The sequence below is a fragment of the Catharus ustulatus genome, chromosome 2, assembly GCF_009819885.2.
Source record: "Catharus ustulatus isolate bCatUst1 chromosome 2, bCatUst1.pri.v2, whole genome shotgun sequence".
In the NCBI taxonomy this organism is placed as follows: Eukaryota; Metazoa; Chordata; class Aves; order Passeriformes; family Turdidae; genus Catharus; species Catharus ustulatus.
Genome location: NC_046222.1, coordinates 15741994 through 15813408, shown reverse-complemented (window position 1 = coordinate 15813408; position 71415 = coordinate 15741994). Strand labels below are relative to the sequence as shown.

Genomic DNA, 71415 nt, shown 5'->3' with positions numbered 1-71415 from the left:
CACTCCAAGCAGGAAATCTAGACTATGGATCAGTGACTACCTTAATTTTTATTGACAAATCGTGATCTTTATTGGTGGAATTATGAGCTGGCTGGATCATACTGTCTTTGTGTAATGAGGCCAATATATTGCTACCAGCATGGGGTTTTGAATTTAATGTAACAAAGAACAAAGGTAGCTTTCTTTGTGCTCTCCCTCTTCCCCTCTTTTTTCTTCTTTTCTTTTTTCCTTCTCTTTTTTCCCCCCACTCTTGTTCTTTTTCCTTCCTTTCTTCCTTTTCTGTTTTGCTTTTTCCAAAACAGAGATGCAAATTTCCAGAACTCTCCTGCAGTGCTGGTGGTTGTGCTGGTGTGAAATGGGAAGGGTTTATTCCAGACCCCTGCAGGGCACTGGTTTGGTGGGACCACACTGTCCATCACCTTCAGAGGAAGGAGAGCCAGCTGAGTTAGACATCCACTCCCCTGGATGCTGGAGGAGGGTGAAGCAAATGGAACCTTTTGTGGGCAAGGTTTCCTGGTTAGGGTTGGGTGGGACGAGCCATCACCTGGAACACAGCAGCTTCCAGCCAAAATGCCAGTTCTGACCTCAGCTCCAGGGCTCCCAACTGCCCTCTGCAGCATCTTCTCTCCCTCCACTGACTATAGAAGTTCCAAACCGTCTGAGACAATTACTCTAAGTGCTTTAAATTATCTGGTGTGAATAACCACTGTTCCTTTATCTCCACCCAGGTTCTGTTGGAATCCAAACAGGAAAGTCAAAGAGAGGAATATGGATATGAGGTGAAATCACATGCTTTGGAAAAAATTATTTAGCAGTGATAAGCTCCAGCAAGATTTTTGTGTTTCACTTCCAAGAAGTTTAAAGCAAACAAACAAGCAAACAAATAAACAAACAAACACACCACTGCCCTTTTGGGGTTTTTTTAGGATTTTTTCAAGGTGGGAGTGATCACAATGGTATGTAAAGGATGAGAAGGATCAGGCCCATGGTGCTGCCAGAGGTGGTGGCACAGCCAGAGGAGCACATCTGGCTTCTCAGATCCTGGGATGGGTTGGCAACACGAGGAGCATGAGCCACACTTTGTAAACAGTGCAGTGTCACAGTGGTGTCAATAAACACTGAGTCCCATGATACCAGTTTTATAGTCTCTCTTGCTTTAATATTCCTTGCACTTAATCTTCAGTTTGCAATATTTATTTAATTCCTTCTTGTTAAGAACCCCAGAGGAAGGATAGGCAAGTCTAACCTCTCCTGGACTGCAGTTCTAAACTATTAATCTGTCATGTCAGCATACTTTATTAATACTGTTTTCCTGTGTACAGTTGGTGGAATACATCATAAGTCACTTACCATCTGCTGTGTAACTGTGTTGTAAAGTGTCTTTCTTCCACAGATTATTGCTTTGATAGATTAGAGTTTTGTGCAGTCATGATACCTCATCCCATCAATTTTAAGCTCTCAGGAGGATGTTCATGGCTGAATATCTGATCATTGCAAAAGTCTTTAACAGCCTCTCACTGTGTCCCTGCAGGCTGGGGAAGTGCTATTGTGCTTGCTTTGCAGATGAGAACACGTGTCCAGGTTTTGTGCTGCACTGCTCTGATGAAGTGTGCTTTCTCCTTCTCTCCCTCCCCTTCCATCCCAGGCAAAGGGGACAGATCAGCAGGTCTAGGAGGGAACATCCTTTTCTCCAGACTGAATTGGGGATGGATCTGGGATTGGATTCTTTCCTGGGAGTCCCTTGTAGCATCCTAGGCACTGAGCCATCTGTTGAGTTCTTTGGAGCCTGAGCATGTCCACACCATCAGCTTTTACACACAGAGCTGCAGGAGTGCCATGGGTGACCTACAGACCATCAAAGAGAGCAGCAGCACCCATGGAAGAAGAGCTCACTGCTGCTGTCAGAATCCAACTCATGCATATTTAGCTGTATTCAAACCTGTATTGTATAGACAATTATGTTGAGATTAAAAAAAAAAAAATCAGATACAGGGATGCACCACATCAGAAAAGGTTTATTTCCAGGCTAGAGAAGGTGGGCTGGACTGGAACTGTGCTTGCTCCATCCCACCATAACTGCAAGACTCCCTTTCATCAGGCCTTTTCTGCATTTCAGAGATGGGGAATCTGTGGGCAGCTCCCATTCTGCCTTCCCTGATGCAGTGTGTCCTCATGGCTGATATTTTTTCCCGCCAGTAAATCCTTGTCCATGAATCAGCTGTGCCTGTGCTGTGCTCAGGATCTACAGCATGAGTCCTCTGAGGGGCTGTCCTAGTTTGGAGGACAGGTGTCTGCTGAGAAAGGCAGGAGCTTCTCTTTGAAATGGAGAATGTAAACCCCCTCCCTCCAAATTATTATAATTTTGAAATCAAGGGGCTCTCAGGCAAAGATATGGGAATTAGGAATTACAATTCTTTTCTAGGGAAATTAAAATAGAAATACAGTACTACAAAGAAACAAACTCCGAACCCTGACAAAGTCAGAGTACAACCTGACACCATGTCAGGCAGGGTGTTGGTAGCAGTCCCATTAAATGGTGGCTGCATCCTCCTGCAGTGACAGATGTGATTCAGTTGGAGCAGTGCTCCTGTACAAGGTGCAATTTCCCTCTGGAGGTCCAGTGGTGATGTGGAGAAATCCGGTTTTCCTCTGGAGTCCAGTGGAGAAAGGGGCTCCCTTAGTGTCCCAAAACCTCTGTTTTTGTCTTGGTAAGAAATGTTGGGCTCTTCCCCCTGGCTGGAGCAACTTCCAATGGGATGCAGTAATTTTATCAGTCACACAGTGGGACTCAATGGGCTATTAGCAGAAAATGACTCGTGGAGGAAGGATGGGTTGTGAAAAGATAAAGAACAATGCCCTGCCTGGTTTCAATGGATGGCCCATTAGCAAAATATCTGCCATTGAGATAAGGATCACTGCCCCCACCCTCAACAGATGGTGATAGAACAGATACCTTTTATCACACTCTGTATTGTAACCCCAGACAGGGGCACCTGGGGAGGCTCCCTCTGGATAAAAGGAGGCTCCTGGGGGAACTCCTCAGTCTCTACAACTCCCTGATAGGAAGGTGGTGCCAGATGAGGACTCTGCTCCCAGGCAACAAGAAACAGAAAGGAAGAAAAGCCTCAAGTTGTGCCAGGGGAAATTCAAATTGGATAAGAAAGAAATTTCTTCCCCAAAAGGGCTCTGAAGCCCTGTCACAGGCTGCCCAGGGCAGTGGTAGAGTCCCCATCCCTGGAGGGATTTAAAAGCTGTGTTGGATTCAATGTTCCTAAAGCTCTTTTCCAGCCTAAATGACTCTATGATTCTACTGAGTTCTCACCTTAGTTTCCTGAGGACACCACTGAAAGGCTTTCTGAGCTGGGGCAACATATGAGCCACTGACTGGATGAGTTTGGCCCCAGGTTTTCCTGGTTGGTTTCTGGTGGGTTGCAGCTGCTGTCAGATCCAAAAAACCCCTGAACTTAAGTGGCCTTTCTGGGAAAACTCAGTCGCTCTGGATTGGGGCTTAGGACTGATCAGAGACCTGATTTGGTGAGGTGTAAAGCAAGGGGTTCAAGGTACTTTAAAGTGACAAATATCTGGTAAAACTTCATGAATGTGGGGTTTAAAATTAATATATGTATTAAATGCATTAAGAAATTCAGTGTGAAGTGGAACAGATGAAGCATGACATACCCACGAGGATGTGGAACAAAGATGTCAATCAAAGGAATAAGGGCTATCAGCCTGTAGCCCAAGAGAAGCTGAGGAGACCATGGCAGTTGGGATGTGGCATTGCCCAGAGGATTCCCCCTGCATTTTGGCTCCCAGATACCCCAGATACCCTCAAAGTGAGCCACCCCTTCTTGCTGCCCCTAAGGACTCACCCCCCATACCTTGGCATGCCCAACATCCAAATCTGTCATCTACCTGAGGGCAGTTCAGCATCCTCAGGGTTAAATCAGATTCAGTATCCAAGACCTGGCAGCTGAATTTTAGCCCAGCATGAGATTTTTATGATCAAATTATAGACCCAATGAAAAGAAAAGAAAAACCACAGCCCCCCACCCCCTTCCCCCCTCCCCAAAAATCCAGTCTGAGGTTTATAGCTCAGGTTTATATATGGAGCCTTGATTGGAGTAGCAGGAACAGCATCACTGTAACACAGTTGTGAACTGGTACTGTTCTGTGGGAAAAAGAGAAAAGAGGAGAAAGAAGAATAAAAGAGAAGAGAAGAGAAGAGAAGAGAAAAAAGAAAAGATAAAAGAAAAATGCACTTGCTATGCTCAAAAGGCCTGAGGAGGTGGGTTCCATGACTGGATAGGAAAAGGGCTCCTTGCCAAGATGAACTTTCAAAGATTAAATATCCACCCTGGTGCAAACTGCATCCACAGTGTCCCTGTAGGGAAGGTGAGATGCTGAACCAGCTCCTCTGCAGGCTCACCAAGACTCTTTGCACCCTGAGATGGGGAAAATTCAGCACATCCATTTCCAGGATGGACAGCTGTCTTTATGTGGAAAAACTCTATAATTATATAGAGCAAAGCAATGCTGGACTGCAATAATTTTTCATAATGTGGGTTTATTAAGGTGGAGGTGCAGCCTTTTCCAACATTAAGTAAGAAAAGAAGCAGTAAAGCTTCTGGATCTCAGCTTTGTTATTTTCTGTCTATAAAGAGAGGGAAAACGTTTTTGAGTTTCTTGCAAATCCCAGCTCCTGAACTGCCACTCTAGACCCTGGGTTTGCAATAAGTTAGGTCCATGGTCTCCAGGACCTCTTAAAAAGACAAAGCAGAAATTATGTTTGGCTCCAGCAGAAAGTGAGAGCTGAGAACGAGACAATAAAGCAAAAATGGTCACAGTTTATTGCCTTACTCACCCATGGTTTCTTTAGCATGGTATGACTTATGGAAGCTTTGATTTACACTGGTGCAAGTTTTATCTGCTGCTGTCTTGGCCAGTTCATTCTTAATCCTGAGACCTATGGGCCTCTGCTGACTCTCTTGGTTAAATAAATTCAGGGAAATATAAACATTAATGGAAGTCACCTAATTTATGGCTAGATTGGAGCATTGTCTCTTACACCATGGGTCCCATCCAAAGCCCATTAATCCAAAGCTTACTGACATCCCTGAATCAGGCCCTATCTTTGGGCTTTTCCTTCTCACTATGAAAGGAACAGTTAAAATTAATTTTAAATGAGATTTTATTATCCCTCAAAAGCCGTCCTGCACAAGACTTTCAACCCTTGTCACCTCTGGGGAGGCAGAGCAGTTGGGATGTTTTAGTGGCTGTTGTTTGAATGCTAAAGATATTCCTCCCACAGTGATGCCTCCCCCACTTTTCCTCTCCATGCCAGCCATCCCACCCTTTAAACATCTCCTCTTGAAGCATTTTGCAATGCATCACATGCCATTTATGGCCAAACACATTTTTGGCTCTTCTGTATGATACAGAACCTACTTCCAGCTCTTCAGGCACTTTCTCAGATTATTTCTTGCCAAAATTTTACTTTTTTGGCTGCGTTGGATAAAAAAAAAAAAAAAAAAAGCTTTCTGCTGCTTTTATTTCTATTATTTTTACTTTGTTAGTTATTGTTTATTCAGAGATGCTTTTAGCCACATATATCCCTGCCATCAGCAAAACTGCTGGCTTGCCATCTCAGTGTCTGCCTTGATGTGCTCTGATATGCTCCTTCCCTGGCTCACCTTCTCCAGTTTAAAAAACAAAGAACCGCCAAACCACCAAAACAAGCAAGAAAGTGAAACAACAACCAAAGAACATTGCAAACACTTTTTGTGCTGAAGGGAAAAAAGAGCAGAAGACAGAAGAACAGGGAAGGACAAAATGTTTAAAGAGTATAAAAATACAGGAGTAGTCCCACAGAGGATTAGGATGAGTCAGTAACTGGAGCCTTTAGGTTTTCACACGGAAATAGCAAGTTCAGGGTTGTTCTTGCAGCAGAAGTCTTGCTGTTATCACAGCTGTGGGAGGGATAAACAGAGTGAGAAGGAGAAGTAGCTCCTCAGTGAATATGAATTACTGTAGTTTATCAAGGCTGTGGCTTTTCACAACTGATCATGTCCTGTTGATATCAGTAGAACTTTCCCCCTGAGCCAGCCAGGGATCCAGAAGCTGAAGGACAAGAAGAAAGCTTTGGGTTAGATCTCTGCTCTGGAGGGGGGCAGGGAGTATATCCCAAAATGGTTACAGCCCAGAGCCCTCAGCCTGTGTGAATCCATCCTTTGGGATGACATCTAAACTTCCTGGGTTTATGGCAGGCTGTCCTTCCCAGCAGTGGCTGTTGAAGCACATTCACACCCCTGAGCTGTGGCTCTGTTGGATTAGGCAGATTGGAATAATTCACAGAGTCCTGATGCCTTTGTGCCCATGTTTAAATACCAGCAGGTCAAGGGAGCTGATTCTGCCCCTCTGCTTGGCTCTGGTGAGACCCCACCTGCAGAGCTGCTTCCAGATCTGGAGACCCCAACATCAGAAGGATGCAAAGCTTCTGGGGTGAGTTGAGAGGAGGCTGTAAAGATGCTCTGGGGACACCTCAATGTTGTCTTTTTGTACTTAAAGAGGGTTTATAAAAGATCTGAAGAGTGATTTTTAGCATGAGCAGATAGTGATAGGAAAAGGAAAAAAGAGGGTAGATTTAGATCAGATATTTTTGAGAAATTATTTACTCTGAGGTGGTATTCTGTTTGGTTGTATTATTTCCTATTGAATTTAGCATAACAACCTTCACTTCCAGGGAAACAGCATGTTAGACAGGTGGGGTGAATGTCCCCTGTAGGACTCATGTCCCAAGCCTCTGTGAGCTGATGGAGCAGCATTGTAACCCCAGCTAAGCCATGCCAGTGTGAGCACCCTCTGTCAGGCACATCCTCCAGAGACATCCAGACTTCTGCTTCACTCGGCTCACAGGGGCTGGTGAGGACAAGGAATGGACATGGGATCAGAAGAGACAATTCTGTGTGCTGTCTTCAGGGCTTTTCTGGCCACTCCACATTGCGGCTCAGCTCCCATGTCTACCAGCACTGGTGGCTGTGAGGATATGCCCAGGTAAGGTGGTTCAAACAAGACCCCATTTATTTCCCCCATATTTCACCTTACAGGATTTCCTGTACTCATGTTGGCCAGAACTTTGTGAACAAAGTGACACATGGCTTTCAAATACACCTTGTATTTGGCTGAGGAGAGAACCAGCTTTGTGAACATTTACCCCACAGAGTTCCTCACTTAAAATACCTTCATGAATATTTGTTCTGTAGACCCCATACAATTCAGTGGATAAGTGATATGTAGCAGCCTTTGTGATTCAAGAGTGATGATGCCAGGCAGCAAAAGGAACAAATGCCTGCCTAAGCTTTTGTACCAGCCTGTAATTAATCCTTGAAACAGCTCTGAAATAAAATTCAAGTAACTCAGTGCTGAGTCAGGCCATGAATCCATATTACAACCTTAAAAGTGCTATACTTTGCTCAGTACCTATTTCACAATGTTTTTATGATGAACACAGTGAAAGCAGATGAGGAACTTTGGGTATCCACAGTTGAGTCCCAGTGGGGAGAAAATGGCACCTGGAGTATTAGCAGGGACTAAAATGGACATGGGTACTTGAAAAGTAGACCCCACTTGAGCTGTACAGATTTGCTTCAAAATTTATGTTTCCAAGTCAGCAAAGGGTTGAGTGAGACAGATGTATGAATTGACTCCTGTGAAAAGCAAAGAAGATTTCAGGTAAAACCTTAAAAGTCTGGTGTTGTCCATGGTTTATGATTACATATCTCAGGGTACATTTGGGGAAAGTTTTCCTTGTCCAAATTGTTCCAGTTGGAGTTTCAAAGAATGGTACCTTCTTTGCTACCTTCTCTGCTACTCTTGCCAATTAGGGTCATAAGGTGATCATGCCATTAATCTCCCTGCTGTCCTGTTTCCATCAAAAAGCAGCTTTTCTCACAGCTGCAGACAAATCCTTGGCTGGGCTGGGACACTGAGGGTTGCTTTGAGATGCTCCCCCAGTCTGGGGGTCGTGCATTCTCTGCTCAAGACATGGGGTGACCCATGGCACATCTCAGTCTTGCTCTGCTTTATCTGATTTAAAAATGTGTCATAGGACCATAGAATGACAGAATCATTTGGGTTGGAAAAGATCTGTAAAATCATCATGTCCAATGGTTCTCCCAGCACTGTCAAGCTCACCACTAACCCATGTCCCCAAGTGTCACATCCACACATCTGTTAAATCCCTCCAGGGATGGGGACTCCACCAGGGCAGCCTGTGCAGGGGCTTGGTAACCATTTTGAGGAAGAAAATTTTCCTAATCCTCAATCTAAACTTTCTCTGGCACAACTTGAGGCCGTTTCCTCTTGTTCTATTGCTTGTTACCTGGGAGAAGAATGTCCTTTCAGTAGGGAGATTTGTGTCTGGATCTTTGGAAATGTTCTGCCCCTTTGGTGATGGATGGGTTCGCAGAAATGTCCAGCTTCCACTTAGGCTACAGAAATCTCATTTTTGAAGCACTGGAAGCATTGGAGTACCTGATACAGTAGCAGGGATGGCTGCCTTAAGCCCTGCAAAAAGCCCACCCTCTTTTTTGAAGTTCAGTCTTGCCTGAAAACCTCTCCAAAAGCCCTTTGGGTAACCTGGCCCCCATGCTGCCTTGCATGAGATCGTCCCAGGACCCACAACTCACAGCAAAATCTGGCACAGCTTTCTCCTGCTCCCTGCTTCAAATCACAGAGTCAGAATGAATGTTGGGATCAGAGACAAGAACAAAACTGGGCAGAAACAGGCACGTTTAACAAATATCTTGCTTATGATGAGGTGTTTGTACTCTCAGCCAGCAGCTGCAAAGCAGGGACCATAATGAAAGGCACCCCCTTGAACATTTTACATTGTTCCTCCTATTCTAAAAAGAACTATTTGGGCTTTTTATCCTTTCCAGTTGGTGTCATTCTCTCCACTCTCGCAAATCACTGCTATTAATTATGTACCCAGAGCTAAGCCCCCCTGCAAGGACTCCAGCAAAGGAGGGGTTACTGGACTTCTTCAGGGAAGGGAAAGCTCTCCTCCACCCTGAAGGGACCATTCAGCTTTGGAGAGAGGAGCTGACAGCTGGTTTTTGTTAGCCTTTTAAAAGCAGTGCTGGGGTAGGTGTGGGACCTTTGGTCTGGAAGAGAAGCCTTTCCTGGTCAGTCCCAGGGGTGGAAGGTCAGGCTTACATGGCCTCCAGCCAAGAAGCACAAAAATTGAGAAACTGCTGCAGTTTTTCTCTGGCAGGTGGTGGGAGCTGGGCTGGTGCAGTGGGACAAGAATTGGTCACTGCTGTGGGCACTCCTACAGCATAGGTGATGAGTGATGATATTAAAGACATGGAGAGGGAGACAAAACCCACTGAAATTTTGGGAAATGAATTGTGGCTACACCTTTACAGGCAGTAATTGGGATGCTACTGCATGAAAATGTCTGTTATTGAAGGGTTTGGGCACTGCAAAAATGGAGTTTTGCCTCCCTCTGACTGCAACATCTTGGGACAAAAACCTTTGTGCTATTTACCTTAGAGCTGCCAGGCGCTGCCGAGGCACAGCCAGAGCTGCACCCCCTCCACACACGATGAAGTGTGGCTGTGACAGATGCTCACACATCCCTCCTCTGCACCTGCAGGGACACTCCTTGGCATCTCATCCCTGCTGGGTCCCTGCCAAAGTGTATTTGCCTGGTTTCAGAGCAACCTCATGTAAAATAAAAAAAATCACACATCAGAAGCTATTGTTCTCTTCCCAGAGATGTGGCACTTCTCCCTGGATGCTGTACAGATTAGTCTTTGCCCCTTAGAAGTATCAATGAGGCAGTCCAAAGGGATGACTCTTCAGTTGTGTTCCCTAGTCTTGATGTAATTTGGAAGAACTTCACTTTCTGAATCCTTCCTTTTTCATATGTGCTCCTGCTCTTCAGCATTTTGTAAATTATTTTAGCATCAAACAGTCTTTGCTTGTTCTCGCTGTCAGAAAATAAAGTATGTGGGTGAATATTCAAAATTCATATGTTAATAATTTAGCTTACAGTAGTTTCACGAATACAAGCCGCACGGAGTATAAGCCGCACTTCCGGTGCCTCAACAATTTTGCTGTCTTTGTCAATAGATAAGCCGCACCCCGAATATTAGCCGCACTTTCGTTCGTCGCGAGAATCCGTGCGCAGCTTTCACAAATTGGCCAATTAGTAACAGGATCGCGGCATAGAGGGCTTTACTGGCTCGGGGCGGGGCCAGGAAGGCTCGGCCCGCTCATGGTTGCCGACGGGGCCGGTCGGGTGGTGCTGCAGCCGCCGCCGGGCTCACTGGCCCCCCTCTCCCGTCAGCACCGCCTCGCCGCTGCGTTTACGTACTCGCCCTGCCGGCGGGCCAGCCACTGCCGCCGCTGGCAGGCATGCCGGCCGCCTCGCCACTGCGCTGTTTATGTACTCGCCCTGCCGGCGGGCCAGCCACTGCCGCCGCCGCCGGGCTCGCTGGCCCCCCTCTCCCGTCAGCACCGCCCCGCTGCCGCGTTCCCTAGCCCTGCCCGCCGCCGCCCGGCTCGCCGGCCGTGCCGCGCCGCGTTCCCTAGCCCTGCCGGCGGGCTGCCGCCGCCGCCGCCCGGCTTGCCGGCCGCGCCGCGCTGCGTTCCCTAGCCCTGCCGGCGGGCTGCCGCCGCTGCCAGGCTCGCCGGCCGCCCCCTCCCGTCTGCACCGCTGCCGCGTTTCCTCGCCCTGGCCGGCACTGCAGGCCCCCGCACCGCCGGGCTCCCCCACGCTGCTGGCCCCGATTCTGCTGGGCTTCCCCCGCTGCCAGGCAGCCCCACCCGCCGGCCTTCCTGCTTCTGCCATGCTCCCCTGCACTGCTAGCCCCAGTTCTCCCAGGCTCCCCCGCCCTACTGACCCGGCTCTGCCGCCCCCCTGCTGGCCCAGGCTCTGCCGCCCGCCCCCCACACTGCTGGCCCCGCCTCTGCCAGGCTTTCCCACCTCTGCCGGGGCCGGCCGGGCTCCAGCTTGGCTTGGGGCTGCCGCGGGCTCTCACTTCCGTGTTGGCAGCTTTTAGAATTTTGTTAATGTATTAGCCGCCCCGGAATATTGGCCGCACTTCCGGGTTTCCACCAAAATTTTGGTCAAATTGGTGCGGCTTGTATTCGTGAAATTACTGTACTTTTAGTAGATGGCAGAGACTTTTAAAAAAATGCCCCTATCAGTGCTTGAAATTGAAACTTAGAAAAACAGTGAAAAACTTGTACCTGTTCAAACTAGTAAATAGGGTCAAGGGCACAAACCTGGTCACTGACCTGTAATGTATTATTATACACAATTTCTCACAAAAAACCCACTCACTAAACTCAATGCAGGGCTTGGGGATTTAAGAGAGATGTTTTCTGAAGTAGAATGTGGGTAATGGAGCTTAGTTTTCCATTCCAGTTGTGCTTTGGGACAGTAAATGGCCACTAGTCCAAAATTATTTATATTTGTAGCTGGAGCCTGTGCCTCAAGATGGCCAGAATACTTGTTTAAAATGTAGGAATGGCATCCTGTCACATACTCTGGCATCTTCCAGCCATTGGTCCCAGCTAAATAATTTTTAAAAAATTCATTGGGAGCGTTTATCCATGGCTCCTTTGGCTGCCACATGAAGAACACACACTAGTGCTGGTGAAATGCTACTCCAACCCCTTTGGGAGGATGATGGTTTTTGTAGCTCATCCATAGCACACAGCCTCTTGAAACTCGCTGATAAAACTGTAATACCACATCCCACAATACACATGATTGTACTCCATCATTAAATATTTGGAGAGTGCCATGACTTGGCACACTGCTGTAGGGATTCTTTAAACGAAGGAGCATCCAGCAGAGTTTACAGCTGGGTCCTGGATCTGCAGATGTGTCATGTCATCCTGAGTCATCCATGGAGGGTCTTCTGCTGTGGCAGGGATGGAAAAGAGAGAGTGAGGAGATGCTCAGATAAAACAAATGACAAATTGAATGCTTCTGAAGGGTGCATGGGTGGTCCCAGGGCGTTAGGAACAGAATGTGCCTTTTTGTGTCTGTGTGGTTGGTTGAAATCCAGTTGAGTTCAGCACCTGTGGGGTATCTGCTCTCAGTGGCAAAGTTATAGTTTATATAGCATGAGTCTGGGAAGGCTTGCAACAGATTTAGGACTTTTGCAAGGGATTACAGGACTCCTTGAGTGAGAATCACTCCTGCTGAGTTACATTTGAAGGCAGGGACAGGTGTAGCTGAAGTCTGGGTGCAGGGGGTCTCACCTGTGCTGTCCATGGTAGCTTTTCAGATGCCAGTCTTCTAAGGCTCAGGGGAGACCTTATCCCTCTCTACAGCTGCCTGAGAAGACACTGTGGGGAGGTGGGGGCAGTCTTTTCTCTGAGGTAACAAGCAGTAAGACCAGAAAAATAGAATCCAGTTTCATCATGGGAGGTTAAGGTTGGGTATTACAAGAAATCTCTTCTTCCCCCAGAGGGCTGTTTAGCCCTGGCTGCCCAAGGCAGTGCTGGAGTCCCGGTCCCTGGAGGGATTTAAAAGCTGTGTGGATGTGGCACTTGGGGACATGGGTTACTGGTGGCTTGACAGTGCTGGGGGAATGCCTGAAGTTGGTGATCTTGTAGGGCTTTTCCAACCTAAACAATTCTATGATGCTGTGTCTCAACTCTATAGACACTCTGTAAATCCTGCAAGGACTTGCTGGTAGATTTGGAGAGGTCTTGGAGGTTACCTGGTGCAACACATGACAATAAAGCCTTATTTTACAGTTCAGTTGTCTTTCTGACATGATAATGAATTTCTTACAGCACCCCAAACATATTTCTAAAGATTAGCAAGAAGATGATTTTCCGAACATTTAAGTCTAATAACTAGGTCAATTAGGAAATGCAATCCAGAAAATCTCATCCAGCTGCCTCCCCTTCCATGGATACAGCCACACTCTATGCAAAATCTTTCTTTACAGTCTGCATAGCCAAAGAGGGTTGTTTTCTCAACTTCCACTTGCTTCCCCAGGGCTTAAATGCCAATGGAAAGCCCCAGCTCTGGTTTAGTTAATTGTTACACTTGTGTAACCCATTCTGATTTAGGAAAATCACATGAAAAATGGTGAATCATTGTCTCCTGCTGTTGAAAATGGTAATAGCTTTGACCCATAGAAGCAGTAGAAAATGTAATGACTGCTAAACTTTTAGATGTAGGTTACTGGTTCAGCACCCAGGTCCTGTGAAATAAACCCTCATGTGTACAGCTTGGCAGCTTCCTACCTCCTGGGTGCCCCAAAAGCAACCATGCTTTGCCACCAGACCCTCACCTCAATGTGTGCATGAGGAGCAGGAGACAAAAAACTGCAACAATTCAACAATGAACTTCCCTGAGTCATCAAAGCACTTAGAACACAGCATGTCACATAAAGAGAATTTAAATACGTGCTGAAATATTTTGGCACATCAAGCGTTGGGACTTGACTGTGCACAAAAGTTTCTCAGATTAAAGGTTTGGAATGGTTTTAAACTTCCCAAGGCTCTTCCTGGATAACTCCCTGTATGCCTGTGGATAGTGCAGAGCATATTTATCCTTTATCCTTTATGCATGCATCCTTCTGGTTTCTCACTCTTTGTCTCACCTTTTCCCTTGTACCTCCTATGTCCTTCTGTCATGATGAGCACATGGACAAGCAGCTCCCCTGCACTGCAACGAGGAGATGCTTGTACTCCGGTGTCATTTTTATAATGATTCCTCTGACTGTCAGACATGGCACAGTGGTGGCTCTGGCAGTGCTGGACTCGAAGATCTTACAGGGATTTTCTAACCTTAATGATTCTGCGACTCTGAGCCTTAACAAACAGTTAACACTCAAGAAAACCCCACAGATTGGAACCATCTCCTTTCCATACTCCTCCTCACACCATCACCTCTCAGCACCAATATTAAGGCCATGAAGATCCTATGGTGGGACTCATCTAGCTGAGTTGTTTGCACAGTTCTGAGCACAACAGGTGCCTATTGCATAATCACGAGTATTACAACTGCCACAACTGACTGCTTCTACTCCAGTAACGACTGCATTTTCCCTACTGCCTTTTAAAGATTAAGATAATTTGGAAAAAGGCTATTTATACAGAAATCAGAGCATTTGCACAGCAAGTCAGACTGCAATAGATATACCAAGCAATTTCCCCATGTAAATAAGTGCTCCTTGGAGAACCCTGACAAAACCTCTTCCTCATAAGTACATATTTTTGGGGCTCAGTGGGATGGGAGAAGGGCCAGGGAAATGGAAGTTTGGAGCAGTTTGAGTACTTCTGGGCAACTGTCACACAAAGAAAAATGGACATACTGTGCAAAGCTACTGGCAAAACCTGGTCTTAAACAAATAATATAGTGGCTTTGGGAATTTGGGACTGTGTGTGCAGGGTTCTTTGCAGTTCACACAGGACCTTTTGTGACTCGTGTACATGAATGCAATCAGCACAGGGACACAGACTTAAAAAAATAATCCTATATAAATAACTGTCCTGAAAATAGACCATAAGGAAACTGTTCTGAGTCTCTTGATCTTTTCTTTCTTTCTTTTCACCTGAAACCCACAATTAAACCAAATTTTAAAAAAAAATTACACAAGTACTTATGCAACCAGCATCCATTATTTTCAGAGCCCATAACTGACAGATGTCTTAAATTCAGACTCATGAGGCCTTATGTTCAGAAGCCAGTTGTGCTTTTCTTTCTTACAGGGTTTTTACCTTGATCTTTTTTCTTCATTTTTTTCTATTCCTTTTATTTTCCTTATTTTTCTTTCTTTTTTTCTTTTTTTTTTTATTTGGATTTTTTGTTGTTTTCTTATTTTTTTTATTTTTCGGTTTCATTTTACCTTCTTTATTTTCTTTATCTTATTCCCCCTCATTCCTTTTCTTTTTTATTGTCCTGTTTTTATTTTTTCATTTTTGCTATTATTCCTTTTTACTTTCTCTTCTTCTTTCTTATTCCCCCTTTTCCCTTTTCTTTTTCTTTTTCCTATTTTCTTTCAATCTCTTCTCTTCTCTTCTCTTCCTCTCTTTTTATATTTTCCTCCCTCTTTCTCTTTCGCTACCAGGCAACCACCAAGCCTCCAACCCCAAACCCACCTGAAAGCACAAACCAAATATAGGATGGGGATGGGATGGGATGGGATGGGATGGGATGGGATGGGATGGGATGGGATGGGATGGGATGGGATGGGATGGGGATGGGGATGGGGATGGGGATGGGGATGGGGATGGGATGGGATGGGGATGGGGATGGGGATGGGGATGGGGATGGGATGGGGATGGGATGGAGATGCACGGAGCCCCGCGGAGCCCCGGGGCCATCCGCGGGGCGCGGAGCCTTTTGTTATGCTAATCCGAGCTGACATCACTCGGCATATCAAAGCCGAGGGGCCGCATATAAGGCGGCTCCGGGGGCCGGCCCGGCAGAGCGGCCCCGGTCCCCGCGCAGCCCGGCCCGGGCGGAGGTAAGCGGGGACCGCGGAGGGTGAGAGCCACGGCCGGGAGAGCTGGGAAGGGAACGGCGGCTCGGAGGAGCCCCTCGGAACGCAGAAGGTGCGGGGCTGCCCGGGAACAGGGTTTGCGAGGCGTGGAAAGAATGGCAAGGAGAGGGGATGCATCCCGGAGGATGCACGGGAGGAGGAAGGCACTGGGGGAGAGACGATCCTTAGGGACTGCGAAACAGAGCGAGAGATGCCAGGGAGAGAGCGGCTTGGAGACTGCGAGGGAGAGGGGAGACATGGAGCATTGCGAGGAAAAGGGAGATCCGGGAGGATGCAAGGGACAGGGAGAACCGAGGGAATGCAAGGGAGGCTTGGAGACTGCGAGGGAGAGGGGATACCCGGGGGAATGCGAGGAAGGAGGAGACTCGGAGGCTGAATTGAGAGAGCCGGCAAGGGGAAGTGTGAGCGCAGGAGAGACGGGAGGACCCAGGGGAGGGGGAGAAGGAGAAGGACCAGAGGGTGGAGAGCCCCGTGCCCGATGAGCTGCAGGGGCTGGAAGGGAGCCTGGAGAGCAATGTGCAGGGCAATGCAAGGAGCTGCAGAGGAGCGAGGAGTCCGGGAGGCTGCGGGGTAGTGGGGACACCCAGGGGCTGCGGGGCAGAAGGAAAATCCAGAAGGCAGCAAGGGAATGGTTGAGACCCGGCAGCTGGAATCAGCTCCACCACCCCCTATTCCTTCTCTCTGCTCCCACTCCTCCCTGCAGGTCACCTGGGGATGTGCTACCCCTAAACCTGGCTACTGTGCTCCTGCAGAGAGCTGCAGGCTGGCAGCAGTCAGGTGGATGTCTTTGTTCCCTGGATGGGAAAACTGGAAAAATATGAGCTGGATACTCTCAGGCTTATGAACAGTTAAAATTGCCTGTTCCCATGCCTGAGTCCAGAGTCTTGGAGGTGTCTGATGGAAGTGTTTTCTGTGTGCCAGAGTGGGGCTGGCTGCAAACAGCCTTGAGGTGAAGAGAAAAGAGACTCTGAGTTAAAAACAACTCCTGTTTTTAGGAGCCCACAGGCCACTTGCTGTTGGTTTGATCAGTGACCCAGAGCCACCAGAGCTGTAAACATCACATCTGCCCCGAAGTGTGTCCCTCCCACCCCCTTGCAAATTGCTCTTGCAAATGTAATCTGTGCTGGACTGTGTGGAAAAAGGCATTATTACCTCTCCAAGTGAAAGGGGTGCGATTGCATGCAAAGCTCACAGTTCTTCGGGTAATATGAGGGAATTAGATAATTTCTCTTCCTCTCCAGGGGTTGATAAAAACCCAAACGGTGGCTTTTTCAAGGCGGGGGGGAAGCAGAGAATGGTGTTAGCTGGTCAGGTTTAGTGAGAGCTTTTTAGACCATCTGAGACATTTTACACCCGATTCTTGCGTTGTCCAGCAGTTCACAGGAGTGAGATAAGGGGATCTGAAATATCTAAATAGACACTGAAAGGCATGGGCAGGATTAAGGGTTGAAGGTTTCCAGTGTGCTGGCAGAGCGGTGGGAAGAAAAGGGCTCCCAAAGATTAAAAGATAGAGAAATGCTCTGAAACAAGAAGCGTGTGTGCCTGGATGCTCGTGGGAGCACTGCCTTCAAGGGACGAATCAAACCCAAATCCAAGTGGGCATTAAAGAAAAACAATCCATGGCAATGAAATCCTGCCTCCCTTGTAGGCAGGCAGTTTTGTCTCGGACTTCAAGGGAGCCAGGAACTCGCCCCTAGAGGTTATTAAAATCCTTTGTAATAACAGCACTTCTCTAGTAACCCTTTACTCCAGGCACTGGGGTCGGGATAGCCAAAAAACAGCCTGAATAGAAAAATATGCTGCAGATGGCAGAGAAAACTCAGAAATATCCATTCCCCCAGCCCATTTGCTCCCCAAATAGGGATATTTAGGCAAAAAGCTGCAGCTGGGCAAATCCAGAGCTGGGGATAAGATAGGACACCCTTTTTCCAGGGTAAGAGGTTTCCCAAATGCTCTAGCCATTCCCAGTCCCTTCCCAAACCCCTTTGAGGGGGTGATGTGTGAAGATGCACAGTTACAGTCTGGGTATGCCAGTGTGCTCTGTGATGGGTTTTGAGACTCCAGAGAGGCAATGTGGTGGGCAGGTTTTTCTGTTTATTTTACTGTTGTCTTTCTCATGGGATGGGAAACCACTGCAAAGACCACAAAAAGCAGCCTGGAGCGGTGTCTGAAGTGAATAACTGAAGGGAAACCCATTTACTGCTATTAATACTGCTGCTAAAATAAGCAAGCCATGCCCTGGAGACAGAGAGGACCCCTCTAAGGATTTAAGTCCTGCACCTGGTTTGTTTATCTGTTTGGCCTGAAGAAGGAAAAAAGCAACAAAAAGAAAAGGGGTGTGGGGGTATCCTTGAGAGCTCTTTTTGTCTCCTCCAGACTGCTCCCTGGAGACAAAAATGGGATTTTATGTTTACAAAGCTAGCTCCAGGTGCCAAGGGCATGGAAGAAGTGAGAGGCAGAGTTAATGAGGTGAGAAGAAAAGCAAAAGGTAAAGAGCAAAACACATTTATTGTAACAGATCAGAGAGAAACATCTGCAGGGCAAGGGCACCTGCATTAAGTAGGGAAATGCAGTTTTTGTTATTTGTCTTCTCTGCAGAAAAAGAGAGAGGAAAAAGAAATCTGGAGAGAGGAAAGGGAGAGGTGAATAGCTGAAGATTTGGGCTAATCTAAAGATCTACCTTTTTTCTTCTTCTTCTTCCTGAGCAGTTGCACAAACTTTTTGGAGAGGGAAAGAAAAAAAAAATCCTACAAAAGTGAAGCAGCGAATGAAGTCTTGCCATATGCAGGGTTAAATGGAAACACACAATCAGACCATAACTCTGTGTAATTCAACCCATACGGTTTGTCTGTCTGTTGACTCGAAAGGTTGTATCAAGGCTTGGCAAGGGAGGGGACTGAGAAGGGATAATCCAAACCTTTTCATGATTCATAAACCACTCCTTTGCAATTTGGATAATAGATTTCTCTCTCGCAGCGACTCGCTGAACTTCAGAGTTAACTGCAGCTCGGGCTCTTTCTCTCTCTCCTTTCAGGTTCTTCATCTCCAAGAACGAGCAATACCCAAACTGAAGGAAAATACGTCGCACAAAATATTAAGAAAACTCCTTTTTTTTTTAAAAAAAAAATTCTTTGGAGAAGCTGATTTCCTCTGGCTAGCACGAGAAAGTGAAGAAAATGAAGCCAAGTCTGCGATTTTTCTTAGCTGGTTTTCTGTTGTTGATTCTGCAGACAGGGCTTTGCTATGGGATAAAATGGATGTAAGTACCTGGCTCTATCTCTGCATTTTTGATGTTTTTGTAGGAATTGCTGGTCTCTCACCTATTTGTACAACTGCTGCTTGAGGCATGCTGTAAAGCTGTTTAAAGAGCAGCAAGCACTGCAGTTCTCCAGGCATTGATTGATTTCAAGTGTGTGTACTAGGAGCTTGTGCTAACAATGTCTCCATCTTCTTTCTAAAATATGCATGATTTAGGCTCATTTGGGATTTTTTCTCCTCATTGATACCAAGGGAAAGGCACACACTTGAATGCTCACATGAGCCACTTCATGGAGTTTCTAGCATCAGCTCCTGCTTTGCTGGGAAACTCTCCCACCAGGACCACTGGTTGTGCCGGGCAGGAACTGAGAGCAGTAGGGATGGCAGCTGAGATAATGCTGCCCATCTCCAACCACAGGGGATGCTTGACAGATAACATGGGTTTTTCGTGGACCTTTTAACCTTTGGATTTTGTGAAGGGTGTTAAAAATGAGGAGGGGGGAGGAGGGTGAAGAAATAACAGGGACAGTCGTCCAGTCAGGATTGAGTTTCCTTGGGGGTGATGTCGCTGCAAAGTGAAAACATCACAATCTCATTTCTTTGCTCAAGCAAACAATCAGTTAGTTGCTTGCTGCAAAATAAACAAACAGGCCACTCCAACGCCAATCTGCTTTCATGCCCTTGACAAGTGATCTGTCTTTTCTACTTGGGTTTGGAGCTGGGCACAAAATAAATAAGGGAATATGGGTTTGCCTCAAACAAGCATCTTCAGTAGAAGAAAAGGCAGAATATGCCAGAAAGGCTCTGTAGTGCATTGAAGCTAGGATTTTTGGGTTAGGTGGTGAAACTTGGACAAGAGGTTGTTTTGTTGCTCCTTCTGCCGCAGACTTCATGCTATGTCTGATTCCCATTCTGCTGTTCCAGTCATTATCATTTGAAGCTCTACTCATGCCACCTTTTATAAAGGCTTAAATTTGGATACCTGCAGATTAAGGTATCCCCTTGGAGCCAGTGTTTTTACTCCCCATCATGCAGTGAGGGAAGAGAGGCTCTTCCAGATGGCAATTCATCTTCTCCAAACAGGGACATCCAACAGAACTGTGTAGCGATAGCCTCTGGCAATGCTGTGTACTGCAGGGAGCTGCTAGAGACCAAACATCTGCCTTTTATGTCCATAGAGAGAGCACAGTGAATCTCTCCATAGGGTGTTTAAATGCACATAGTCAGGTGGGAGGAATAGTCACCTACTTTAGGGTGTCTTTCAAGGTGGCATGCTTGCCTATGGCAGGAAGGTAGGAACTAAATGATTTTTAAAGTTCCTTCCAACCCAAACCATTCCATAATCTTTCCTTTGCTGTCTCCATACTCTAAGGACCATCCTGGAAGTAGAGGAGAGTAAGGATCTTGTTTGCTCTTCACTGCCTTGGCTTTATACCTTGCAGTAGTCAGCAGAGCTCAATTACATAACCCAGCTGGTTTTTCTGCCAGCTTCCTCCAGTGTTCAGGCTCAGCTCTGCTTATATCCAGCACCAGGAAAGGCAGGCATCTCTTTTCTACAGGGCATTTAGCAACATGTCCATGGGGCTCCTTTGCAAGGTTTATTTGCATGCAGCACAGAAATAAATCTGTTTTGTGGCACCCTGATTCAGCAGGGCTTTCACGTGTAGAACCATGACTGCCTGGAGGGACTTGCCCATGTGCTTGGCATTGGGGTCCCACTTAGGCAAGATGCTTAGTCATGAGTGAAGGGCTTGTGTTCCTCTGAAGGGCAGGGGTGAGATGAGCTCCAGAGGGAACCTGATAGAATGGTGACAAGCCATAGACATGAAAAAATGCTGGGAGGCAAGGCAAGGTCCCTAACAGCTTTGCTGTCAAAAGCCACTAAGTGGTTAAGCAGCAAGGGTTGCTTTCAGGGATGAGAGGGGGGAAAAGCAATTGGAGGTAGGACACCACAGTTGTTGCTCCTCTCCTTCCCAGCAGACTTATCCCCCCTATCAAAAAGTAAGTGGGAAAGATGAAAGCAGGAATCAAAGTGGTATTTGAAGCATGAATGGCATGCAGATGCTCCACCGAGGTCCCCTCACACCTGTTTAAAACCTGGCAGAGACCTGCACTCTGCAACTGGGATGCTGGCAGCTGGGATTTCACAAAATTATGTTCGTTTTTTCTTTAATTTGCTGTTTCTCTTCATTTCCCCACCCCTATTTTCCTGTGGAAGTACAGGCAAATTTTCCCCACTCCCCATCACTCTTTATCCTTGGGGTTCAGGGACCATCCTTAGAAATTGCATGGGTGAGTTCTTGACAAACAGAACTTACCAAATACTGAGTAATACCTCAGCTTATCCCAGTCCTGGACTGATATTCTGGGTGCCATACAATTGAAATCTGCTCCTTCCTTCTCTTGCTCATGAACAGAAAGTTGGGGAAAAGGAAGGAGGAAAGTGCTCTGTGGTGTTTTCAGCTGTGGGCTCTTCTCAGCGCTCTGCCCGCTGCAGCATTTTTGTAGGCATGGTGCCAGAGGCGAGCTTCAAAGAGGATTTGGGAGGGGAAGGGAGAGATAAGGAGGTGGGTTTCACCAGCCTGGAGATGAGGGAATGGCTGATATGAAAGGTGATAGGAAATTTAATTTTGATTCAGTGCTTGATGTAATTGCAGGGGGAGGGGAAGAAGAAAAACACAGTTTTCAGCCATTTAGGACTTATCAGTAACACAAATATGCCCTGAAAAAGCAGGGAGAAGGTAAAAAAAGGAATTATTTCTTTTATTTTACTTGACTTATTTTTACAAGTCCTGTGGCCCAGACCCCCATCTGTTGGAAGTTGGTGTTGGCCCCACCAAACATCCAGCATGGTGTGTGGACAGTCAGCATCTTGTACACATGCTCCTACTCTTGTATATGTTTCTCTTTCTGGAGAAATTTCATACCTTGTGCTCTTTCATCTGAGCTCCTACTCAGGTGTAAAGCCAGAGTATGGCTCCAGAATATGGTTCCAGATCTTCACTGGATCAGGATTGTTGAGGGGATGCAGCCTTCCTCACCAATGTGTATGAGACCCAGCATCTTGTTTTTGCAAACACTTTCCTATCCAAATGTGAGGAGGATACATCATTTTGTGGAGCTCAGTGTTGTTTTGTCACCGTGGCTGGGAAGGTGAGGCAGCCACTGGTTTCTATAAAACATGTCCTAGGGCCAATGCACCTAGCAATTCTATCACCTTCCCCATCTGCTTTTGCAATCCCTTTAGCTTTCCCAGGAGAGTTTGGGTTTGACCAAGCAGGTGCTGGAGTTCTGTTTGGATAGAACTGAAAAATAGATGAGCACTAGAGGGAGCTGCAGCCAGATGTGCATGGCCCAAAGCTCTGCAGATGTTGGGATGTCCAGGCACAGAGTATCTTCTGAGGCACTTCTGCCTCCACAGGGGTTGGCATCTCCTCTGTCCCTCTGTACTGAATGTCCCCTTCAATGTGGTTGGAAATAAGCCAAACACAGCAAGTTATCTGGGTTTGTGTTTTTTATGTTTATTTGGGTTTTTTTTTTGTTGTAGGTTTTTTTTTTTTGGTGTTTCGTGGGGATTTTTTGTTGTTGTTCTTTTGTTATTTTTGGGTTTTGTTTTCTGGGTTTTTTTTTTTGTTTGTTTGTTTTTGTTTTTTGGTGTTTTTTTTTTTTTTTTTGCAAAGCTTGCAGAATAGGCCCAGGACAGCAAGTGCTGGCATTAGGAATACCATCATTTTTTAGATGGAGCTTGGTCACTTTGGGTAGTCTCTGCCTGTCCCTATTGGGGTGACCCGTTCATGTCTCACGTGCTCTGGAGCAATCCCCAGCTGAGCCCCATTCCCAGCTACAGCTGAACAATTCCTATGGTTAAATTGCAGCCTTTCAGAAGCAAAAAGTAGCTTAACCACACCTTTTGGTGAACACAGGATGTCCCCCAGCCCACCAACCTTGAGCAGCCCTTCTGCAGCCAGCAAAAAGCAGGGGAGAAAATGGAAAGATTTTTGTGCCTCCTGGCAGCTCCTGCTTCTCTCCTGCAACCAGAGGGTGGGAGGGAGCTGGGACCTGGAGACAGGGCGCCTGTGAGGAGACTGTCTGCCTGGCAAGGGACTTAGATGAGCTGCTGTGAAAGAGCTGCAGGATGGGGATGGCAGGAGGGGAGCAGCTGGGCGTGAGGAAAGGGGGGTACCACGTCTTTGAAGTTTGCTCTTCGCTCCGTAGGCAGCTCAGGAAAAGTTGACAAAGCTCCATGGCCTTCCTCAGGGCTCACTGAGCCAACTCCCTGCTGGCATTGACTTCAGTCAAGCTTGGGCTTGAAGTCAACAGTCTTGTGCCCACTACTGCCAGCACTGAACTTGGCACCATATCTGAAAACAGCTCCTATTTTAAGCTCTTAGTTCAGAGTTGGTTTCCCCACACACACACTTCTCTCCCTCTCCCTCTTCTTTCTTTTTTATTTTTTTTAATCATATAAATCCTACTTCTCTGTTTGAAAAGCCCTTGCAGAACCAGGGGAAGCCTTTACCAGGGGATGTGGTGTCTTTTCCAGGACTTGTGGTCTCCAGACTGGAATTGATGCAGGGCAGGGTGGCAGGGGCATGGGCTGCCTCTGACTACCAGGAGCTTAGACAAGGTTATTGTAACACCCCTGCAAGCCTTTTCCAGATGAAAACCTGAGAAAATGAGGCTCCTGCAGATTAAAAGCCTTCAACGAGATCAAATACAAAAAGAACCCTCAATCTCTGCCTCTCTTTATTAACATTTACCACACACTTTGCTCTCCACATCCATGTAATTTTGTCCACGTCTTTTTGTGTCACCCACATCCCTGCAAGATTGAGGGGTTTAGGAATAGGCATTAAAAAGAATGCCTTTTCAGAAAGCCAAGCTGGTAATTTGAAGTTCACAGTTTCACCAGCAGTCCCTTTGTGAGAGTTTCTCAGATCACATCACCCAAGGGTGGTGGGGAGATGCCCCCAGAGAGAAGATTCTTCCACCCTTTGAGGGTGATTTAAAGGACACCAATGCTTTGCTGTTCAATTGAAGGAGTTTTTCTCCCTTTGGTTCGATCAGGAGCCATGTCCTGCTCACAGGGTACCTTGTAAACCAAATAATGTATGATTTTCATTGATGTCTGCTGGGATCTGAGGGTGCTTCTTCCTAACCTGCAGTTCCTATGAATAGTCCTCTCATGGGGCCCAGGCATGCAGGAATGGGCCCACATTTCTCAAAGGACCTAACATTGCACAGCATTCATGTTTTCAAATGAATTTAATAGCTGCCTGAGATAATTAAAAGAGCAAACGAATGTCATGATCCATCATGATGCATATTTACTCTGTAATTTTGTTCATGGTTTTCTGTCAGTGTCCAGAACTTCCACTGAATGACCTGCTGTGTTATATATAGATCAGGAGATGTTTGGTTTAGGCCCTGTTTATTTAAAGGGATGGATCAAATATGTATATTTTCAAAAACCCTGAAACAACCACCCCTTGGTTGCCTGGAGAATGAAGGATGGGGCAGGAGAATTAAGTGAGAAGAGCACAATGTTATCAGCAGGAAACAGTGAAAAACAGCATTTCCGGAGTGAAAGCAGATAAAATCCCTTTTTCAGATGAAGGGTCCCCTGATGCATCCCCTGATGTGCCAGAATTTTGGAAGCAGGGAGAGGGGTGGTGCATTTCCACAGGGAGGGTTTAGAGTGCCATGGAGTGGAGAAGATATTCCTAAATGTAGGACAGGGACTGGGCAAACCTAGGTTGTTTGATGCAATAGGCCTCTCACATTCCTGATCTGTGATTTATAAATGCACTTTTCAGTCTCAGCAAGTGTCTACAGTAAATGAGTTTTCCTTTCCATCTCCATTACCTTTCAATTTTTCCTCCCAACGCTTGGAGATGTTTCCAATTATAGGTTCTCATAAGCAAAGACATGAGTTCAAGCCTGGGAGATGCTCAGAAAATACCTTCCTGCATCTTGCAGTTTTATTCTTGGTAGGTTTCCTGGGAGGCTCATTCTATGAGAAACAGCCATTGCTGCCATTTACTGAGTTCTCACCAGCTGGGAGGTATTTTCCCTCTTCCATGAAGTAAATGCTTCTCTAATAAAACATTCTCATCGCATCACATCCCATTTTTTCACACTGAGGATGAGTTTCAGCCTGAATTCTGCTTCCATCCCTACCTCTAGATGGTTTATTTGTGCTGTCCATGACTTGTCTGTAATGGTGAGATAGAGGTACCTCAATGTAGCCTTCCAGGGCCTTCAAAGAGGCTGAAGACCTCTATAAAGGATCAGAAGATGTGGTGTAGGACCTAGGAGACCTATGCATCTTTCTGGAAGATGTCTGATTAGAAAACTGAGCTGCAACCTCATAGCACAGCCTCTCTCAGAGACTTGGAATGTTCCTGATTTGCCTGAAGCTCAGGCTGTGAAGTTCTCTCACTGCTCCTGCCACACCCTGCCTGCTTCCCATGCTGCTGGAACAGGCTGTGCTGGAGTATTTATCATTTATACTCAGTTACTGATGAGCTGCTTTGGCCTCTTGCCTGATCTGTGTTTCAGCTCATTCCTGGGAGTTGCTGATAGGCTTTCTGGGATAAGGTTTCACAGATTGCTGGTCAAGTGCTGGGGGCTGGACATACCTCATTCAGCTCTGTGCTTATGCCATTGAGATGTCTGTGTCCCTGCTCAGTGTCTGGGTTTCCTACAGAGAGCAGAAAATGATCACTTCTAAGTCATGATGGTGTCTCACTATAGGTCTCAAAAGCACCAAAGGCTAACTGCTTCCTAGATGTGGCTTTTTGCTTCCCATGAGCTAAAGAAGGATCCTGAAGGACTGCTGTGAGGTGACAGTCACAGTATTCAGAGCCTCACATCTCTACATTCAAGGACATGATCTCTCTGAGATACCTGAACACCCAGTGTATCACCAACAAGGTTTTTTCCCACCAGCTCAGGTTCACATCTAAGGCAGGATGAGTTGCTTTCTGGAGGGGCCCCTCTCCAAGCAGGGAGCATTGCATGAACACCAGTGTGTAGGGTCTGAGATGAACTGCAGGGCAGATTAAATCATAGAATCATTTAGGTTGGAAAAGACCTCTGTGATCATTGAGTCCAACCAATAACTTAGCACTGCCAAGTCCACCACTTTTTCCTTTCCCTTGAAATTCACTGGCAATGACTTCTGCTTGCAGTATGTTTAATGGACCCCTTAAATACGTGTATGAAGTATATATTTATATAGCTAGCAGAGTGGTGGTTTCCCTTCCAAGTTTGCCACTGATTATCTTGTGCCAGAAATGCCAAACTCCAGCCACCTGGGAATTTGTCAGTGCAGGCCTATTCATCCCCAGCAAGGATTTAATACCTCCAGTTTTGGTTAGGGCTCAATTTCAGCTCTGTTTCCATCTCATTTAACTTCTGAAGAACGTGGATGTTACAGTAATAAAGTGAAATGCACCCCAAAATATGTTTGTTAACAAGCCAAACTAACCAAGATGGCTTGGGATGAATCTGAAAGCCAACACATTTAACAAGGAGAGAAGGAAATACGTGTTAAAGTCATATTGCCAGGATCAGATGCCATCAGATTATTGATGCAGCCAGCTAGAAAGTTGTTTTATGGGAATGAATAGCTTTTATGACTCGCCTAAGAAAGCCATAAAGATACAAAGAGAGTTACACACCAGGCTTCTGCTGATCATTGTGGTGCTCAGGGAAGAAGAGTACAGCCCTGTAAAATGCATTGTCAGCATTTGTTCTTTTTTTAACCTGGAAAAGTTGGCATTTGGACAGCAGAAGAACCACCACTGTGGGATGTTGCTCTTTTCTGCCATGGTAACATATGTGCTGGTATTCATGGATCCCTCCTTGGATTTGACTGTGGTACTCTCTCTGCACATACTCCCACTGAGCTTTTGCACTATGGCTTTTGGAGACCATAGAAACAGACTTATCTCTGTGCAACAGTGATTGAATCAGTGGAGGCCCCTGGCATTAACTCTAAGTGAAAGCATATGTTTTGCAAATTTGGTGATTTCTCCCTAGGCCTCGCAGGGGATTTTCTCCATAATTAATTACATGACATTTAGCATAATCCTTTGAGAGTGTGAGAGACAGATGCTGAATGCAAAATACTGATAACACCAACGTTGCTTTCTTTCCCAAATGCCACAGTCTTGGAGGATCCAGATTTCTTTTATCATGGAACTGATGGGTCATTTTTCACTCTGTTGGGAGGTCTGTGCTCTTCATTCTCCAGCAAACAACCATCCCCAAAGGATTTACACATCCAGTTGAGTTGACATATGCCCCTGGAGCCTTGTGCAGACTCCCCTCAATAGTGGAGAGAATTGCACACTGCTAAAGGGTGTTTCTTCCCACCTCCCTTAAACAGCTACTTTATATGAGATAAATCACTCTTCATAGCTGCTCATCTTTCTCACCAGCTTTATCTAGGCACCTATTCACAGAAAGCTTTAATTAAGTCAGGTGAAAATAGGCAACTAGACTGTGCTCTAATGCTTTTTTGCATGTGCTTGTCTCCTCAGAGCTCTGTCCAAGACTCCTTTGGCTTTGGCCCTGAACCAAACCCAGCACTGCAAGCAGCTTGAAGGCCTGGTGGTTTCTCAGGTGCAGCTGTGCCGCAGCAACCTGGAGCTAATGCAGACCATTATCCAGGCAGCGAGGGAGGTGATAAAGACCTGCCGCAAAACCTTCTCAGACATGAGGTGGAACTGCTCCTCCATAGAGCTGGCTCCTAACTACCTGCTGGACTTAGAGAGAGGTAAACAGCACTGCTGGCTCAGCTGGGACTGGGGTCAGTAGTCAGCCTGTGTGTGTGTGTGTGCTGGAGATAGGAAGGGTCTTGCTCCTGGGAAGCCATGGAGGGACTGCAAAGCCTACTTGTCCTGTTCCCTGAGACCACATCCATCATTATGGTGCCATAATGGTGAATTATTCGTCATGCCCACAGGCTCTTGGGTCCAAGAACTGGTCTGCCACAACCCTTACAAAGCAGACCACCATTCTGGTCTGCTTGTCCCACTGGGAGTCATGGGATGAGCACAGGAGCAAAATGAGGTAGGAGAGTCTATGGAAGGGTTTAACCACAAGCTCCAAGAGCAAATCACACCACAGTGAACAAGATACCTAAATCCATTGAGTCCTTGCCCTGCTGGGATGTTGTCTGATGTTGAAGAGTTCACTTAGATGTGCTCTAAACTAGCACTGCCATGGGACATCTCAGCTGCAGTGAGTTGGTGTGTTGGCTGCTCTGTAGAACACAGACTGTGTGAGTCTCTTTTTGAGGAATGTTTATCTGGCCCAGGAGGCTGAGCTGCGGTTCTTGTCTCTTTCAGGCACAAGGGAGTCAGCATTTGTGTATGCCCTCTCTGCTGCTGCCATCAGCCACACCATTGCCAGAGCCTGCACCACCGGGGACCTCCCTGGCTGTTCCTGTGGTCCCATCCCAGGTGAGACACCTGGACCTGGGTATCGATGGGGAGGATGTGCAGACAACCTCAACTATGGTCTTATCATGGGGTCCAAATTTTCAGATGCTCCCATGAAGATGAAAAAATCAGGATCACAAGCCAATAAACTGATGCATCTGCACAACAGTGAAGTAGGGAGACAGGTAACAAATCCACAAGAGTTATTGTACTTGTACAATCATCTGTAGTGTTGGTCACTCGGTGAGGTTCAGTGTCTCCATCAGCCAGCAAAAGGAGCAAGTTTCTCCTGGATTGCTCTGAACTCCTTTGGCCTGCTGAAAATGGTGCCTGTAGAACTCACCCTGTGACTCAGGAGGTCCCAAATGCTGCTACCAGCCCTGTTTGACTGTGGGTGGGATGTCCATGGCCAACTGTTCACAGCCAGCGTTGGCTCTGGCGTGCCTGCCCCAGGAGGTGTGGTGGGGATGGGTCCCAGTGAGCTCTGCCAAGGGCATTGAGTGGGCAAAGTGCTGTGTAAATGTGGAGGATTATCATCTGCCAGATGCATCCAGCAGCAGTTGCCTCCAGCCATCCCTGCAGCCAGGAGGGAGGATTTTTTTCCTTTTTTAAACTGCTGTGCTAGTGATTGTTCTCATATCTGGCACAAGCTGCTTTTTACAGCTTGCATCCAGTGGAGGGATAATATTTACCATGTGCAGTGCCTGGTGTGCACTGATGTGCAAATCCCTCTAGCAGCCCTCCATGCAGCTGAAGAAATGCATGGGGGGGCTATAAAAGTGACCCCTGCATCCATCTCTGGGTCTCCAGTGGTTCCACAGACTGCTCCTACTGCACAGCTTGCTGCTTCCAGGACTGGCTGTGCAAACAAACTCAGAGCATGCTGAGCTCATTGGGAGCTTGCTGTGTAGCTACAGGCTGAGTCCACCTTTGCAGAGCACAACCATGCTGAACTTTCCCTCCCTGGCTCTTTTTTTCCCCCTACTATTCCCACACTATTCAGTTCGTTTGTGTGGGGTTTGGGTTTTGGTTTTTTTTAATCTTATTTTTGTAATGTCTTGAGTTTTTGTTTCAATTGCAAAGGGCAAATTTTTGTTTGGGGCATTGTGTTGCCATGGCTGGTGCATTCAGCCCTTCCTGGCAGCATCCTGCCACGTCCCACTGAAATGAGAACAGTGCAGAATCAAAGTAAAAGGCTATTTTGGCCCCATGACCAGCAGAAAGGCAGGGTGAGAGTGCACTGAATTCAACAAAGCCATGACATCTCTCTTACCAAAGCCCAAAGCTGCTGGGGGTTGAAATTGATGTTGATTATCTATTTATGGAATACTTTGATATTCATCTCCTTAGGAATTTGCAGGGCGGAAATACAGCCCAATATAGATATCTAATCAAAAGTCATAATACTCTTCTGTCTCCTGGCTGCAGAGGGGCCCTTGTGAAAGTAGTGCTGGGCTGACAGTGATCACCAAAGAGCTGTAGGATCTCATGCACTTGGCAAAGTAGCTACTCTAGGCTGCCTGTACAGAAATGAGAACAGCAGCACTTTTCTATAGCAGTTCTTGCTAAGGAAGTGCCTTCATTAGCAAGCTTGTGGGATGTTTGGTGGTAAGAAAAGAGCATTTCCTAACTCCTGCATTCCTTTTTGCAGGTCTTGAAAGCCTCTCTTGAAATGAAATGTAAGTGCCATGGAGTTTCTGGGTCATGCTCTATCAAGACCTGTTGGAAAGGCCTTCAAGAGCTGCGGGACATTGCATTGGACCTCAAAACCAAATATTTGTCTGCCACCAAGGTTGTCCACCGGCCCATGGGCACGCGCAAATACCTTGTGCCAAAGGATATTGATATCAGGCCAGTTAAAGAGACAGAGCTGATTTACCTGCAGAGCTCACCCGATTTCTGCATGAAGAATGAAAAAGTGGGGTCACATGGGACCCAGGACAGGTGAGGAATTCTGCAGTGGGTGCTCACTGAACTCTGATCCCAAAGAGGAAGGGCAAGAGGGGAACATGTATGAATAAGGGGCAGTCGAGGAGGTGACATTTACAGGCAGGTAAAGCACAACTCTAACATACAATATGGTTTACCACTGCCTAACCCTGTTAGTGATGGCTCTGGCCACGACAGGGCTTGCTGGCACATTTTCCATTGCACAATCAGGCACAAGACACATTTCAAAATTCCCTGGGCAGCTCACCTCCATGGGAATTTGTGAGGATCAAACAGCTGCTTTATGCTGTGTTGATTCTCAGCCATTTCTTGCAGTCACTGCTGATTAGAAGAGTTGTCACTAAGGCTCCCCTAAGTAGGCAAATGTTAACCCAGTTAGAACCAGCATTCCTAGATTGCCTCAAACCATCACCCCCCTGGCTAAACTGCAAAGATGATATTTAATTATTTTTCTTCTACTGCCTATTAGAGGTTCAGGTGTGTTTGTATTACTTATGACTTTGCAGAAGAATTTCTTTATTGCATTAATATTAGGGATTTAAGGTCATTCTGGTCAAGCCCAGCCCCCATTGGGCAGCATACTGTCCCTTTTCACAGGCAGCAGTCATGCCTTTCTCTTCCCACTGTCTGTTTAATTTCCTACAAGAGAAACTAATTCAACATTTCAACAATCCGAGCATCTCTAGGTGGGCAGACCCCTCTGATCTCTCTAGAGCTGACCCACCCACAGCCAAAAAAGTGTGTTTTCCCCAAATTTTCCTCATTTTTTTTAGGTGGATGCAATGGCTGGATTTCAACCTCTCTCTTCAGTTGCTATCTTGCTGGTTTACCTTCCTTTAGATAGTTCTCATAATTCTTCTTTGCTCTTTCTGTTATTTCATGGTGGAGGACCAGGCAATTGGCAAGGAGTATGTGCCTGGCCTTTTTAGGGATGCCCTCTTTTTAATGTAGTGGATGTAGTGGTATTTGGACCATTATGGTTCAATGGAGAGAAGATTTTGCTGAAGTGAAAGGATCCAAATGCAGACAAGATAAACAATAAATGCATGTGGGGATGTGGCAGCTGGGGACATGGGCTAGTGGTGGGCTCAGCAGTGCTGTGGGCTTGATGATTTTGGAGGGCTTCTGCAGCCTAAATGATTCTGTGATTCTGCAACAGCATTTAACTGCTGGAGCTGATCAGTGGATAAGACAGCTGAGCGAGGCAAGACTGTCTTTTTTGTCCCCTGATGTTTTATGACAGTTAATGTCCTGCATCCTCTGGCATCAATGATGCTCTACAGCAGCACTTATCTGACAGCTCTGTGGTGGGAACACCAGGCTGGCCTTTATCACCAGTTCAGGAGTGGAGCATTAATTACCAAGTGAATATGTGTATGAGTCACTGAGAATAGCAGGGAAAATCATGTACTGAAACTGGTGTCTGAAGGAAAATATTAGCTGAGTGGAAGTGAAGTTTTTGCGGATTTGCATGGATTTTGACATATTTGTGCTTTGAAAAAGACCTCTTTGTTGTGCCTTTCTGTTTTGCAAGGAAAAAGGTTGGTGAAGATTATTTGCAAATTAGTTTGATAGGAATTGCACCAAATGAACAGGTTGTGTCAAAACAAATTGGAATTCATTACAGATTTGCCAAGTAAAACATTTTCCATGAGCTGAAATCCTTTCAAGGGACAGGGAGGTGTGACTTCTTCATCTAATCTTATTTTACAGCAGATTTCAACTTTTTTATCCTGTCTAGGGATGAAAAATATGTCAAGGTCCTGAATGATCTCTTTTTTCCTTCTGAGGAAAGGAAAATGTGTATTGCAGGCGTCCGTTTATCTCGAGCTGGACGAGAGCCACGATTGTGAACCTGCCAGCCAAGGGTCCACAGGAAGTGAGATTGAGTGAGGATTTAGAACACCAAGATATTAAGGCAGGAGGGGATGACTTTCAAAAGGAAACTTGTCAAAAAATACTCCTCATGCTCAGATGTGCAAGATGGTGCTGGCCATGGGAGGGGAGGAGGGTGAGATTGTTCTGTGCTGAGCTTCAGGCATCACTCAGGCCAAGTTTTAGGGTCATGTGTAGTTGGGCTTGTTTTCATTACAGCCCATCTGCAGCCTCTTGAGAAGATGCCTGGTGTCTCAAAATTGGCATGTGTAATACAAGCCATAGCAACTCCTTTTCTGAAAAAATTACTAGAGGAAATAAATGTAAAATACACACACTGTGTTTGAAGATTGGTCCACGCTTCCTGGGGGGAGCAGGGAAAGGGAGGGGATCTTCCCTGGTCTCCTCCTCCCATGGATGCCTTTTTCTCTTTGCAATTTTTCTCTCATGGAAAAGGTGCCTAAATGCACTTTAAGTGTGGTGGCTCTGTTCCAGCCTGCCACAGGGCTGCAGAGATAATGCCTAATGACAGGGATAAGGTAGAAGGATCACAAAAGGAATGCTATTAGAGGGAGGGCATGGCAAAATGTAGTTCATGCTTACTTCAGGAAGATGTAAAAATGCTCACATGAGAATAGTTCAAACATGATTTTATTTAATGAGCCTTGCCCTGGAGGCATCTGAACATTTTATCTTCATGCAGCTCAAAATTTTCTGGAGGTAGATCCAGCTGTTTCCAAGTAGTCTAGTTTTTAAGTGATGGCAATGAAGTAAAAAATGTGGGGGTTTTTTTTGTTTTGTTTTGTTTTTTTTTTGGTTTTTTTGTTTTTTTTTTTTTTTTGTTTTGTGGTCCCTCATTTTGTCTACTCTGTCTTCTACCACCTTCCCATTTCCTTTCTGGCCTTTTTCTGGGTGCAGAGGTCAATCCTGGCTGGGCTGTTCCAGTGCAGTCCTCTGTGTCCACAGCTCAGGAGACTTTGGGCATCTTCAGTATTTTCCAGCCCTGCTTTCTGCCTCCCAAGGGATTCGGAGGGGGCAATATGCCATTAACACCCCCTCTTCCTGTTCCTGGATTAAATATTCATATTGATGCATTTTTGTGACAAAGAATGAGCAGTTCTGCAGCATATCCAGGGACAGAACTTTTCCTCCTCCCTCTCCCCAAGGTCTGGTTCTTGCTCTTAGTGCTCTGGATGGTTAAGTTGCAACACCTTGGATGTGTTGGATTTCGCTGTCTGCTGCAGGAAACAATCCTGCACTGCCAGGTGGGTGCAAGGGATAATCTAATTGGTGATCCCTCTAATGTGAGGGATCATATTATGTAGACTTACTGTGTTTTTCAGGCAGGAAAGGGAATTACTTTGTAGATGAACCATATGAAAATCCACTCAGAAAACGAGCCCCCGGTTACTCAGAGCTCTTTCCTGAAAGGATTTCAAAGCCTTCTTCAGAACAAGCCTGAAACATTTTCTAAGACACTTTGGATTTTCTTAGCTCTTTGAAATTTAGAAATAGTTTGGAACTCTGCATGCCTCCAAGAGCTCAGGGTATAGCCACATTTTAAAGTTAGGGAACTAAACTCAAACCTGAGGTTTGATGCCTCTTGGAAGTGCTGAAAAGCTGATTAAGGAGCTGATTTTTGCAACTGGTATCCAAATCTGCAAACAAGACTTACTGCCACGTTGACTCCAGCCAAACTCCGTGTGCTTTTATACTACCATCACACTTTCATAACCAATTAAAAGTGATCTGGAGAAAAGTCTAAAGAAGCTGATCTGTGAAACTGCAAGTAAAACTTTCAATACAACAAATCAGCCACTGGGAAAAACTGTAAATATTCCCCTTCTCAGAGATTTCTTGGACAAAAGCACTTTTTCATCTTTTAACAAAGTAGTTTGGTTGCTCCTGCCTGAGGAAATCATTACCAGCTTTGAGTAAATGAAAAATAATGGCAGATTGTAAAATTGAGATCTCTTTTGTGAGAAAATAAGCAAGAATATGAATCTTCTTTATAAGTAGGGTGCAATATATCATGTTTCAAAGGCTGCTTAAGTCTCCTCAATGAATCCAATGAAAGGGAAATTCTGCCATGCATGCAAAAGCATCCAGCCCCTGAAACCTTGCAGAGATAACAGAGCTGTTTATTACTGATCTTTCCCAGAGCAGTCTTGGAATCCAGCCAGCTGTGGGAAGGAGCTCAGTTAGGCTGCAGAAGTTGGGCTGCAACAGCGTGGTGCAGCTCAGCTGGGTTGGTCATCACCTCTCCTCAGCTGACTCCCTGTGCCAAGGAATGTCTGCTCCTTGCTCACATACCCTTCCTTTGCTGCTGTATCAAACACTGGTCACAAATGTCTTAGGCTGGTATGCTTTCTTGGACATGAACACACATGAAGTTGGGAAGCTCCTTCCAGTGGAGAGGGACTTTGGACAAGTGCCTGGAAGGACAGGATAAGGAGGAATGGATTCCCACTGCTAGAGAACAGGGCTAGATGGGACATTGGGAAGAAATTCTTCCCTGTGAGGGTGTTCACTGGAACAGGTTGCTTAGAGAAGTTGTGGCTGCCCCGTGCCTGGAAGTGTTCCAGGCCATACTGGGGCTTGGGACAAGCAGTGGGAAGTGTCCCTGCTGATGGCATGGGGGTTGGAACAGGCAGATCTGGATTACTTTGTCCTCCTGTGCCAAGCGCTCTGAGGCTGCACCTTGAGCTCTGTGTTAGTGTTGTTGCCCTTCCTCCAAGGCAGACACTGAGGTGCTGCAGAGTGTCCAGAAAAGGGCTGTTGGAGGGGTCTGGAACATAACTCATGAGGAGTGACTGACAGCACTGGCACTGCTGAGCCTGGAGAAGAGGAGGCTCAGGGGACACCTTATCACACTCCACACCTCCCTGAAAGCAGATCCTGCTCAGGCCATGGTTGGTCTCTTCTCCCAGCAAACCAGAGATAGGACAAAAGGAATTGGCTTCAAGTTGCACTGAGGGAGGTTCAGGGTCGAGATTAAAAAGATTTTCTTCAGTGATAGATTCATCAAGCATTGAAACAGGCTGCCCAGGGAAGCCACCAGCCCTGGAAATGTTTAAAAAATGAGTGAACATGGCACTTTGTGATATGGTTTAGTGGACTTGGTGGTATTGAGCCCAGGGCTGGACTTTATGACTTTGGAGGTTTTTCCTGATCTTAATGATTCCATTCTATAACGCTATGATCTCCAAGGTTCCCTTCCAACCCAAACCCCTCTGATTCTTTGTTTATGTAGGCAATGAAATTCTTCAGCAGAAACACTCATATGTAGCTGGGGAAGAGTAGTAGTTGTAGGTAGACAACAGCATTTAATATTTATTTTTTGTTACAGCTTCTTTTAGTTTCTGTTAGTGAGGGCACAGGATAAGATGAACAAGTTATAATGTGTTCAATGGTAGTCGGTTTTGGAACAGTTATCAGATGTGCTGCCCTTTTTTGGATGAGATCCCACAAATTCTGAATAAGAAATAGCAAATAATGCTTTTGTGAGTGTCCCAGAAGAACTGGAGGAAACCTGCTGTAGCTAAAGATGTCCTTGCACACAGCAGGGGGGCAGGTGGATTAGATGGCCTGTAAAGGTTCCTTCCAACCCAAATTATTCCGTGATTTTATGGAAGTCAGAAAAACATTAGCTTTCTGTTCCTCCCACCTTATTTAGGTGTTATTCCTTCTTTCCCAGGGCAACATTCTTGCAGCTGGTGCCCATTCAGTAATTAGGCCAGATGTGCTTTTTTTTGTTATCTTAGTTAATGTGTGGGGAAGATTCTTTCTACTTTGAGAGACCTGAATGTCATCATAAAGTTTCCTGAAGAGGTTTGTGAATAATGAACTTATTTGTGCAAAGAATAATTTCGCACAGTAAAATTGCAGTGGATAATGAATCTCGCTCTCTTCAACATATTTAATCCCTCTGCAACCAAATGTCATTTGAGTCAGAGAAAATTTGGTCTGGGAATGATTTATTGGTCTGGAAATGATTTTCCATGGACCTTGATCTTTTCAGGAGAAAGACTGGACTTACACCATCTAGGCTGTTACTGAAGATGTTTCTCTACTCTGCTCTTAAAAGCAGTTTCTCTAAACAACCTCTTCCAGGGTTTTATTATCCTCAGCGTTAGGGTTTTCTGAATCAAAATTTAAACTAAACATAACCTAAAATAAAACTAATAATTTCTTGTCCTCTTTCCTTGGCATATAAAGAACATTTTATCTCTCTCCTTGTAGCAATAATCTTTATAGAGGGGAAGACACCTCTTTTAACACACTTCTCTAAATCAGTTTCTTCATTGTTTTCTTCTTTCTGAACCACTTCTCTGGCTCCCCCGGGAACATTCCTACATTTAGCTCAAAGTATGTTGATACTTTGCCCTTTAATTCACTGTCACAAAATGTCCTCAACTCCTTCTTCCCTAGCATTATCCCCGAATTTTTAAGCTCACTCTCAACTCCTCATTAGTGAAAATACAGGCTAGTTCCAGGGTCTCTTTTGACATCTCCTCACTGACATAATGCTGTTGATAACTCTTTCTTGTACAGTTGTTTAGTGTCAGTCTCCAGTCATTCCTTGTGGATGAGAATTCAAGTTAAAAGTAGATAAGATTCTGCCCTCAAAATCTTACATGAAGCTGTGACCTTGGTGTATTTTTAGGAATGCCCATTGTGTTACATATCTCCTGAGGGAATTGAATTATTTTTCTCTTTCTTTCTTTGATATACTGCTGCAGTACCTGACATTACTTGAGCAAGAAGCACCGAAGAAATAAATAGGAATTTGTTTTAGAAGAGAAAAAAAAATTACACAGCAGTACTGTGTTCTGGGATTTGGGACTGCTGGAGTTCATGAAGGCAGATGGTTTCCCTGTGGTCAGAAAGGGCTGAGGGAATCACACAGCCAAGGGGATGAGATGTCAAGGAAGGAACATCCCTTCTATCATCCCTAATGCAACAGGCCAGGTGCTGGCTGTGTATGAGAAAAAGGACTGCAGAAAAATGCTCAGATTTATGTTTTACTCCTGTAACAGCATCTCCCTCGTCCATTGGGAGATGCACTAGCTCAGGAAGGCAGTTTCTGTGTCCCAGAATGACTTTTCATGTCCTCACTGTAAAGTCCTTATCAATAGGACTGATGGAGTGAGGTTCCAGTGGGTATCTCATCCCTGTCATCATATGCCATAATCCTGGGTGACAGTACAGAGCTGGCCTCAGCTTGGATCCCAGGTGCTGTGCAGCCAAAAAGATGTGTCCTTCCATCTGCTGGTGGGACAGAGTAAACAGGGATTCACAACAACGCTGTGGGACATTGCTGAGTTAGACTGCATCAATCCTAGAGGTCTTTTCCAACCAAAATAATTCTATGATCTCCCCCTAGCTTTTCAAATTAAAATCCCTACTCTCCATCTGGGGGAAGACTCTTAGAACTTCTGGGGTGTCCTTCATGACCTCTGCTGAGGAGTCACCCCCATGATGAGGCTGGTTTGGGTTATTGGGATTTTGCTTCTGCAAATGAGGGCTGGAAAGGGGACATTTTGGACAGGCATATTGAGGGGATTCTTCCAGCCTACACTGCTGACCTTCTCCCTTCTCAAAGAAGAAAAAAGCCCTGTGACAATGTGAAAGCCTGTTCTTGAGCCAGAACTTTGGCTGGGGCTGTGACTGAAGCCTGATTTCTCAGCAGTGTTCCAAGTGCTTCCAGAGGTCACAGGGCTGTGTTAGGATGCAGTCGCTGCCTCCGTGTGTTCTCTCCAAGGCTCAGGAGGAGGGCATTTCTCTGACTTGCTGCAATTGCACTGGACCAGGCCCAAAACAAATGAGATTGAACTTAACCCACCAGTGGGGAGCCTGGTGAGATCACAGCTGTGGGCTCTGAAAGCTGAGGCTCAGGGCTGCTTCTGTGGGTAAACTCTGCTCTTTGGAGTTCTTTGTTTTCCCCCACTGGCTGAGAAACTACTTGTTCTTGTTTAATGAAAAATGAGCCTAATTCATATCCAGGCCTGTGCTTTAAAACAGAAAACAAAATCTCTGCTCAGTGGCATTGTCAGGACAGTTTTCTAGAAGCCCACATGAGTTTATGATGGGTCAAAACTTTCTTTTGGCTCCTCAGCCCACCCATTTGGAATGTCCTCATTTCCTGGTACCAAACTGAGGGAAGCTTGAGGATTTATTTAATAAGATTTTTCTTTCTTCCTTTATTTGTTTCAGGCCGTGGGCAATGGGGAAAGTATATGGGAAGGCATATCCACTACTAGATTAACTTTTTTTTTTTTCTGCAAACCACAGGAGTGGATTGAGGGAAAGAGAGAATCCCAGGTCTCAGTACAGCAGGTAGAAGAGTTTTGCTTTCTGTTTGAATGGGGTAAATGTCACTGTTGTGTGCTTTGTATGTTTGGGGAGTGAATGTCCTCAGTGGTGAGCTGGACCCATATTCCTTTCCTCGCCCGTTTTAGTGAGCTCCCAGCATGAAGTGACAGGGATGCACTGCACATCCCACATTTCTGCAGATTCCCCATCTTCCCTAGGTGAACCTCCAGGAAACGACATTTCCATCCCCTAGCAAAGCTGAGGAAGGTTGACAAATACCCTCCCCTCCTCTAATGTCAACACACCTATATTTGAACCTTTGCTCTGAATACTTAATGCATTTATAAATACATTTATGAGCAGTCATCTGGAGGTTTCTTGGGGAGGGGCCCCAGCTCACAGGGGCACTAAGAAGGCTTTTGGTTCAGTGCTAGGCAAACACATTCATGGTGGCTGCACACTTCAGCTTCAGTAGAGGCTTTCAAAGGTTTGCAAATATTTACACACACCCCTGAATGAGAGTGAGCTGGGGGGGCCTTTAAACGTTGAACCTGGAGAGGAATGTGAATCAGAATGACAAACAGGAGGCAGAAAAAGAAGAGCAAGAGCAAATTCTCAACCCTTCACTGATCCCATAACTTCTGAAGCATTACCTCATGAGCAACTCCTATAATTCTCATGGATTTGTTTTCATATATTAACAGATACTTAGCTCAAGGGTCCAACTTATGCTTCTCTCTCCTCTTCCTGCCCCAAAGCAGCCTTGGAGTGCTTCTGCCCAAAATAGCCACACAGAATAAGATTTAGGAGAGATGGCAGCAATTACCCCACTCAATAAAACACCTTTCTTACAATAGTTTCAAATCCATCAAGTTCTCAGCCCCATGGTGTTGGGTACATATCAAAAAAGTGACCAAATTGCAACACTTCCATCCTGGGCTGTCTTTACAGTCTGGTCTGTGGAGAAATGGTGTCTCTAGGACATGGTTCATCGCATTCAAAATTCACTGCCTGGTGCACTTTCCTGTCCAGTGAATACTGCAGTACTTTAGGAAATGGGTTAGGTGTTTTTTGAGGACAGATGTGAAATGGTAATCAATGGATCGATGAAAGAGGTTCCTCAGTTCAGGAGCTGCTTGTGAAAACCTCAATCCATTCACAGGCAAGCAGACAAAATGAGGGAGCCCAATCCAATAGCTGAGTTATCCCAACGAGTCTGGCTTTAATTAAAGGCAGAAGGAAAACAAGCAGTGAAAGTCTGTGTGATATTTGGTGGCTTGTGATCCCACCCTGTGCTCCTGCCACACTGCCTGTTCCTGGGTCGGGACTCAGGGTGTTCTGGGGCCAAACACCCAGCTGCTCATGCTGTGCTGGGAGAAAATCAAAGGGAAAAAGGAGCCCAGCCCAGCCCTGCTAGTACTGACTGTGATTTCTCTGATGGGATCAGTGCTGCTCCATGGCTGTAACAGCCTGCCAGGATTCCTCCCAGCCTGGGATCCTTGGCATGGAGCCTGCTCAAATACCATCTGGCTGTAGGGCTCCTCCTTCACCCTTTTCAGGTTAGGCAGTGGTGGACAAATACCAGTGTTTGTTCTTTAAGGTGTCATCTTCTTCCAGCTGCTTTCAGATGGTTTTGAGCCTGCCTGGGAACACAGATTGCTGGGAATGATTAGCTCTTGTTGGGGATGTATCCCAATAGCTTTGCTTGTCTGCTTGTGTGGGAGCTTGGATGCTACCAGGCTCAAACTGAGAGTCAGAACAGGAGTTTAATGTTATTTTGGGTGTCGTGGCAGGTGGTGAGAGGCAGCCCAGGGCTTCCCCTGCCACCCTTGCAGGTGTTGGGAGCTGTTGGCTGGGTGCTCGCTGTGCTGGATCCACCCACACAGCTTGGGAAAAGCCCCTCAGGAATTTGCCCTCGCTCACAGCATTTTCCTTCTTCCAGACAATGCAACAAGACTTCCAATGGGAGTGACAGCTGCGACCTGATGTGCTGTGGCAGAGGCTACAACCCCTACATGGACAAAGTGGTGGAGCGTTGCCACTGCAAATATCACTGGTGCTGCTACGTGACCTGCAAAAAGTGCGAGAGGACTGTCGAGAGATACGTGTGCAAGTGAGAGCCCTCCTCTGCCCACCTGGGAGCTGGGACAGCAGCAGCACCCCAGCACTGCTCAGAGAAAACATTTCCTTCACTAGACATCATTTATCTTGTAGAGACACAGACTTGAGGAGAGATGGTAGGAGGAAAAGCAATGATCACACCAGTAAAAATAAGAACGTAAAAACACCTCCCAAAAAGCAACAAACCCACAAATCCTTCCCCCCACCAATAAAATGCTCTCTGAGAAGACAAAACCTCATTTGGGATGGTATCTTCTTCCACAGTATTTTCTATGGTTGCCAATGATGTCCAGCCATCAAGTGCCTTAGTATCCTGAATATAGAAATAAATATAGAAACTTTCCCTGGGGGAAAAAAACCAACATTTGTTTGACAGTAACTAAGGCTCACACCTGCCTATGTCTTCTAGCACAGATACTGAATCTCCATTTGGACCATCCCAGAAGGGAAAATGCTACAACTTTTCAGCAATAACTGCCTTTGTTGCCAAAGACTTAATTTTCAGCAGGGAATCATCCACTTGGAGTGATAAAAGTGGGAAGATTTCAAGTCAATCCCCACGAATGAACAACTTACTTTAATCTTTCTTTTACACAGGTCTGTGACTTTGAGCTCATTGCTGAAGGAAAATATGTCCTTGATTTGTCCAGGCTGGAAAAAAATTCAGCCATGAAAAAAATCCCCTGGAATCCTGGAGGCAGTGAGAGTAGGGTAGGCTGAGAAGGACTTTATGGGGTCCACAAGACAGTAGTGGAGCCATTAGGATAAAATGACAAAATGAAGTCCAAGTCCAGTGGAGAGTAAAGGAAAAAAGCAAGCTCCTGCCCTCTATCTCTTTGCCCTTTGGGTGTGATACCCTTGGTCACTGACATTCTTCCACTTTGACCCATCGAGTCCTTGGGGAAATGTGCCACTGGCTTTTTCCCCTACAAAGCTATTGGTCCAGCCTCAGGAAACTGCAGAGACTGGGGCAGTCCTGGCTGTAGAGAAGCCAGCAGCTGTTCACAGCAGGAAGGAATGGGAATGTGTCAGTCCTTCACATGGCCCTGACACAGCAGAGAACCACTATCTGTGGCTGTACATATTTTCTTTTGTATGCAGATATACAGAAATATTTATATCTTGTGCTTTCATCTACTTTACTTCCTACATAAATATATCCTTATATTATAAACAGGCATTAACAATAGTATCAAATAAATGCTGAAGTTACTGGTGCAACAGCAAAATGTTAGATTATGGTTTCACTCTTCTGCTTGGAAAGCAATTCTGAATTTCCTCCAAAGGATGGAAAAGAGCCTGGTTTGAGGCACTCACTGGTCTAGGATAGGTAAGTTTCTTTATTCCCTCCCTCCCCAGCCTCTTAATTTTGAGCAGAATTAGCCAAGATCACTCTTGTTGGTATAATTTCCTAGTGCCCCTGAGGAGCTTAATAACAAACATGACTCATACTTCTCATGTCATGGGTGGTTGCCTTCTGGCTCCTGCTCATGGAGAGGAGTTGCTGTGCAGTGGAGATTTAAACATAGCCTAGGCCCCCTTATTTGCTTCTTTGTTTTTGTTTGTTATTTTATTTGGTTGGGTTTTGTTTGTGGTTTTGTTTGTTTGGCTTTTTATTTTGAGTCTTTTTTTTTGTTTTTTGTTTGATGTTTTGGTTTGGTTTGGGTGTTTTTTTGTTGTGGTTGGGGTTTTTTTTTTTGTTTGTTTGGTTTGTTTGTTTGTTTTTTGGGGGGATTTTTTGTTTTGGTTTTTTTTAGTGGCCATCCAACCCTGCATACTGATTATGGAAAGTGACGTTGGAGAAGGATGGTGCTCCAGGAACAGAAGGCAGCAGGGCTTCTGATGTGTTTCAGATCATTCTTGGGCACCCAACCCCATGCACAATGCTGTAAGCAGCCAAAAAATCACTCCTACACAAATGTAGACGGACTCTATCACTTTCCTAGGGGAAATAAGTCAGTAACACTGCAAACTTTCTCCAAATCCTCTTTTTTTTCCCACTCAGCCACTCCCTAGGGAGCAATGCCTCTGACATGTCTGTGAGCAGCCCTGGGGAGCTGGAGGAGAAAAGCATCATGTGCTATAAGAGCAAAATTAGAGGTATTTTGTTCTCTTCAGCTGCTTTGCTTTGCTGTGATGGGTTTGGTCTCCTTCCCTCTGTCCCTCCCCCCAGTTATGAGCAGGCAAAAAAAAGACCTTTCATGGTTTGTCAGTGGTTTGTGTTCTTGTCACCCCATAAAAGCTGATGGACTAAAATGTCTCTGCAGTGCTGTGTGATGAGTGGTGGGTGTCTTTAGGCTGACATGCAGACAGGCTGGTGGCATAAGTCCCACTGCTCTCCAGTGCCAGAATCTGGCTTCATTTGATACGTAAAGAAACCATCTACTCTCATTCTTTTAAGGAATTCTATTTTTATTTCCCGTTTCTGATGGAGCCAACAAGACACAAATGTTCTGACCAAAGAAGAATTTGAGCATTTCAATGCCATTCTGTAATGACTCTTTTTCTTGCTCCCTTAATGATGTCATGAGTCTTTCTGCTTGGTGAAAAAACAGTAAAAAGGAAGAAATGGTCTATACATACACTGTTTTCAGCTGCAATTCACTCCTCCCATGTCAGACCTGTGATCCTTGATGGACTTTCTCATGTCAGAAGAAATCACCTGGAATTCAAAGAAGTGAGTAAACCAATTAGGCATCTGCAGGTCCATCGGGGGGAAATGAGCCCACAGCAGAACTTCAGCCATGGTGGTAGCTCACACTTTGTCATCTCATGCCACAAATATCCATTACTGAAGATGCTGACCTGAAATGGCTGAATTGTTTGGAGTTTTGCCATTTGGGGCAACCATGTTTAAAAATCTCTGCTGGCTCCTCTAGATAATCCATCATGGGCTACATCTGAACTTTGCTTCTTTGACACAAGTCTGTGTGGCCCCAGCCCGCATCTTAAGGTTGTTAGTCTCTGAATTAACAGTGTTATGCTGCTTTTGCCATAGCTTCTAGATTTCAGGGCCCTTTTCTTCTCTGGAGCAGCTGCACAGAGTATTAGGAGTGTGTCTGGGGTGATGTGCCTTCCTAAGGTGAGAGTCTTGCACAGAGCAAGGTCTGATAAACTGCAGCCTCCTCTGTCACACAGACCTGCTTCATCCAGCAAACCAGGGTCATCTCCTCAGTCTGATGGCTTTAGGCTGAATGAAGTAAGGTTGGTTTAGATTAGGTGTTAGGAAGAAATTTCTCCCTGTGAGGGTGGTGAGGCCCTGACACAGGGTGCCCAGAGAAGCTGTGGCTGCCCCATCCCTGGAAGTGTCCAAGGTCAGGCTGGACAGGGCTTGGAGCAGCCTGGTCTAGTGAAAGGTGTTCCTGTCCATGGCAGGGAGGTGGAACAAGATGAGCTTCTAAGGTCCCTTCCATCCCAAACCATTCTGTGATTTTATGATCTCCCTCCGGATGCTCTGGCAAGTTTTTCAGAAAATGTCTTTCTGTGAGCAGTAGACAGTACTCTCTGCTTTCCTTTCTTTTTAGTTAGAACTAGGAATAAAGAAAGCACCTATAACACAGGGCCATACTGGAAGAACCACTCATAGAGCATCTCTCTCCTTGCAATCTGTCTCTGATGCTTTGCTCCTTGCATCAGCAGCAAAGCGCAGAGAGGCCAGAAGAGAAAGTGTCACATCTCTCAATTTCAATTATTGATACAGCAGGGATCCCAAACAGAATGGCCAAGTTGTGTTCACAGTCTAGAGGAAAGTGTCGCTGCCCATGGCATGGGGTTGGAACTGGATGATCTTCAAGGTCCATTCCAACCCAAACCATTTGATGATTGTGTAATTTTGTGTGCATGTGCTGTATGGAAGATATCTGGGAGAACATTTGTCACAAACCAGCTTTGCAAGGAAAGTACATCCCTCCTTCCCTTTCTCAGGTGTTCAGCAAGCAGTTTGTGTGGGTTTGGTCTGAAACACTGAGATCCTTCAGCTACTGCAGAAAATGGCTTTAATTACCGTGAATGTCTTTGTCAGGTGATGCTGCAGTTCCCTTCTTATAACATGTCTGACCACATCCCAACAGCTGATACAATTTGGCCCAGCTCCATGTTGTACTACACAGTACTGTTGATTTATACTAGCTGGCAAAATACATCTGATTTATTCGCACAAACACGATTATTTCACAACTTTACACCATTACCCCTGATGGAAACAGCCAATCCTGAAGAGCGTTATGCTGGTGGCCTTGCAGTATTTATTAATTTGAAAAAATTATCTATGATTAAATAAAACACTTTGGACTTAATACTATTTTCAAATCTGAGGTTTTGGACCCTGCATACATCTGGCTGGCTTTGCATTTTTTGATTAATTCTCCCCCATCCTTACCCCTTCCAGTTTTATATCATTTAGCTTTCTCCATAGGGTAAGCAAATGCCATTCATTATACAAAACTCCCATGTGATTGTGTATTTTATTCTACAAAAGTAGAAAGTATCTTAATTTTACTAAAGCAGGCAGCCCACAATATTTCACATGCAGCTAGAAAAGCCCTTGGTGAGGGGAAGGGGAGTGAGGGAAGTAGAAAAAAATCTGAATACAATTAGCAGTGTCTCTGTCAGCAAAGTGATAAAAGAGTCCCTGAGGCACCATCCTTCTTCCTGCTAGAAAGCAGATCCCTGTAGACAACCATTATCATCCTCCAAGTGAGACAGACTTGTGCTGCCCAGCTCAGGGCTACCTGTTTGGGGAAGGTGCTCAGAGGAGGCTCTGGAGGTGCTTGGGAATATGGGGAACAAGAGGAAAATTCAAGGCTGGGATCAATTGTTGCTAGACCTCCACCCTGTGACAAAGGATTTGCCTTTCCCTGTATCAGACTGTGAAACATCATTGTTCTGTTCCCAAGAGCAGATCAGAGCTATCACAGGCATGACTCTCTCCTCTGCAAGAGAGATGGAGCAGAAAACAAGATTTGGGAGAGGGAGAGAAAGAACAGGAAACTTAAAATCCACCTGAGATTAATGACTTTAACATGTACAACATGTTTTGTTTTGTTTTCCTCTCAGGAGCAGTTTATCAGTCAGACAGAGTTTGATTAAATATCTCACCAGAGCTATGGTTTATTCATCTAAAGCACAAATTACCCTCTGTTCATGGAAGCAGCATTAGCTGTGTTTTCTAATTGTGAGAGCAACAATAATAATAAAAAATAGTAACAATAGAATACATTGTGGATTGGTTTTACTTCCTCTTTTGTTAAGAATAAGTGGACAGTATTTTGTCTGTATTGTAAATTAAATGAGTTTTAAATTTTAAATATCCTTTCTGGGCTGCGTGGAAAGTTTTCTTTTTCTTTGCTCTTTTAAGTGGAATTTTTCAAGGCATTTACCAGAACCACATTGGCTTGAAACTCCTCTTCAGGCAGAAGAGGGTATCATGTAACTGCACCACTGCAGGAGCTGGGATATAAAGGGACATGCTGCCAGGACTGCAGAGCTTTGAAAGCACCAGATCCAACAGAGCACCAGAATTCCTGTGCTGCTGTCGATGTAAGGATGAGCTTCAGACCTAAAAATTTTCATGGGTTGACTTTGTGAAGTTGCATGACACAGCAACAACTCAGACAGGGATGGTTCATGTGCTTGAGGCTAAAGGTGTCAATAAGAGTTTTCCTGAATTGGGGCCAAAGCACTGGAAACCTTGGTTAATCGAATCTTATAAATGCCAGTTATCAATAGATCTCTGTAAGTGGGCTTTTAAAAATAGAGACCCATGTCTCTTTCAGATTTTCTGATTTGCTCAGTCCGGGATGAGGTCTGGAGTGTTGCTCAGTGGGGATGAGTGATGAACTGGAGCAAAGGTGGAATGATAAAAATTAATCCAGGTAAAGCTGGGTGCTCATAATCCTGTGTTTGTCTTGAAGCTCTAGGGTGTGTGACAGCAAAATTTCAACATCCTTGAGGATTGGCTGCTTTCTCAAAATTCATGCTGTATTTCAGAAGAAAGAGGGATTTAAGATCCTTTATTCTAAGAAGCATCCTTCCTTCTCCGTTTTCTCATCCTAAATTTCAAGTTAAAATGATCCTAAAATAGTTTGAAATTTAGGATAAGATTCTATAGTCTGTGTCATCATAAAAGCCATTAATAACAGTAACTGTGTCATCATCAAAGGAAACCAACTGGTAGGCATATTTCAAATCATAGAATGGTTTGGGTTGGAAGAGACCTTAAAGCTCATCTCATTCCAAACCCCTGCCATGGGAAGGGACACCTTCCACCAGACCAGGTTGCTCCAAGCCCATCCAACACTTCCAGGGCAGCCCCAGCATCTCTGGGCACCCTGTGTCAGTGTCAAATACCCCCAGGTCAGCAAGGTCCATCGTGCACAGGGGGATCCTAAACTTTCTCTGCTGCCTGCAGACACTGAAAACACACAAAACACACACCACCTGCAGCTACTTTCCACTCAAGGTGCAATCAATTTTACAAAGTGCTGCACATGCTGACCAGGGTCAGGCTTGGGCAGGAAAACTGTTTTCTTTTCTAAACTTCTGCTCTGCCCAGGGCTGCTCTCCTCTTATGGCTCAGCCAGATTAAAACCTCACCTCAGTGCTCACCTCTGCAGGTGCTTCCTTCCTTGCTGCCAGCAGCGTGTGAGCTGTGGGGGGTGTGAGCTGGAAGCGCCTTTGCTTTTGGGGGAAGTGGGAGATGACAGCAAGAACTCCCTGTGCATCCACACTTCAGAAGCAGCTCTTGGGTATGACATAAAATTGTTGACATGACACCTGCAAAGAATGGCCTGATTTAAGACAGCAATAACTCCCCAGCTCGCCCTGACTCCCACACACAACTTTTCCTCTACTGGATGGAATACTCCTCTCAGCAGTTTGCAGTGAAGCATCTGGTGCCCTTTGAAGCACTTCAGACCTTGTCCTCATGAGAATTCTTTGCCCACCAGGGCTGGAAGAGGAACATCCAAGGGACACCCACGGGCACTTCAGGTGGTACTGGTGTTCAAGCAACTCAATTGCACTTGAGGACAGTTTCTTCTCTTCACAGCACTGGTCCCAAAGGCTCTTCCAGGTCCACCATGGACCATCAAACTGGATGACACTCAAATATTAGCTGTGCAAAGCCATCAGGCTCATTCTGCCTCAACTGTCATTGGCACCCATAATCTGGGTCTGACCTCCAGATCTTACAACCCCAAATAACCAAGAGGGGCTTCTGAGTTAAGCAGGACCTTAGTACAGAGTCACAAGTTGTTGAATGAACTGCCCCAGCAGGAACTCATTGGGCAAGTTTTGGAGCAAGCTGTTCTCAGCTCCCTGCAATAAAGATATTTTCAGAGTGTAGAAATCTGGAATGCCTCCAACGAGGGGATTGGGATAAGATGAATTATGTCCACTGGGAGTTAGTGCGACCCTTTTCATGTAGATATCCATTGAGCAGATGTGGGAAGTCAGGTGGGGCTTAGACTGTTTGTCATAGGGGTCCTTTTGTTTCGGTGTTTGGTTTTGTTGTAAACCAAGCTAATTAGTTATTAAGTGTAGCTGGACTATTAGCCCCAAAGAACGAGCCTATGTACCTCCCATGCCCAAAATGATTACAGCTGGTATCTATTATGCTACATAAATTGCTTAAAGACACTTCCAAATTAAACAATGAAACTCAATTAATGAAATCAAACATTGTAAACATGTGAATTTAGCTGGTTAGACTTACTTTTTCCTTTTCTCTCCATGAGAGGGAACATTTTCATCTTGGGATTTGCACAGAATTCCAAGGAAACTTCAAAAGTTACTTTTCATGGTGTTTGTAAAGAAAAATCAAACAATTCAAGCACACTGTCCACTTCACAGTTGCAATCAAATATCAGACTCAAGGCCCCTGAACTTGACTTGTATTGATAATTGCACTGGTGCAAACCAACTTTCCTCCCCCCCCAGCCATTAAGGAGGATATTTCAGATAATAAAGCATAAACAAAGCAACTTCAAAGAACAAAATGAATGCCATACAGTGACTGTGTTTTACATGAACCCTGAATTGCTGGCAGAAGATTTCTCCTTGCAAAATATTTTCCATTACTCTATATAATCTGGTTAATAGCCTAAGTGCCCAGCTTACCTTCAGAGATTTAGATAAACTCAGAGATCTTCCTGCCTAGAAGGGCACTGACCATTCTTTCAACATCATGCTTTTTCTCCTCAAAGTGATCTTAGCCAGTGTAATGAGATTGACCTTCTTTCCTTTTGATATCTTGCTGGTGTTTCTGAACATTTCTGTCAGTGATGTGAGTACTAGATGAAATACATGAGAATAAAAGAATCATGAAGAATCATGATATACTTCAAAGGCAAAAACAAAAAATACCCCACAGCTGTAAGGGGTTGGTATACTCCAAAGTTAATTTAGACACCTAAATTCAGTAGTGAGAATTGAGTGCCAGGATTTATATTTTGGCTTGGTTTAATCAAGAACAAGTGTTCTTTTCTGATTTTATAACTAATACGGTTGTATAAATAGGCTAGATACAAAGAAATTTGGTATGGGAGTCCACCAGTACTCACACCCTCTTTTAGCACAACCGAATTTTACTCCACAGATCTTGAATCCCATCCATTTTCTCCTTCTGCACCATATCCCACATATTTTCAGGGGCTCTCATGCAGAGAGGAACCTAGAGTGAGATTCATCTCATCCTGGAGACCCCACACATGAGCTAACCCAGCACTGTCTCTGTGATGGATGGGTGCAAGGAAGGGATGAACTGGCTGTACTTCCTCTGCCTTTCTACATTTTAGCCCAGGTTGGAGCAGGAACGTGTGATTTGTGTGTTGGCTGGTTTGCCCTGAGATCTCACCAACCTCACCCAGTTCTGGGTGATAATTGAACCCAGGAGTGGTTCTGATGGGTTTTATGTTAAGGGGATTTTCTCTGTTCTAGCTGAGGGTAGGTGATGGAGTTATGTTAGAAATACAGTGGAGGTGGGTTTGTATTTATCATCACCCTATAACTATGACTGACACAAAAAAGATTAAAGCAATAAAGCCCAAAATAGAACATCTTTCAGTTTTCAGGGTTTTTTTTTAAGGCCCAGGTTTTCAACTAGGATTTGCCTTGACAGGATAAAGTATATTTTCAAGCTCAGCTTCTTAATGGGCTACATCTGCTTAATGTAATTTTGCATCTGAACTGTGTGTCTTGTCAGACACAGGCACAGTCAGAGCAGTACTCACTTCAGCAGTACTCACTTTCCCTGGAATCAGATAAACTCAGCCCAATAAATTAGTTTTACTGCTCTCAGTATCACCCTGTTATCATTGTGAGTTATTTAGTCTGGGCTTCCCAAAGTTTCCCATTCTTTCACAATGAAAGGAACTGAACTCTCAAAATATATAAATGAGTTTCTCTCACTTTTTTCTTTCTATCTTTCCTTATTTTCTTTCCCTTTTCTTTCTTCCGCTCTCTCTTGCTTTTCCTGGTTCTTTTTTTTTTTCTTGCATTCTCTCTCCATCAAATGGCTATATAAAGTAATTCACAGTTACACTTCTATAAAATCTAACTTTCTGCTCAAAGAGAAGCTATTTAACTAGGCATTTGTGACCTGCCTCTCAGTGTAACTCAGAAGCAATGACTTATACCAGCTGAACACAGGAATTCTGGTACTTGGTAGCAAATTTTTGAGGTTCTGTCTTGTAAAGTGCTTTGGACTGTGTATTATATTAGCTAGAAGAACATTTTGTAAAAATAAAGTTGTATTTTATGCCCGAACTGGCGTTGTTTCTTTTTCCCCCCTATCCTCTATGTTCCCACACTGTTTGCTTGATTAAAAAAGTGAAAAGATGAACTTTGCAGAACAGATGGGAGCTGGGTGATAATAGCCCAAGTTCCCTCCTACACCATGGCCAAGCTGAGGTGCTGAATATCCCACACAAGGCATTGACAGCTGGGAGGCACACTGGGGTCCACAGTGCTTTGCAGGAATCCAAGGGGCCTCCAGAGGCATCTGGAACTGTGATGGATGCAGCCCTCAGGCTGGATACTCAGGTGGAAAGAAGGTGGAAATAGGTGTCCAACCAGCATGTGGAAGGATGGGAAGGACAGTGTGGGATGAAGGAAAATAGAGGATACATTTGGAGTATTTAATTTTCTCACAAAACTGATGGATCAGTCTATGGGACAAGTGAGTTCAGGGAGTGAGAATCAATAATGTACCTCTCATTAGGAGCATCTAAGAACCCATGAGAATTTTCTGCCCCTCTCCTAGGGCAAGCTTAGGCCTGGCAGAGAGTTAGGAGAGGAATGAACTGTTGGGAGTAGCAATATCCTAAATCTCCCAGCAAACTTGGCCAGTTTGCCTCTCAGAGCCAGGAGCTGTAGGAGAGGTGGCAAGTGCTGGTAAGTGAGCAGAACTGCATTTTGGATCCTAATTTGCTAAGGATATGAGTATTTTTTAACATTCTTCAGTTTTCATGAATGTGGAATGTTTGTCCAACCTCCATTTTTTCAAAAGCTGCCTTTTCTCCATATCCAGTTCCCGCAAACTTTGGCAGTGAGTTGAGGTTTCAAGAACATCCAAGGTGGACAATATCCTATCTGCCTAGATATGCTAGCTCTGCCATCGAGCTAGCTCATCCTGGATTCCCTTTAGAAACTGGCATCAGGGACATATTTCTTCCTCATGTAAAATAGCCCAGATCTTCTCTGATTAAGGTAGCACTGCCAGAGAAGTTCAGCTTTAATCTACTAAATGATCACTTACATTTGGGATACTTAGAAGAAAAAAGCAAAGTAATTGTATTCCTTGTGGAGCTAGGTGAATTAACTTCATTATTTGAATTAATTTAGTGGTAATAATCCTAAAGTCTTGGACCTGATAAACTCAGAAAATTTTGGCTAAATCACCTTTGAAACATGCTAAATGTTTGGGCATAGAAAGTCAAAGAAAGGAATTTCTCTGAAGCACCAATTAATTTTCCTGCTGTCTGTCCTTTGTGTTTGGTAACAACCAGCACTTCAAAAGAGTGTGTTTGAGAGTGGAAAACCACAATATCCTTTAAATATGGTGTCCCAGCTATGGCTGAACTTTCTGTTTGGAGTTTGACCAAGCTGCTGGGCTGAAGTCCCAGCTCTGGAGCTACCAGATGGACCACATTATTCTCACTTGCAGAAACCCCATCAGACAAACTGTTTCTACCAAAACAGGTCTGTTGGTCATGGAAGGTGTGAGGTACTAATGGGACACTGTGTTCCTTCAGGTACCCATTCCAGCTTCTATTGTTCTTGTTTTTAAAACTCCCTGGATCAGAGAAAGAGGGAAAGATCTGCTGGAGACGCAGCCCTGCGAGCACATGGAGCAAGGCCAGGTGGGCATGCCTAAATGAGGAGCACTGGCATCCCAGCATCACAGCAGCCTGAAGTGTTTCACAGGGGAATGTCTCAGCCCAGCCAACAGGCACTGCCAAAGAGAGTGACACGTGTTGGAAATCACACTTCTTTTTTAAACTCCAGCGCCTGTGCACAGCCCTGAGATACCTGCATCTCTGGCTGCCTTTGACTAGTAAATAAACCAGGCTGGATCCTGTTCACTGGCTGCCCATGGCAAGTGGCACAGCAGAACTTGCAACCAGATGGGTTTTATCACCCAAACAGATTACTTCACCCCTACTGAGTTTTGTCAGTGATTCCTGCCCTTTGCTAGTACGACCATGCCTGGATGCTGTCTGGGACTCACTAGTGCTCAGCCACCATGGGGAGTTAGCTGAGATTGGAGCAGTCTGTGTGGTCATGGAGCAGAGCTGGAGACATTGCTCTGGCTCTAGCTAATTAAAACAGAAATAGCCTTGGAAGCATAAAGAATTTTGTAAATCTTTGATTTCCCTTTCCTGAAACTGTACACTCTTCCTTGGGCTCCTGTCACCTTCTTATATCCCAAGAGATGTTGACTAAAGACTTAATTACTTTGTGTGTCCTAAACCTCTCTCCCAACAGCTTTGTATGCTGTCCCTCAGCCCTCCTTCTACAAGAGAAGGTTCTTGTACAGAAGCAGATCCCTCTCCATCCCTCCTGGATGTCCTTCACAGACATCCTCTCATTTTCACAGAGCTATCACCCTTATAGTCCTCAAGGATGCAGAACAGAGGTAGAAGAGGAATATCCAGTTATAGCTGTGGCCTGAAGTGAAGCAACACACAGGTTGCAGGTCTCTCCTTTAATCCCACCTCAGGGAACATCTGCACCTCTGTTGTGCTTGTTCCTCCTTTATGAAATCCCTTCATATACTGTTCAGAGAGAGGAGAACACAACGAAGACCAGGGATCGATCACAAAATGCTTCAGAAGTAGTTAATTTTCCTGTCTCAGCTGCTCAGCTAACTTTGGGAGCTGTGGTTTCAAGAAGGAGCTTCTGAGAGTTTCAGCATGAGGATTAGCTGGGTCACAAAGGTCTGTGCCTCAGGTGAAGGTCTTAGACCCACTCCTGAGCACGTGGAGAATTCAAGTCTCACAAGAAGTCTGCAGGGGAAGCAGAGATCTGTCTGTCTTGAGGAAATAAGCAGGAGGCTGGTGAATCAGCACCAAACCTTGCCAGTTTGCAGCACCCTCCATTCCTGCTGGGTGGATAGGTGAGGAGCTGAGCTCCTCAAACATCTGGGGAAATGAAAAACCAACTGGGTTTTTCTGATTTCACACCAAAACAGAAAACAGATGGGATTTCTGTATTGTGGTTTTCTTCCTCACTGGCAAGCAGATGTTGTAACCTTTTCTAGAGTGGGTTGGAGACATGGGCCCTCTTTCTCTAAGATCTGGCCAAGCTCCCTGCCAGGAGAAGGAATACTAAAAGTCACAGACCTCTTCTTAGCCCAGTTTGCAGCCTGCAAACAGCCTGGGCTGCAGAGAGGGTACAAGAGAGTGGAGGGGGCACTGACACCACTCCATCACTGCTTTGCATCCCTGGGAGAGGATCTGCCAAGGGAATCAGGAGGGCCACTTGGCTCCAGGCAGAGTTCCTTGCACAGCCTGTGAAGGGCTTTGCTAAGCATATATGGTTGACTGTGACCTAGTTGTAGAAATGAGTGGGAAGTTTGGGTCCTTTGTGTGCACAACAAGGTAGGTAGTGAGTTTCAGGGTGGCCTGGAAGGCAGAGGATTTGAAAGCATGGAGAAAACTAAGTGAAACAGTCAAGGAAAAGAAGGGAATAAAGTCACTGATTGCTTCTCAAGGCTGTATTGTAAAATGTCATCTGATTGGTTTTGAAGCCAGAGGTTTCAGGTCCAGTGGGTTTCCAGCAATGATGGCAAAATAAGGAGGAGCATTGAAAGGAATTTGTAAACTTTGTACTTCTTTCCCAGTTTTTAAATTTTCATGAAAAGGACTTTTGTCCTTCCTGGCTTAAAATCAAACTTGGGAGTGAAAACCTGTCTATCTTCACCAAAAGAAAAAACCTTTACTCAGAAAAATGTCTAATACTAGATTTGTGACATTGGAGACTTTTTTTTTAAGGAAGAAACATCTCCATGTTTTTAATGGTGTGACACACAGTATGTTTCTTGGGGTGGTCTTGTGCAGGGCCAGGATTTGAACTTCAATGATCCTTACGGATCCCTTCCATCCCAGGATATTCTATGATTCTATGTTCTGCACAATTGCATGTGGTCTTCACTGATCTATATACCTCACCCTATGTGTGGAAACAGCCTTTTCACAGGCAAACCCCCCAAAGTCACATGTTTTGTGACAATTACAAGGAAAATACGACCCTGCAACCTTGGCCATTTGAAAGATAGCGTTGCAAAATGTGTGACCATCTTCCAGCTGATCTGTGCTCATTCACTGGAGCACTGCAACCACAGGCCAGGGGTTGTTCCTGGTCTGCTCTCTGCCAGGCACAGCTGCTGCCACAGCAGCCCACAAGGATGTGTGCTGGTGAGATTTGTGAGCCACCATTAAAGCACATCAGTGTGTTGGATTGTGGGGAATTCATTGCAGCACTCTTACCACACCACAGAGTGAAGACAACCAGAAAACAAGAAAAGGAATCAGTTGGCATCTCATTTCATGAATAAGAGGGCAAGTTTAGATTACACATTGAGAAGAAATTCTTCTCTGTGAGGGTGGTGAGGCCCTGGCACAGGTTATCTAGAGAAGCCGTGGCTGCTCCATGCCTGGAAGTGTTCAAGGACAAGCTGGCCAGGGCTTGGAGCAACCTGGTCTAGTAGAAGGTGTTCCTGCCCATGGCAGGGGTGTTGGAAGGTGATCTTTAAGCCCCTTCTAACCCAAACCATTCTGTGAGTTTGTGATATCTAGAGAGCACCAAGTCCTTATTAGCACCAAAACAAACACTGGAACTGGATCTTGACCTAAATCACTAGTTAAATAAGTCACAGCCAGGCCTGGTGTTTCTTTCTTTGTAGAGAAGAAAACATGACTTCATTATGCTATCAAATACCAGAGAAGGAATGGTGCACTGGGGTCCCAGGGGCACCCAGGAATTCAAAATGTGCAGAGCCAGAGTCAGGGACAGAATTGCTGGAGTAGGGAAAATTGCATGACTCTAGTCAGGCAGCTTGACCCAGCTCCTGGAGACTCACATGCAAACAAAGTGGAGCACCACCACTTGTGCAGACCCTGAAACAGAGGGAATCAGCTCTTATGTGCTTAGTGTGGAATGGCTTGCAAGGGATTGGGTGAACCCAGCTCCATTTCCATGTGTCTTCTGATGAAATCTGTATTGAAGCCATTATGATAGCACAGACTTTTCCAGATGTGACAGTAAATGTCTGCAGGCATACATTTTAACAGCCTGCAGGGCTGGGAAGACATTTTATGATCTAGGTGGATGAGGCTGTTTAATATCTGAGCAAAAAAAAATTAATGGCGAAAAGCTGCCTAACAAGCTTTTTTCTGAGTGATAGCTAGCCAGGCTAATGTGTACTTGATCATAAAACATCTGGAACATTTGGGATGTATTAGCCAACTTTTGCACAGCATAGGAAGGAAGATGCTGAGAAGATATAGCTAGTATGTTATGATGCTGTTTAAAACTGTTGAGTTGCATGGTACAAAATTTGAGTTTCTTCAACAAGGCGACCTTTGTCACTGGTGTGGACAGGATTGACTTGAAAGGCACAGATTATTGATGTGACATTTCCTTATGATATTTCATGGGCATTTCCATTTTTTCCCCTACCTTCAAGATAACATTTTTGCTTTCCTATCTCCTTGAGGATCATTCAGATGTAACAGGAATGAGAAACAGACACCTCCAAGAATGTGGGTCCACTTTGTTTTAGTGGCAGGAGATCAGTGAGCATTTTCTCATTGTCTGAGAAGTTCTGAGTCTGATGCTTCCATGTGAAATCACACTTTTTAATTACAGCCTTGTTTAGCAGTGGTATGGTCTGTGCGAATGGCCTAGGGAAAGGGCTATCGAAGAAGTGATGGTCTTCTCTTCTGCAGTGTCCTTGTAGTTGAATTGAACAATGCTGCTGCTCCTGTGTTTGATGAAGGAGAGCTGGGCAATCATTAAGTTCCAGAACAAATTTTATAACACAACCTGAAGTCCTTAGCAGTCTCCATAAGAAGGTCCTTGCTGCTTCTAAGCCATAGAGGAGTTGTCTTAAATATCCCTGAATGCATTGCTGGCATTTAGGGAGTACCTTTGCTGCTAAGTAAGAGAGGTTCCAGGGTGCAGGCTCAGTGTTAGCTCACTCCCAAACCCTGCTCTCAGGCAAGGAGCCGAGGCGTTTGGACACAAGTTATGCTGTGACACAAGGCCTCAGGGCCAGCAAATCAGCCCCAACCAGCTTTATTTAGTAGAGTAGGTGTTGCTGATGAGACCATACCAATTTGGCTCCCTCTTGGCCGGCACAGCCCTTCAGTACTGTCCCGGCAAGCTTTGCACCTTCAAATACCCCCACAGGTCTTTATGCCACATCTCAGAGCTCATAACACCTACCTTCAGTTTCTTGTTAGAAAAACACAGCTCTGGCAGCCTGCAGCACAGACCACTTAATATTTCAGACACTTTGAAGTGAACCTCCCTCCACTCCTCCTTCAATAATTACTGTGAACTAGGGCCATGAGGCATCACACAGGACTTGGAGGAGGCCAAATGCCAAATGCCATGTGCTGGGGACCAGGCAGTCTGCTGGCAACCCTGAGCTGTGTGTGACGATTAAAACCAGGCTGCACAACTGGACTTCAAGGCAAATGGAAGCACAGTCCTTTTTGCTTTAGCACTCCAGAAGAAATTATTGTGGATTTAGGGAACCACGTCCTTAGAAGGCAAGAAAGACTCTTGCCAGTAAAGACACTGGAAATAGTTTGTGAGATGAATATTCATCCAACTGTGATGAAAATTGCGGCTCCAAGAAATCTTCCTTTGGTAAGACACATGGCAAAACTCTAAACCCAGCAAGTCTCCACAAATATCCCTGGTTAAGTCCCCAGCACAACAAAGTTTATAACAGGGTTATCAAAGGCAGGGTAAACCATGGTAGCCAAATGTGAGGTATTCACAGCAGCCCAACTTACTATGCAGAAGTGTCCTGCTGCTGCTTGCCTTGCATGGACAGCATGCATTGGGATAGTTCCTAGACCTCAGCCAGCATGTGGCAATGTCCTGGAGGCTCCCAAAATTGGGTGGTGACTGTAAGCCCCAGCATCAACTGTTCACAATTGGTGAGTTTCAGCTCCACAAAGAGGCAGTGGATGTGGACTGCTCTTCAAGAAAGAAAACCCAGCTTGTCTTTAAACCACAATGCATGGGTTTCACATTCGAGGTGTATCTTGACATTGCTGCAGGTCAGAGCAAACCTCTGGGCCCCTTGCAGCATGAACATGGATATGCTGTTATATGTGTGAATGGACCTTCTGCCATAGTGCTTGTTATCTAAATCAGTTCAACAGCCTGGATGTGCTCTGCAGGAAGATGAATGACCTGACTGTGAAGGAAGAGGTAGGTGGGTGGGTAGGAGCCTCAGGAAATGGACTGGTATCAAAACATGGACACACTTTGGGCTCTGTTTGCTTAATGAGCAAATAATTGAAAACTCACTACTGGAAAAGCAATCCAGGCTGTGACTTGATGAATTTGCATATTTTGATACAACATTCTTGCCTGGAAGAACCAGCCTGTGGAGGTGTGAAAGCCAACTCATCTCCCAGTCAGTCTGATTCATGAGCCTCTTCCTTTCATCCCTGTGATTACAAGGACACTGCTGTCCCATTTCTGCAAGTGTTGGTACAAGACTCCTAAAACTTGCATGGCTGACCTCAAAGGAGACAGCTGTGCCCACATTTCATCTTCAGGCATCCTTGTGGGAAGTGTCTCTGCAGATCCCTGGTCAGACAGGGCAAACAAGGCTGCTCCCAGCTCAGTTCATCTGCAAGGGTCAGAGTCGTGTGTCTCAGTCAAGTGACAGGAGAGACTTTGTGTCTTCAGAAGAAATGTGAAAGAGGAAAAGCCTCTCTTGCCTGAAGGAGCCTGAAGAAAGCAGCTCCTTCAGCACCCATCTCTCTGTGACAAGGAGACAGTACAGGGCAGCTCTGGCTTTTATAAAATGGACATATGTCTCCTTAGGTAGTGAGGGGATGGCAGGTTTTCACTGCTGACAAACCAGGCTGGATTTGAATTAGCATCCAGCCAGCAGGCTTACGAGCCCCTGAATGTCTGCTTTCTGTACAGTGCTCTGCTCTTGGAGGCCATGTGTTATTACTGCAATAAACATTAAAGTTCATGCTCTATCTGCCAGGTATGTTGCACTTCAGAAATGCCACACGTGTTCCCAGCCTTTAGGAATTTCCCCAAATCCTTCCCATCCGACAGCAGATCTCACAGCTGCTTCCCTTACAAAAATCCAGCTGCATCTTCTATTGTGCCTTTGCAGTGATTATCAGATTTTCCTCCATTTTAGCAGAGCTGCAGCTTATACAATCTTGACCTCTGAAGCATGAAGAAAAAGGAGCAAATAACAGGGCACAGTGTTTCTTTTAGCTATTATTCCACCAAGGCCAGCCAGGCTACTGAAAGGGAAATCCCTGCACAAATTAAGGGAATTCAGATATTCCTTTCATATTAAGAGGCGTTCTCAATAGAACCAGGACTTGTTTCCGAAGACAGGACTGCATTCTAGCAGTTTATTAGCATTTATTACGCAAATATTGAGCATTGGAGGAAACAGCAATAAAAAGCTGCCAAAGGTGACAAGAGCTGTTGTGTTTAAGCTGCAACATTTGAAGCCAAATATTGAATGCACGGAATTTTGTTATTGTCCAGGGCTTAGTCACACAACAATCCAGACAATGACCTGACTCGCAGACCAAACTAATAAAGGCTTACCTGGCAGGAGTGTGAAGAGGAATATTATGGGTTATGGACTGGTCCCAGGAATTACAGAGCTGGGTGGAAGAATATTGGAAAAAGATGGGAACTCCCTTTCCAGTGAAGCTGATGGAAAAGTCCAAAGGAGGCCCAGGAATGATGGGACAGGAACTCAGTAGTGATATACAAGTTGTAAGGTTTGAGGTAAAAGTCAGGGGTCACACAGATGAGGGTTTAAGTTACACATCAGTGAAGGAGAGCCAAGAAGTTTAAATATTGGCAGCTTATGTGCAGAGGGGCTGGGGAAGCCATGAGCATATGGCACAGCCCTGCAGGCTGTGTAGGTGTGAGCTGGGGCAACACCTTGCCCTTAAACTGACTCCATCTGCCTCCACAGGAGAATGAAATTAAATCTTCACAAGCTGGGAGGAGTAACTTTAAAAAAATCATCTCTACACAGAACCTTGTCCTTACAAAAGTAATGATCAAAAAACGACTGAATTAAACCCTATATACACACTTAATGTCCTACCCAACTATAGTCAGAAACAATTGTAAAAAAGCAAGTAATGACTCTTTCCTTTGCAATGCCATCCCGGCTTCTGACACAGGCAAGTCTAGGGTGTAGTTCTATTGCATAAAAATACAAAAGTACCAGACCTACATCCTACATTTCATTCTCTGGAACTCCTGCTGAAGATGAAGGAGCTTTTAGCCTTAAGATAAGAGCTATTTTAACATTTTTTTTCCTGCTTATCTCCCTCTGTTAAACATGTATTTCCTGATTGCTCTGTAGGATATCCTCATTTATTTGTAAAGAGATCTCTTCCTTTTTTCTTCAAGTTCCCCTCATCATATATATTATAAACAGTATGGACAGTGTGAAAAACAGTTTATATCACATCCCTGAGCTGGCATATAAGTGAGGAGCCAAGGACAGGCATTGCTTTTAAGCACTGACCTATAGATAAAAATGTTCTCCACATTCACCTAATATCTCATCTTCATTATTTGTCATTTGTGGTGAATAAACTGTCCTCTTGCAATTGCCCTCTCCTTCCACTGGCTGTTAAAGCAGTGTAGTTGGTACTGCACCATGTGCTAGCTTGTCATGACTATCAGCAGATTGGTCCAAGAATTCAGAGAGGACATGAGTTTTCCACGACCCCTGCACTCTGTGCATGCAAGGGTGCTACCTTGGTCAACATATGATATTTCTCTTTTGGGTTTGACATCTGGGAGTGGTGTCTTTACAAAATGTTAAATGGGGCCTTTGGGAATGTCACAGGCCCTTCAAAGGTCATGGAGTCTGGCTCCAAAACTTGTGTTGTGGTTTAATGTCACTCAGCATGCAAAGCACCACGTGGCCAGTGAGACAGGAATTGGAAAGGTAAAAGTCAGGAAATGAATGGATTGAGATAATAACTTCCCTTCTAACCCTGCCCTCTGACAGTGGGAAACCATTTCCCCTTGTTCTGTCACTTCAGGCCCTTGTCTGAAGTCCCATTCCAGCTCTCTTGCAGCCCCTTTAGGCATTGGAAGGGGCTTTAAGGTCTCCCTGGAGCTGTGCCACCTCCCCTCCCCTCCCCTCCCCTCCCCTCCCCTCCCCTCCCCTCCCCTCCCCTCTTCCCTCTCTCAGCCTGTCTCCATAGGAGAGGTGTTTCACCTCTCTGGTAATTTTCTACTCCGGCCATTTCCTTTCTCTTCCCCCAGCCTTATAAGCTAGGGATGATGCCATGTGGTCTGGGATATCCCTTGGGTCAGCTGGGGTCAGCTGTCCAGGCTGTGTCCCCTCCCAGCTCCCTGTGCACCTCCAGTCTTCTCACTGGTGGAGTGGGGAGAAGAAAAGGCTTTGACTCTAAGTCCTTCTTGGCAATAATGAAAACATCCCTGTGTTATCAGGACTGTTTGCAGGACAAATCCAAGGCATGGCTTGTGGTACTGTGATAAAAATCAACTCAACCCCAGCCAAACTCAGCACATTCCAATGCAGGTGTCCCTGCTCAAAAAATCAGAATCAAGAGTTCACCCCTGCATTCAATTTGCTTATTAAAGAAAGCTTTGGCCTGTCTGGACTGGTGCACAAATGAGATCTGTGACTTGCACCACTGATTATCTCACGATTCAGGAAAATGTGGTGAGAAAGTGAACAAGTGCAGTAAAGAAACTACATGTTGGTGCTTCTTTTGCAACTTCCAATATTTCTGAGTGCTGCACCTTCCAAACTGGGAGTGGACATCACATGCCAGCCCAGCTCTTCACAGCTCTCCCTCCCTCATTTTGTTTATTGAGGTGTAGAGAGCTGATGTGGCTCTGAGAATTCTGCCTAACCTGATGTGGTCTCAGATGGGCAAAATATTTTACTTTACGCTCGATGGGAGGCAGACACTGAACAAAACCCACTGGATGAAACCTTGTCCAAATGGTCTGTAATGACAGCAGGCACCAAATTGTCAAGCACAACCCCAGGACAAAGCAATTTGGAGGGGAAAAGGCTGTAGTAAGGGTATTGCTTCTTCCTATGTACCACAAAATGGTCTAGGGAGATTTAGCAGTAGGAATAGTACACACACACACACATGCATGATGCAGTGGAATCCAGACTTGTTAAAGCTTTTTCCTTGCTGGCTCTGTCTGGCAGAGCCTGAGTTTTAAAATATCAATGCCTTTTCTTGTCACTCTCAGCTTTAAAAAAATACCAATGCCTTTTCTTGTCACTCTCAGCTTTAATTTATTATTTTTCTAAATCAATAAATATCCTTCCACTCCTCCATCTGGAGGATTCCATCTTCATCCCACCACTGCAAAGCTGATCAGAGCCACCTATGCAATGCCATTTGATCCAGCACATATTTAAGTCTTGGCCCATTCTCAGCCTCATAAATTCCTGACATGATTCAGGAGGCGTTTCTGTTGGAAAGAGCTCTCTGCTCCGCTGTCATATTTATAGAGATTGCTGCTGCCTCTGATCTGAGGCCAAACATTAGGAATAATTGAAGCAGGAAGCAGGACAGAGCTCAACATATTGTTTGTCTGGATTGTTTTAATTTTAAGAGTGTAGAAGTACCCCCACTTATTGATGTTAGAAGAAAAATGAAAAAATTACAATTAAAAAAGAGTGTTCAGGAATTTTCTATTTTAATTTTATTTCTTTTTATTGCTTTTGTTAGATGCAATGAGGGAATCATTATGCTTGCTGCAGAGGACAGGGAGGTGAATTAGATATTGAAGACTTATTAATTCAGGAATCCTGTCCCTGCAGATTCGACCAGAGGTTCCCACTTTTTATTTTCTGCTTGCTGAAACAAAGCCAGGAAATGCACATGGCTCTGCATACACATATATATGTTTCCATGTGTGTATGACAGGAGAGAAAGGGGTGCAGAGCTGTAGGTTGGCCCCCTGGAAAACTTGTCCACATTGTCACATCAGTCCTGGCCAGCATAGCCTCATTGCTGCACTGAGCAGGGTTAAAGCTGCATCTGGACAAGGTGCTGATGCTGGCAGTTTGGATGGAGACACTCATCCAGCCAGGTGATGGCCTGTTCTCAGGTATGAGCTCCTTGGCTACATGGCTCAGAGATGAGTGGCTTTCCCTGCAGGACATGGGTGCCAGGAGCTTTCAGACACACTGGGTAGCTGTGCTTGGAAGGGACACACACACACACTGGAAGCCTGAGCTGAAGCCTGTTGAAGCTGATGAACAAACATTTCACTTCAGCAGGCTTTGGACAACACTGGGGGTTCATCTGAGAGGGAGGGTGGTTAAAAGGATAACAGAAGTGTCCCCACCAAAGGATGCTAGGCAATATGTGAGGTGGAACAGTGGGGCTCCTGGGGCACAGAAACCCAATTGTAAACATCTCCCACCCCTGTCTGACCACTGACAAAATGCCAGCTAATCTGGAATGCCAGAGTGAGGAGATGAATTGAGACCCAAAGGAGGGCTACAAGAGAGTTGGGGAGGGACTTTTTACAAGGACATGTAGTGTCACAACAAGGGGGTACGGCTTCAAATAGACAGAGGGCAGGGTTAGTTACGATGTTGGGAAGAAATTTTTCCCTATGAGGGTGGTGAAGCCCTGACATCATTTGTCCAGAGAAGCTGGAACTGCCCCACCCCTGGAAATGTTCAAGGTCAGGCTGGATGTGGCTTGGAGTAACCTGGTTTAGTGGGAAGTGTCCCTGCCCATGGCAGGGGGATTGGAAGGTGATCTTTAAGGTCTCTTCCAACCCAAATCATTCAATGATTCCATGACCTCACAGCAGAGAAGCAATAGGCTTGTCTTCTCACTGCAGTGTGTTCTGGATAGCACCAGTCTGATACAGCAGGGATTTAACCTTGCCTCAGTCTTACTGCCTTCAGAAGAGAGCTCTTCAAGACTTGCTTAAGTACCCATTGTTCTGGTAAAACAATTAAGAGTCTTCCTTAGGTGCATTTTGAAATATGTTCATGAGTAGAAATCCTCAATTTGTACTATTGACTGCTGAGAACGAAAACTGACTGTGAGTTTATTGCTGGGTAAGAGCTTAGGGGAAAAAGGCACATCTCTTCTGCCAAATTCTGGGCTGTGCTGGTTCAAACCTACCCCATTTTGCTGATTATGGAACTCTTAATTGAGCATTATATGGGATAAGAGCTGTCCTAAGTTCAGAGAAGAAAACTGCTTCCACACTTCCAGCAAGAGCTACAATCATATTAGCCCAACACAAGGGGATAATAAAGGGCTTTACTCATAAAAAAAAAAAATAAAATAGCAAGAGCCAACAGCTAGGAGCTGAAGCCAAAAAACCATTGGTAACAAGCAAGTGAGCCTTGTAAATTGAAGGGGGAGGTTGACAGCCTAGGGCAATCTATCAAGCAATGGTTAAAGTGTTGGCCAATCATTAGGGTGCCTTCAGGAAAAGATACTTTAAGCAAATCCATGTCACTGGGCTCAGTCCAGTTTTGAGGTGAAAGCATCTGTTCTGCAGTATGCTCGAGTTCAAATTAGGAGTTCCATAGTTTCTGCCACTCTTAACATCTCTGAATAAAAAAATGCCAGCAGCATTCACCCACTTCTTAAGCTGATGGAGAAAATGGAAATCAAGTCATCCCACACTGTTTCTGGGATTGTCAGTGCTATTGTGCATTTGTATTTTGCCCCCAGCAACCCATGAAATGGTTCAGACAGTTTTAGAAAGTATTGCAGTGGTGGAAAAGAGATCCACAACCAGCTGTGCTGTAAGTCTAGCTTGAAAGGAGGTGAAAGCAACTGACCCACGTGGCTGCTGATGTGAAGAAACCTTTGGGATTCTCCATTACACTTCTGACAGGAGCACCCAGCACACAGTCACAGAATCTCCCTGAGCTGAAAGGCACCCACAAAGATCACTGAAGTCCAGCTCCTGGCTCTGCAAGGATAACCTGAAAGTCATACCATGTGTCACCACCATTTCCTCAGATGCTGAGTTTATTGCCTCAATAAAAAATGCCAGCAATGGAAGGAGAATTGGAAGGAAAATTAATGTATTTTAAGGTCCTGGAACAAAATGAGGGCAACACCAAAATAAGTAATTTCACCGGATTATAATCCGCACTTCTGGGTTCGGACCAAAATTTTAGTCAAAAGGGTAAAAGGGTGCGCCTTATACTCATGAAATTACTGTAGTTTTTGTTGTATTGATACTTGATCATTCTTGCCATGAGTTCCTATCTTCTCAGCAACAAGGAAGGATAACCCAGTGCAGTCCTTCCTACATTATTATTTAGGGAAAAACTCACAGATTTACAGTAAGAAGTACAGATGAAAGAGTGGAAAAGGGATGGATTTGTTCTGGTTTTCATCCAGGGAGCTGAGACAGCAGAAACTATAAAGGCAAGTTATAGCAAAATGGGGAATGAAGCAATTATTTGGAGTCTAACCACATCTCTGTGATTCCAGTAGCACCTTCCCATGGATTTGTCCACCTCAACCCAAAGCTGTGGTTGGCAGCTATGTTACCCTGGAGTCTTTGCCACAGTTAAGTCACAATAACCTCCCTCTGGGAAAAGAAGTAGCCCTGAAAAAGTTAACAAGCTCAGCATTGCCTTGGAAAATTTAAGTTACTCCTGACATGCTCAGTCTCCCTCAAAATCTGATGCTGATAAAAACTATTCCTTTTGTTTGAAAAAACTTAAGGATAATGGGAAAATGGAATAGCAGAAAGGAAGAATGGGACAGATGCCAAAAGGTCTGATGGTAATCTAATCCAGATAATGCCCAGGTCCAGTATCACCTTCACTGGGGGCAATACCCAGGGAATGGATGTGCCAGGAGAATGTCAGTGCTGAGACTCCAGTGTTTGCCTGCACCATCAGGGAAAGGGAATCTGCTAATATTTAGTCTGCCAGAAAGACTATTCCAATTAGTGAATGTCAGATCAAGGCTTGGATGATTCTGAAACATGTAAGGGTTTGGACAAGGCTTATCCAAGTCACACAAGGGTCATCACTTATTTAAAATTATTAGTATTTGACAAGTATGTACCTCTCCTGGCACTTAAACTAGAAACTGTTAAATTTACACTAACAGTTGAGGAATGGATCCCATTTAACATGAATTTCTGTGTCCCCAAAGAGCTGAGCCTGAGCTGATTTCACCACTCCTTGTTCTCTGGAAAATTGTTTATTCATAAATAAACCCCCCACCATTGTTACCTGAAACGAGGGAAGGAGCCTTTGTCACAGAAGACAGGGTGTCATCACTCAGTGTGTCACTGCTGGCTTCAGTCAGACCCCTGTCCTAACATGGTTACAGTTGATGCTTTCACCAACAGCTCTGGACAAGCCAGGACTTTTTTGGAAATGAAGGGAAAGGAGCCACAGTGCCCAACGTGAACATTCAAGCAGAGAGAGTCATGTCAGCAGATGCAGCAATGCTGGCATCACACTGGTTCTGGGAAAGGTGCTCCTCTGGCCCTTGGTGTTTTTCCACACTGCAGTTATTTATTTTCCTTCAAGTAAGGACAGGGAAACCTTGCAGATCAAGGAAATGATGAAAAAAGAGGCCAAGAGCAACTGGCAGGGTAGAATTTAGGTCTCAACCTTAAGTACAGACATCAGTACAAGCCCTGTCCCAGCCCAGAAACAGTAAGAATGTCATCAGTCATTACCCATTGTCCTGTCCCTCTAGGCCAATGGTAAATTACTTGTCCCTTCCCAGCCCTCCTGGAGTTCCTTGAGGCTTTGGCAGGGGCTCTAAGGACTCCCTGGAGCCTTCTTTTCTCCAGACTGATCACTCCCAGCTCCCCCAGTCTGTCTCCAGAGCAGAAAGGCTCCAGCTCTCAGACCATTTTCTGGCCTCCTTTGAAGTCACTCCAACAGATCCATGTCTGGGATATTCACTCAAGATGTTGAATACTTTGTGGCATCAGCTCTTGATTTTACTATTATTGTCCCAGAAAGGGAATGAAGATGAAGCACTTTGGCCAAGGTCACCCTTGAAGTGAGTGACAAGATGAGACACTGAGCCTGAATCTTTGAAATACCAAGCTGGTCTTCACACCATCCTAGATTCAGGAGAGCACTGGGGAGAAGGAAACAACCCCAGTGGTGATGCTCTGTGCAGACTATGGACAAGCACAGTGTGTGCTGAGCTTGCTTCCCAGTGACTGCCTTTCAAGCAACTCCTAGCCATGGTATTTAAAAAGAGAAGTTTTAAATAGGCTTATATAAAATGCCTGTTGTGAAATATGCTTTTTATGCCTGAGACTGTAAGAAAACCATCCAAAGGTGATAGCAGAAACTGTTCAAACAGAACTAGACCAGGGTGTAGCTCCATATGCAGCAATGGAACCTCCCTGCTTCATATCAGCTGGGAATATGGACCATTTACAGACCTCTGCATGTGACCACCACCGACTTCTTCCAGCTAGGAGCTCCTACAGGTATTGTCTTAGACATTATCAGGGACAGAAATGGACAACAAAGCAGTAATTGAATTTTTGCCCATGTCAGTACCGTGTGTATGTCAAAGTTGGGCATTATGTGCATTTCTCATGTCCTCTTGGAGGACCTCTGGCTTTGGAAAACATGAAATTTATGGGCTAAAGCCCACCAATTTTATAAAAACCAGAACTGAATGGATCCTTTGTGCCAGATAACGTTTCAGAATATGTCACTCAATGGAGTTGCATGAAGTAAGTGTTGAAATGTTACCTCACTGTTGTTCAAGATGATTTGGGGACTACTGGATGCCCAGGACTGGCAGGGACAGTCCCTTCTGCCTGGCAAGCATGAGCAATGCCTAAAAATCATCACAGGAAGCCCTGCTTTGTAAAGTCCAGCTGGACAAAAACAACAAATCAAGGAGGATGACTGAGGAACACAGGTCTGCCTGAAATTAGTAAATTAACAGCAGGTAGGAAACATTTAATTCCTTCTTCACTGAAGTCAAAACAGGTTTTGCAACTATCTGCTGTATGACCAGGGCTTCATCAGTGCTGCTGCCCTTTGGCATTTAGTGCCTGTCTGAAATAAGAAGGTAATTTCCAGAAGAGTGGTTTTAGGTTCAAGATGTCTGCTTTATGTGGACTTAATTGAATGAAATTAGGAGAGCCAAACTGGAGAGAAAAAACCGCTGCTGATTGAAGGTGAATTGAAATTTCCCCAAATTTCCCAAGCAGCAGCTCGAGCATCCTCCTCCTCCCTCCCTGAGAGAGGCAGCAGCTGTCCCCAGTCCTGTCCTTTCCCTGCACCCCAAAATCCCACAGGATCTCCCGCCTTGGAGAGAAACTCCCAGAGAAAAACAAGAAGTATAGTCAGATGGTGCACTCCTCTCTCCCACCTTAGCCACTCTCTTGTTTTTCTTAAGTACCCCTAATATCAGTAGTTAGTTTCCTAGTGACTTATGGGGAAAATTTCTGCAAGTAAAAATAAAGAAACCCAACCCCCAACACGTATACACAGACCTACAGAGGAGGAATTTCTGAGCACAGTTTTTATTAATGGAGCCAAATCCTAGCTGTGCAATCCTCACACCAAGTAACTGCACAGCTCTTTAGGTCCCCTCACCATGCAGGCCTTTGGTGTTTGTGAAAAGGAGACATCCTGAAGGGATACTTTCATCTGAGTTTCCCAACAGATGGGACCCAAATGTGTTTCATGTTCCATTACCGCTAAACACACACAGCCAGTTTGATGGATTCAATATCCTTTCTGGTCCATCAATCTAACAGATTGGAAGGGAAAGGGTTTTTTTTTCAATGCCATGCAGCTTTCAGTGCCTTGCAGATGATCACTTTCCTGTGCACCCCATCCTCCAACTGAGTAAGGAAATGATGTTTAGATCTAAATACCATGACTGACAGTCAGGCAGATAGATGCGTATACAAAAACCAGACAGAGAGTTGGATTATTTTTCTACACCAGCCTCCAAAAACCTGCACTTGGAACAAGGAACTTCAGGGAAGAAATCTGTCAAATCTCCTTAATCTTAAAACGCAAGCAATAAATTACTCCCAGCCCATACATTTTTCCTCTTCTTTTGTACCATAACCCTCTTCACGTACCCTCCAGCAAATCTGCTGTACCAGATGTCAGAGTTCAAGTATAAACAGGGAGTTTCAACAGTCAGACCTAATCCTTTATTTTTCCATTGCCGTCCTTCCCTGTTTGACCATTTCCGACAATTAGAGGTCCCTCCATTCCCAAAACTGCCTGAAGCATGCTATCATATTACATTCCCCTGGGCAGATGCTACCTTTGGTGAAGTCCCCTTTTCCATGTGGTTTTGGGTTTGGAGGTGTTTTGTTTTGTTTTGTTTTTGTCAAGAGGAAAATTTAAAATACAAATAGGTGATAGCAATAAATCTCATACACATTTCACATTGCTGCCTTTATTATCTCCTGTTATGTTATGCATTGTTTACAACAACAACTTTTGGAGGAGTATCAGCCAAATACTTACTACTTTTGAAGTATTACATGACTAAATGTCAAGTTCAGAGAGGTTTCTCTGTCTCTACCTAGTCTGCAGTTTAGCTATGGAATGTATAGGTGATGTAGGGCCCATAGTTTGCTCACAGAGTAAGAAAAGAGAGGTAAGGTCAAGCAGTGGGCTGGACCAGAGAATTCACCCTTTGTTTCAAAGACCTTGACTATTTTCATTAATTTCTTAAAGTGAGTTGGGACTGACTTTTGTTTTTAGAACAGGAAACTCTCCATAATGTCTTTCTTGTGGGGGTATTTTGCATATATTTCTTTTTTTACTGCTAACTCATGGCCCATTTTTCCTTCTCTGTCCCTCTGGTCAAGTCTCAGCAGGTCTGTAATCTCTTATATCTTCATCTGAAGCTTGTATGTGCACCAAGCAAATATACTTGTGGCTTCAAAGACCTGCTTTCTTATATGCCTTTACATGTCAATATATGAAAGTCTCTTACACATTCATGTTTTGTTCCAAGAAAATAGTCTGGTCCTGGAAAAGACCCCAAAAATTTATTCTGCAAGGTCTCTGGCTTGTGAGAAAAGTAAGCTCTGGGTTTTGGCTCTCTTCCTTCCCAGCTTGTACTTTCTTTCACCCTCTTTGGTTCCTTCAAGCTGTGCAAGTATTTGGACCCTGACGCTTGGATTGGAGAGTCATGCTGCCCTTCAATAAGAGTATTTCTCCCCTAGAGAATGACTCACAATGCTCTGCCTTTGCCTCCTACACCACAAACTTAGCAAATAAAACCACTGGTTCAGCTTTGCTGTTTGGTCATGCTTGGAGGGCGACATGCTGGGACAGGATTTCTCTTCTTGGGTAAGTCATGCAAAGTTACTTCAAGTCAAACAAGGTGCCTGCTGAAATGCTCCTCTGCTTTCCTGTGTTCCATCTGACAGTTCACCCACTGCCTCGTGGTCTGAACACTCGTCTGCAACGATGAGGTAGTTTGTGTGGCTTGTGATGAAAAGGTCCTTTTCTGGTTCCTTCAGAAATCTCCTGGGGATGCTGTATATTTTGGTTGTCTCTGTTTGTTGCTTGGCCAGCATTTCCTGTATAGCAACATCTGCTCACCAGACCTCAAACATCCCTGATTGCATTTGGCCAGCATGAGGCACCTCTTAGCTTTCTGGGGTGTTCTTGAGAGTACATCTGCTCCCAAAAATCTGGGCACTGGGATTCAGCTTCATTTCTCTCTGAGCCCTCTGTCCCATGCAACGAGCTAATCTCTGTATTTCCAGCTAGTAGCATCTCTCTGTCTGTTTTTTCTTCCATGGCTTTTTTGGCATCTTGTTGGTATCTGGTAAATTTTCTATCTGCTCTGTACTTTTACATAGGTGGGAATTCACTTTTCCTACTCTCACAGCTCTTGGCAGAGTTCTCATGGAAACACGAGGGTTCCCAATTTAGAGATTTGAACAGCTGTGAAGAATTTTTTTCCTCTTTACCCAGGAATTCAATAAAGGAGCTTTGCCTCCTGTCTCCTTCACTCCCCAGACACATTATCTTCCTGCCTTGACTTCTATCATTCTATTTAGGACTCTGTCCTCCTCCAGCCAGTCAATGACCATTTCCACCTCCTCTGCTCTACATCAACTTCCCATTTAGTCTCTCAATTTAGATCTGTGGATTTTGGATTTCATTCAACTGAAGTCAGGAGCACCCTTGACCCAACAAAGACAAGGTCAGAGGGCGTTTCAGCTCATTACTTTTGAAAACACCTCTTCCTTTCCATGAGCCACAGAAGGGACTCTCCAGGGATGTGCTCCTATGTATGGGCTTTGCTTCTGTGCTGAGCATCAGAGGACAAGCCCAGTCCCTGTGCTTCACTGTGTGTCAGACAGCCTGGCCCTTGGTGCAGGGGGCAGAGTAATTTCTTTCATTGTCTCTGGGACACCATCCTCAACTTCTTCACCTGTTTTTCAGAATTCAGAAACTCTCCCCTTTACAAATTTTATCTGCTGGGGAGTAATACCAAAATCTGAACCGACCAGAGGAAAACCTGATAAAGTAACCGGAACCTTGTATTTCAGACCCCAACATCTTTCACTCCAATTACAAATTCTGTGCCATTTGGCAGTGGTTTGACCCTCCATTTCTCCAGATTTTTTGACCTGTGTCACAAATATTTCATGCACAACACTTTCTGTGTGCTGACAGTGATTTTGGAGTACAATAAACTTTTGTTTGGGTCCTCTGGTGAGTTGTAGATGAATCCAGATGCGGGCTGAGCATGTGGCAGCCATTGCCCACTGGACATAGTCTTGCAAGTGTTGTAGCTGCATTTTTTAACCATTGCAGTGCCAGAGCAAAGAACATCAAGGTTCTAAGCAGGGTTTGTTGGGGGCTAGGGCTATGTTTCAGTGCCAGGGATATGATTTCTCTCTCCTTTTCCTACTTTGAATTTTCTAGATCTGCTCTTAGGACCACAGTCATAATCTAAGTAGAGAAGCCACAAGCACAAACACTGATACAATCTTATTTTATTCCTTCTGCCTCAAACACAGGCCCATCTCATGAAATACTTCCCCCAGGCAGAGCTGCCTGTATACTCAGATGTTGTCTGAATGTAAGTGTGCTGCAATGGCCCCACAGGGAAAAACACACACCCTCCAGAAGTGATTTCTTTCTTGCCTGGCCTTCC

At 45.1% G+C, this 71415-nt stretch overlaps 1 protein-coding gene across 3 annotated transcripts; it reads left to right on the top strand.

The window, feature by feature from the left end:
• The first annotated feature begins 15454 nt into the window (after positions 1–15454).
• Positions 15455–41310, top strand: WNT11 (Wnt family member 11). 3 transcript variants are annotated; one of them, XM_033053136.2, is made up of 7 exons: positions 15455–15594; positions 18577–18801; positions 27350–27585; positions 28160–28273; positions 28358–28437; positions 29904–30196; positions 40335–41310. In XM_033053136.2, the coding sequence occupies exons 2-7, from the start codon at positions 18719–18721 to the stop codon at positions 40507–40509; spliced, it is 981 nt and encodes a 326-aa protein (XP_032909027.1). In that variant the 5' UTR covers positions 15455–15594; positions 18577–18718; the 3' UTR covers positions 40510–41310. The 3 variants fall into 3 exon arrangements, with proteins under 3 accessions (XP_032909027.1, XP_032909025.1, XP_032909026.1); XM_033053134.2 differs by having other exon boundaries at positions 28160–28437; XM_033053135.1 differs by having other exon boundaries at positions 15476–15506; positions 28160–28437.
• Positions 41311–71415: the final 30105 nt, after the last annotated feature.

Excerpts from the sequence above, each read along its gene's own strand:
- WNT11 (XM_033053134.2), top strand. The coding sequence starts at position 18,719 with ATGAAGCCAAGTCTGCGATTTTTCTTAGCTGGTTTTCTGTTGTTGATT. Across the intron at positions 27,586-28,159 it reads CCTGCTGGACTTAGAGAGAG|GCACAAGGGAGTCAGCATTT; the intron begins GTAAACAGCACT and ends TGTCTCTTTCAG. Across the intron at positions 30,197-40,334 it reads TCACATGGGACCCAGGACAG|ACAATGCAACAAGACTTCCA; the intron begins GTGAGGAATTCT and ends TCCTTCTTCCAG.